At 38.4% G+C, this 64,823-nt stretch overlaps 1 protein-coding gene across 1 annotated transcript; it reads right to left on the bottom strand.

Annotated features, from left to right (window-relative positions):
• Positions 1–4,459: 4,459 nt before the first annotated feature.
• Positions 4,460–48,919, bottom strand: LOC138326098 (pyrokinin-1 receptor-like). Its single transcript, XM_069272237.1, has 3 exons — positions 48,430–48,919; positions 15,833–16,859; positions 4,460–6,077 (listed from the first exon to the last, which is right to left on the bottom strand). Exons 2-3 carry the CDS (start codon positions 16,776–16,778, stop codon positions 5,488–5,490), a joined length of 1,536 nt encoding a protein of 511 aa, XP_069128338.1. The 5' UTR covers positions 16,779–16,859; positions 48,430–48,919; the 3' UTR covers positions 4,460–5,487.
• Positions 48,920–64,823: the final 15,904 nt, after the last annotated feature.

The following is a 64,823-nucleotide window of genomic DNA, read 5'->3' as shown; positions in this document are numbered from 1 at the left end:
CCCACGTCTGTCGTCGATCTCGCCCCACTTGTCACCGATGATAATCCATCTCTCTATCACACGATGATATGTCGATGATAGGAGGATACGTCAATGAATGTGCGTCTCAGATATCAACAAATAACGCCGACAATTTAAGTTCATCGTTGAATAGAACAGATTGACTGTAATTAACAAGTAATACACAAAGTTACACATATGAATCTAACAAGCGCGGCATCACATTGTAAACAAACTAACGCGCACACATATGACTCAATATATCACAATAAAAATAGCAAATTACATCCAAATGTACATCAGAATCAATAATTAGCACTTATATGATATAATTAAAGTCTTGACAAATTATGATTGTATGTTCAGTGATCTCCTAGCCTACCGTATCGTTTCCGCTGTTGATCTCAATCGCACCATGCACAGGGCCTCGTTACTATTGATGATATATATAAGATAGGTCACGTCTATTTACATACATTACACAAGGGAAGAAGCTCCGCCATTGGGCTGGCTAGGGGCGCCAATTTCAAACGAATATTAACAACACTTACTTTTGATATTTCTTCGTCGAAACTGTTGCTATTGTTTCATTATATGTTCTAGTTTTTGTATCCACAGTAGTTTCGTGTTCGTTCTAAGATCTTAACCGCATTTTAAAGCAATTTTGACGAGAGGTTACAAATATCCCGCCCTGTCCAGCTTCCATTGGACCGGAAGTTGCGCAATATCGTTCGGACGTTTCTAGACTGTACCATTCTGAAGTAATATGAATGCCGATGCACATGGAAAGACTAGTTCCGCAGCGAATATATATTTGGCGCAATATCTTGAAAAGCAATGTATGATATTGTATCTTGGTAAGTTTTCGATGTTTTAAGCGTTGAATTAATTGATACAAATTGTCAGAATTCTTTATGACATGAAAGGGACCTTATAGTCTCGTGTACGTTTAGTACCAATGATATTGCGCAACTTCCGGTCCAATGGAAGCTGGACAGGGCGGGATATTTGTAACCTCTCGTCAAAATTGCTTTAAAATGCGGTTAAGATCTTAGAACGAACACGAAACTACTGTGGATACAAAAACTAGAACATATAATGAAACAATAGCAACAGTTTCGACGAAGAAATATCAAAAGTAAGTGTTGTTAATATTCGTTTGAAATTGGCGCCCCTAGCCAGCCCAATGGCGGAGCTTCTTCCCTTGTGTAATGTATGTAAATAGACGTGACCTATCTTATATATATCATCAATAGTAACGAGGCCCTGTGCACCATGCTTAGCTAGCGTTCCCGATATCCCATAATAGGTGGCGTGACTAGTATTAAAAACAAATCCGGAATTACTAAAGTTGGTACCGGAACCTACCTGGATCCGGAATTACTTAAATAGGCCCTTACAACCACGATACACTTATTAATGACGGACTAGGGTTCTGTTTCCGGTAACCACGATACACTAATTAATGACGTACCAGGGTTCTGTTTCCGGTTACCACGATACACTATTTAATGACGTACCAGGGTTCTGTTTCCGAAAAACACGATACACTAATTAATGACGTACCAGGGTTCTGTTTCCGGTAACCACGATACACTAATTAATGACGTACTAGGGTTCTGTTTCCGGTAACCACGATACACTAATTAATGACGTACTAGGGTTCTGTTTCCGGTAACCACGATACACTAATTAATGACGTACCAGGGTTCTGTTTCCGGTAACCACGATACACTAATTAATGACGTACTAGGGTTCTGTTTCCGGTAACCACGATACACTAATTAATGACGTACTAGGGTTCTGTTTCCGGTAACCACGATACACTAATTAATGACGTACTAGGGTTCTGTTTCCGGTAACCACGATACACTAATTAATGACGTACTAGGGTTCTGTTTCCGGTAACCACGATACACTAATTAATGACGTACTAGGGTTCTGTTTCCGGTAACCACGATACACTAATTAATGACGTACCAGGGTTCTGTTTCCGAAAACCACGATACACTAATTAATGACGTACCACGGTTCTGTTTCCGGTAACCACGATACACTAATTAATGACGTACCACGGTTCTGATTCCGGGAACCCAGAGACACTAAGTTAAAACGTCAAAACCTAACGACTTCCATCGTGAGTGACACTTTCGGGACCCAGGTGTGGGAGGTTCGTAGTACAATGCCTGACAATTTCACAAAACAGGTGTGAAAAATTCGTAGTACAATGTTTGACAATTTAACAAAACAGGTGTGGGAGGCTCGTAGTACAATGCTTGACAATTTAACAAAACAGGTGTGGGAGGCTCGTAGTACAATGCTTGACAATTTAACAAAACAAGTGTGGGAGGTTCGTAGTACAATGTTTGGTATATCACACAATCCAAATAACCCACGAATAAGCGAATTAACGAATCCTGAATAAATGAGTTATTTCAACCTTCTGTTGCCTAACTATTTTCCAGCTATAAGCGATGTTATATATATTCTCAACAAAGAAGTAATAACCTTGGATTGTAACAGGTGTCAAGAAGGCCAATTGATCGAATACCACAGGTTGTTTATCAAAACCCTCAGGTAAATGATAATGATCTCAATTTTCTGACCAACACCAAATACATGCGTGCATTGGGTCAGGGTGTAGTTTATGTCATTGCTTTCTCTGCGTTAAAGTCTACCTTTAGTCCAGTAAAAATACGAAAAATAGAGGCCTAACCTCCAAATAATTGCAACATAATTTGTTTTCTGCTTTTTGGATTGGAGGATCTTAGTATCTTACCATGAAAAAAGTCGCCAAAAATCATATGTTCGGAAAGTCGTTTTTTCAACATCCGAAAAATAAGAAAATAGAAAGAAATTACACTTTTGACCACTTTTAAAGTGCAATATCTGCTATTTTTGCAATACCTGAAATATGAAATCGGGTATATAGTTAGACAAACATTAGGTTAGTACAAATAAGTTGAAATGATACAATAATTTCTGTCAATTCAAGAAATAAAGAAATATGAAAACGGCTCAAAACCTTTTGAATTTAGCTAGCATTACTGTTTTTGTTCTTTTTAAATGCCAACATTTATAAAATCTTATCCTGGACAATATTAGTTCATGTTTTATGTCTTAAAGGATTACTTTTTCTTTTCTTTCTAATTTGAAGTGTTTTTATACTTAAATTTTTGGCAAAACACCCATTTTGGTAGTTAATATTTCCGAAAATAAAAAAGCAAATGCTTCCAAATATGTTATATCCTTTTTTATATTTTGTACTTGTTATTTTGATCATTTGTTGTAAAAACGGTATAAATATGCATTTATTTTATTAAGTATTAAAAACTTCCTATCACGTTGATTTGTCGGAATACCAAAATATGTCTTAGTCCATAACTCTGCAATACAAAAATCTTAATTTTTCGAATATGCTTTATTCGTTTGTCATAATATTTTGCCAGTAGATAAATCAGAACTGTGATGATTTTCAGCTATAAAATTGAAATTTCGTAATTATTTTATTCTTTTATCTCATTGAAAATTATGTACCTATAGTGACCTATTCAAATAATTGATCAGAAAGAAACTTCAATCTGACTTTATATAGAACGCTCCATTATGGTGGTAATATCTGCCAAATGATTTTGCAATCTGATAAGTCACAAAATAGATATTCACACTTTTGATATTTCAACTTAAGGATTTACCCAATTAGAGAAGTTTAGTCAAATTGGCAATAAATGAAGATTTGATCGACCTCACGTCTTTTATATTTGGGGATATCTTGATATAGTTGTCTCTTTTAGGTGAGTATAGCCTACATAGAATCTTAATCAATAACTATCTAAACACTTGAGACGGTACTTACTGAATAATTCTTGAATAAATGACATATTATTCAATTTGGACTTCAAAGTATCCTTGGAAAAGGCAAAAAGACCAACTTTGAGCAACTGTGTTATCTCAGCAAGTGAAAGTAAAATGTTTTACTTTTTAAAACTTTAATTAACAAGCTTTAATGTAATTGATTCCAACAAAATAAGTATCAATAATATTGTTGATAATAATATTTTTTTATCTTAAAAATCAAAAAAGCATATTTGGCTGTTACAGGGACATAATTATGCAATTTTCATGCTGTCATACGATCTCAATTTATGTTTTTGGCAATCTGTGTTTTACTTATAACGTTCTTACCATACAGTAATTTTCTAGTATCTCATGATAACCATGTAAGTTTATATTTGGCTTCAAACTTGGCAAATTATTCAAATATCCCCATTTTTCTGATTTTTTGGGGTCAAGAAAAACACTTTCCTATTTTTTCTTGTATAAAACAAAGTTAGATCTGTATGAAAAACAAAGAAAAAATTCTGTTGCAATTATTTTGGGGTAACACCCTATCTTTACTGGACTACTTTCCAATACGTGTTTAAAAGCGATAATGAAATACAAATCACAACAGGAAACATACGTTACAACACTTTTTATACTGAAAGTTTGTATGGTGCGATCGGCTTGATGTTATCACACCATCTTCGATTTGTGCAAATATGTACATGTCACCCAGGGTTATGATTACATAATAGGTGTAATTTATAAATCATTTCTGTAACAATCATAAAGGAGTCTTTACTTTACTCAATGATATTAATAAGTCTATAGCTCTTCAGATTTATTGATTATGTACTTGCTTATCTAACTGCATATAATGTATTTCGGTCTGAGGATCTGTGTCTGTAATAAATAATTGTACATATTACTTTATAAATAATTGATCTCAGATTGCACATGAAACTGCCGGAAATGCTTCAATATTATTATAAATGAAGAGATGAGATGCAGACAATCATGACTACAATATAATGGTTACATAGTGGTGAATATATTAAAGTGTAGAACTAATTTCTGGCTGCAAGGACCACATTCCATAGCACCATTCCAAACATCCTAACAAAGGGTTACGAATGAATCAAAGTTTCCGGAACCCGTGCACAGTAATAGACATACGGCGATACTTCCTGTTCTTGGCGGAAGTGCCACAACATGTTGTTATGTCGGTGTTAAAGCCAACACTGCCAATCTGACTGTTCTTATTGTCATTGCATCACGTGATTAAGTGATATTCTGCACCCGTCCATTCATGTGGCTCGTTTACCCCGAGTATGTTAACGTTACCCATTGCGGCTTTCCCCGATTTCATGCAGCCGAGACGGTATGGATTGCGGTTACACACAAGAAGTTCATTGACGAATATCAAACAGCATGGACGTTTTCGCGACAAAGAAATTCTTCGGTCAGGCTTTTGACAGCCATCGGAAAAAAATTCTATGAGAGGTTATAGTTCTTGCTGTTGTATTTCATAAACCACGTGACCATTTCCTAATTACCAAAGTGTTAAGACTTAAACTATAGATGGACACAGAGTTCGTCCTAAAATAGTGACCTGTCCGCTGACATGTGTGAGACGTTCTCAAAAGCCCATCCTTAGTTAGCATATTAACAAACTCCAATAACTAGCTCGGCAGTGTTACGATTGTTATCATAACACTTGATCTGAAAGAGGACTTCCTGCATATCTTCCTCCCCACACATCTCATCAGTTGATTTCAGACTGCTTCCACTAATAGAGCGAGTAAGACTCTCTCTCTTTTGACTTGATGTGGAGCCCGAACTGTGAGCGAGAGGTTTGTTGTCTCCGAGCAGTTGACTTGCCCTCGAATTGAGCGGCCGACTGAGTGGCCTGCGGGCCGGCCCATGTCCGATTGGACCGACCGAAGTGTAGCTCGTCTCCGTGTGGCCATTTCTGTGCACGAATTTGTAGGAAAAATGGTTCGGTCGATGTCGTGTAGATTTACGACAACAAAGTCGTAGTAAGGTCTGTTTGAATGCTTGTCGGAACTTGAGTGACATGATGCTGTAGAGCACTGGATTAATAGTCCCGCTAATAAAGTAACAAACACCAGACAAATAAAAGAGTTTCTTGTGAATCTTCAGTAGAAAACCAGTCCATTTCGAAACGTAAATCACCATCAGACGTTCGGCATGGAAAGGCGCCCAGCACAAGAAAAACGCCACCACAACCGCAACTGAAACGATATAATAGGATAGAGCTATACATAAATCAATCTTCGCATAACACCTACAATTCATAGGTCCATTATAGATGGCCAGAATGGGTAAATAATAATATTACACTTCCGTAAGTAATCTGTGAAGTATACTTTTTACGTAAATCATGTTATAATTAATAAGCATGATTTTATTTTGATATCACAAATTTCGGCCATCGCGGGTACGTAGTAATTATAACGTCATATGTGGTTGAACAACAATTCTTAAAAGTGACGTTTCACTCACAACAATGTGATGTTACAATCAATGGCTACCTGAAGGCTATTATAAATTTAGTGCAAATTGAGGTATTCTAGTTTGAGAGTTAGGACTGCAAAACAAATGGTCCGGAATTAATATTTAAGAGGTAGAAGTTATAATGTACGAATGTGCGTGTATGCCGAAAAATAAATTGTAGAAGCACAAATGAATACGTCTGTTACCAGTTATAAAAAAACCCATTGACTGATAAGGCGATAACAAGGCTACGTAATGGTCTACAGAATACTGACTTTATTTGTAGGTTAAATATTGGTTTCCTTACTGAGTAATCAGGACTCTGTAAGTGTGAAACCGGTCAGAAAATTACCTTAAACAAACCGGAACTTAGAAACATGCGTTCCATTTGGTTTTATTCTAACAATAAAGAACGTACATCCACAGGAGCATATCTCCGCTACATGATCAGTGATAAACTAGGGTCAATTATGTAGAAGTTGATCTGGTGTTTCTCTAACGTTACACGAGCTAGTTGTATCTGAACATGGACATCGGATGATTTAGATAGGCAGGGAAACTAGTAAGAATGATTCTGAAAAATGCATGTAAATGAATATTTATTGCGATAATGATAAATAATACCGATTAGCACACATTATTATTGGGCATCAAAGGAGAGAGTGCGTCATTATGCTTAGGAAGAGTTAGAACGTAGATAAATTAGCAAACTTTGTGTCTACATTTCACAGGGTCTTATACAAACCAGATTAAAAGTACCATCAAGCTGTTAGCACTCTGTAGTAAATGGTTAAATAATAGACTAAACACTGTCCACTTTACCACGGATCGAAAGAAAGCATTAAGTATGCGGTGAGAGGGATAACAAATTTAAGGTATCACGGCGGCGAAAATACAAGCACTATTAGCTTATTACATCAGACGAGATATACAATGTAATTGCTACACAACATTATCACTATATTGTGTGTTTTGTGTATTTTGTAGGCAATATAAGATATAGACTAATCATTACATTACGGATATTGGCAGGGAACCTTTGACATCTTTGAGGACGGCCACAATACCGATAGTCAGGAAATCGTCCAGACTCCTTAATGGAATAGTAAACTTGTCAACAGACATCATTATAACGAAAATATTGGGACGAAAGCTACGATAAAAATCTGCATTTTATTTATTACTTAAACATATATTGACTGTATGCTAATATGGATTTGTCATTAACATATAGTATAATTTCATATGTAACACTCATTTCTATTGGTCAGAAATTTGAGGTTATTTTCCATACACCGAAAGAATTGTACGTCAAGTAATTATGCCGTCATACAAAAATTTAAAAGCATCGCAGTCATTGGTCAAACTAAACTATTGGATAAGATATCAATGCGCCTCAAATCAATTTGTTTTATTGTAAAACTGCATATAAATACGTATATTGATGTCTACATACTACCTAACTGGGTTACTCAAATCAAATTATAAGGATTATTATCAATACATTTTGGTTTATGAAACCATAAACAAACAAGACCGGACATTTCTCATACACCCATCGCGTCTATGAAGAATCTCCCTCCGTTTTTTGTCAATGACTTCATAAACCCAAAAGATTTTGAGAGTAATCCTTAAATAGATTTATATATTTGATGGTACATGTATACAGCATTTATTAAATGTAACATGAACAGTCAGTTTTGTTTGTACTGTATGGCCGTAATCAATGGAATCATATTGTCTGTGAATATTGGTTGGTATTTAAAATGTTAACAAGTCTTAGAGTATCAGACACAGCTGCAGGTGTATTGCATGAGTATATGTTACACTATCCTAAGGCCAAAAAGCGATATAATCAAGAAAATACTAGAAACACATATAATCTCAACAATCTTATAGCATTACTCTCTGGGGATTAAGATTAAAAAAAACTGAATCGATATTCTTGAATAAAGAAAATATTAGACATAAGACGTCTTCTTCATCAAAAACTATCGCTAAACACAAATAGGGAAACGTTAGTGAGGTCACGTTTTCAAACGTTCTCCGAATGGTATAAACAAAAATACAACTTTATTGCGACAAGTGTCAAACAGATTACAACAAGATTAAGGGGGATTTAGAATCTGTTTGTAACAAACCACAAAACAAATCGACATGCCTCATGTCAACGGAATCATTAGATAAATCGAATGGTGTTAAACTAGCGTTAATTATATTGACGTCAATGGAACCACTAGAACCCCGAGTGCCGTCAAAGATATCTAATTCAATGAAACCACTAGGAACTCGACTGACGTCATAGTTATCAGCTTCAATAAAACCACTAGAACCTCGACTGGGGTCAAACATACTTGGCATATCGAGAGGCGTCGAACTAATTCGATTTTGCATATATATGTAAGTACATAAACAACGACGCAACTAGACAAGTCAAAACTGTGACAATTAGCTCCGACTTACTTTCATTTCTATGTATAAATCTTATTAGTATTCTCATGATGGATAAATCCATTGTATTTTTGTTTATACCATGTGTGTCATGGAAGATGATATAAAACTTCTGTCACCTCCATGTGTGTCATGGAAGATGATATAATACTTCTGTCACCTCCATGTGTGTCATGGAAGATGATATAAAACTTCTGTCACCTCCATGTGTGTCATGGAAGATGATATAATACTTCTGTCACCTCCATGTGTGTCATGGAAGATGATATAATACTTCTGTCACCTCCATGTGTGTCATGGAAGATGATATAATACTTCTGTCACCTCCATGTGTGTCATGGAAGATGATATAAAACTTCTGTCACCTCCATGTGTGTCATGGAAGATGATATAATACTTCAGTAAATAGCGTCCTAAAAGTGTGTCTCACATTCTATCCCCTCTACACAGTATCACACTGTATCCCCTCTATACAGTATCACATTGTATATATCTTCATATTTTCACATTGTATCCCGTCTTCACAGTCTCACATTGTATCCCCTCTACACAGTATCACATTGTATCCCCTCTACACAGTATCACATTGTATCCCTTGTTCACAGTCTCACATTGTATCCCCTCTACACAGTCAATAGCGTCCTAACAGTGTATCTCACATTGTATCCCCTCTACACAGTATCACATTGTATCCCCTCTTCACAGTCTCACATTGTATCCCCTCCTCACAATCACACATTGCATCCCTCTTCAGTCTCACATTGTATCCCCTATTCACAGTCTCACATTGTATCCCCTCTTCACAGTCACACATTTTAATCCCTCTTCACAGTCTCACATTGTATACCCTCTTCACAGTCGCACGTTTTAACCCCTTTTCACAGTAAATAGCGTCCTAAGAGTATTTCTCACATTGTATCCCCTCTTCACAGTCTCACATTGTATCCCCTCTTCACAGTCTCACATTGTACCCCCTCTTCACAGTATTACAGTGCACCCTCTTTTCACAGTAAATAGCGTCCTAAAAGTGTATCTCACATTGTATCCCCTCTACACAGTATCACACTGTATCCCCTCTATACAGTATCACATTGTATATCTCTTCACATTTTCACATTGTATCCCCTCTTCACAGTCTCACATTGTATCCCCTTTTCACAGTCTCACATTGTATCCCCTCTACACAGTATCACATTGTATCCCTTGTTCACAGTCTCACATTGTATCCCCTCTACACAGTCAATAGCGTCCTAACAGTGTATCTCACATTGTATCCCCTCCTCACAGTCACACATTGCATCCCTCTTCAGTCTCACATTGTATCCCCTCTTAACAGTCTCACATTGTATCCCCTCCTCACAGTCTCACATTGTATCCCCTCTTCACTGTCTCACATTGCATCCCTCTTCACAGTCTCACATTGTACCCCCTATTGACAGTCTCATATTGTAACCCCTCTTCATAGTCTTACATTGTAACCCCTCTTCACAGTCTCACATTGTAACCCCTCTTCACTGTCTCACATTGTATCCCCTCTTCACAGTCTCACATTGCATCCCTCTTCACAGTCTCACACTGTATCCCCTCTTCACAGTATCACATTGTAACCCCTCTTCACAGTCTCACATTGTATCCCCTCTTCACATTTTCGCATTGTATCCCCTCTTCACAGTCTCACATTGTATCCCCTCTTCACAGTCTCACATTGTAACCCAATTTCACAGTCAATAGCGTTCTAACAGTGTGTCTCACATTGTATCCCTTCTTCAACAAGGTAAAAGAATGATATAACGCAGTACATTCATGGAATTATCTTGAACAGCTCGTAGACTTGTATCTGCCGTGTCGGATAGACATGTGTCCCTTTAAACTCTTTAGTGGCAGATAGTAAGCCGACAGAATTGACAATAATGATAGAGAGAGAGAGGAAAACTTTATTATCTAGCAAACTAGTAGCTGTTTAAATTCTGTACAATTCTCAAATAGTTTTACTTTTATTATATTAAATAGAAACCTTATGCAAATGTTTCAATGTCACAAAATAGTATTATTTCCTTCATATTGTTTTCGTATTATCATTTTTTCGATGTATTCATTTTAAGACGAATTATCCTTAATATATATCGAAACAATTTATACTGATATTAGTTAAATAAATCCGATTGCCTTCCAAATTTATCAAAATTACTGACCCTCACATTTCATTTATTGTAAACCAATCAAGTTTTGTGATGCATGTAAAATCGAGAAAGTTTATCTCCGCGAATTATTATCTACATCTCTTCAATTTAGATTAATTATTAAACAGTTAAAATCGCGAACTTGTTGTGAAATAGAAATCGCGCAATTTATTTGAAAGCTTACAGAACTCGGTAAGATTAAAAAAAAGTATATTGGGAAGAAAACAATTACGTCAAGATGCTTCATATGTATGAAATGAATAATTGTATAATGACATATTTTCCGTTTACTATTTGCCAGGTGCAAAAGGATGGTAGCTCTGCGATTCATTGACCCTCAATTAAAAATTGGGAAAACAATTTCACGCAATATATTAGGACCTGGAACAATTTATAATGTTTTCATTAGAACAATTATTACTTTATTGAATATTCACCATTGTAACATTATACTGGTTAGCAGCTTGGAACCTCATCCTTTTAGAAGTCAGTAGGTTAGTCTAATTTTTGTAGACACGCCGATTATACTCGATGAAGTGTAATTAAAATTAATATGCAGTATCATTGCATTGCTGTTGTGTACTTTTAGAATGACCATGCGCACGATCGTTAGTTTGAGAAATAAGGAAACTCAAATGGCGGTGTAAGTGACAAGAAGGGGAAATATCCAACGCTGTTTGATTACGACTACTTTATTTAAATGCAACTGGTATTATTTGGGAATGTTCCGTTATTTTATGAGCTTAAATTGCATTCAGTGTTTCATTTAATCAAATCAAATTGGATGGCGCCAAATCCGGGGATAATTATGGGGATATATTTTATTGAAATTGATCTCAGTCATTTGACTAATATTGTTAGAATATCTAAAAGCCGTAAATGCCCACATTAATCATGGTAGATATTTGACGGTGCTTAAATCGTGAATGACGGGTGTGTATCTAACCATAGTCAGTAAACGATAGACACTGGATGTGATATTGTCAGTAAACGATAGACACTGGATGTGATATTGTAATGTAGCTTTGTATACACGTTTATTAAGACACTGGATGTGATATTGTCAGTAAACGATAGACACTGGATGTGATATTGTCAGTAAACGATAGACACTGGATGTGATATTGTCAGTAAACGATAGACACTGGATGTGATATTGTCAGTAAACGATAGACACTGGATGTGATATTGTAATGTAGCTTTGTATACACGTTTATTAAGACAATTGATAACTGCATCATATCAAAATAACATACCAAATTCAAAACAAAATATATTAAAAAGGATATGATATAAGTAAAATATTGAAAAATATAAAGATATTTAGAACCAGACGTTCTTGAATAGTTCTGAAGTTGTCAGCGTTTTGATTCATCAAAGCTTCAGTACAACCACAGTTTTAAATGTTAATCGGCAAGCAAAAATAAGACAAATCTAAAAACACTGACAAAATCTGACATAACATTCCAAAGAAAGTATTTCGGTAAGCTTAAAAAACAAAAAACCATCCCGTAAAAGTGAGAAGCCAGTGTGACCTAGAGTATATTGATGTGAACACTATAGGATCAGTAGGGGACTAGTACTGTACTGTGAGAAAAAGGAGATGAACAATTGTAAACTTCAGACATCATTATCATATAGTTTTCTTTAAAACCAAAATACATACAACATAAGATAATTCCATTATTCCGATTTAAATCTCTTGTTTTGTGTCCATCATTGAAAAATAATTGTTTTTGTCAAAGAATGTTTATTAAGAAATATTTGTTCATTGTAATTTATTTTCTCTGTATGGCGTCCTATTGATAATATCAGAACTACATAACCAGGACGTTAGGCTTGTCATCAATGTATAAATATTCGGAGTCACGCATCTGATAACTTTCTGTAAAAACATGTTTAAGATTAAAAGAGTATTCCACCAAAACAACAAGTATGTGACATCCGTTACACGGGTCTTAATAGTTATTTGAGTATCTTACCACAACTTCAGATTAATCTTCTTTCTGTAAGTGAAACATCTGCGCTATACCTTGTAACATTTCGTGTTACATCAAACGTATACCGTTATCTATCAGGTGTGGCGAGGAAGGATCGCTCGGCGAGTAGGCCAAACTAATTCTTATATGTTAATACATCATATCAAGACAATGAAAATATGTTACATTTTCTCTAATGTTATTTTGCTTCTTGTATTGTTTCATAGAGGTTTTTTTAATTTACAAAAAGGTTTATTTTATAGCAGTTTCAATATCTAAATATAATTACTAGCTCTAAATCTTTAACGTCTTGATAAATATCTCTCTGAAAATGTCTTTGCATGAATCTAGACTTTCCCAAAAACAGGTTCATAAATGTCGATCAGAATGTATCATTGTCAAACTGTTACTTCATATATTACTACATATGAAATTTGAGAAAGATTTTTTCAACACGATAGTAACAAACTTGAATTATCAAAATCCAAGATGGCTACCTGTCGGCCATCTTGTTTACCGATCGGTCTGAAAATAAATATGCACAACTAGACCCCTACAGGAACCTGCACATGAAATTTGAGACAGATCCCTTGAGTACTTTCTGAGAATTAGCGGTAACCAACTTCAATTGTTGACCGATCGGTCCCAAAATGCAACGTACACAACTAGGGCCCTATGGGAACCTACATGTGGAATTTGAGAAGGATCCCTTCATTGCTTTCTGAGAAATAACGGTAACAAACTTCAATTGTGAAAATCAAAGATGGCGTATTGACGGCGATCTTGTTACCGATCGGTAAGAAAATGCAATATTCACAACTAGGAACCTAGGGAAACTTGAACATAAAATTTGAGACAGATCCCTTCAGTACTTTCTGAGAAACAGCGGTTACAAAATTTAAATAGCAAAATTCAAGATGACGTCCTGTTGGCAATCTTGTTCACCGATCGGTACCGAAATGCAATATGCACAACAAGGGACCTAGGGGAACCTGCACATGAAATTTGAGAAAGATCCGTTCAGCCCTTTCAGAGAAATAGCGGTAACAAGAAATGTTAAAGGACGGACCGAAGGACAAAGAGACGACGGGCCATAGACGAAAGGCGATTTGAATAGCCAACCATCCGACTTTTACCTACTATACAGTATCTGACTTTTACCCACTATACAGTGTCCGACTTTTACCCTCTATACATTACCCGACTTTTACCCACTATACATTATTTAACTTTTACCCACTATACATTATCTGACTTTTACCCACTAACCAGTATCCGACTTTTACCCACTATACAGTATCCGACTTTTACCCACTATACATTATCTGACTTTTACCCACTATACATTATCTGACTTTTACCCACTATACCGTATCTGACTTTTACCCACTATACATTATCCGACTTTTACCCACTATACAGTATCTGACTTTTACCCACTATACATTATCCGACTTTTACCCACTATACAGTATCCGACTTTTACCCACTATACATTATCCGACTTTTACCCACTATACCGTATCTGACTTTTACCCACTATACAGTATTTAACTTTTACCCACTATACAGTATCCGACTTTTACCCACTATACATTATCCGACTTTTACCCACTATACATTATCTGACTTTTACCCACTATACAGTATTTGACTTTTACCCACTATACAGTATCCGACTTTTACCCACTATACATTATCTGACTTTTACCCACTATACAGTATCTGACTTTTACCCACTATACAGTGTACGACTTTTACCCACTATACAGTATCTGACTTTTACCCACTATACAGTGTACGACTTTTACCCACTATACAGTATCTGACTTTTACCCACTATACAGTATCTGACTTTTACCCACTAAACAGTATTTAACTTTTACCCTCTATACATTACCCAACTTTTACCCACTTTACATTATTTAACTTTTACCCGCTATACATCATCCGACTTTTACCCACTATACATTACCCGACTTTTACCCACTATACAGTATCTGACTTTTACCCACTATACAGTGTCCGACTTTTACCCACTATACAGTGTACGACTTTTACCCACTATACATTATCCGACTTTTACCCACTATACATTATCTGACTTTTACCCACTATACCGTATCTGACTTTTACCCTCTATACAGTATTCAACTTTTACCCACTATACAGTATCCGACTTTTACCCTCTATACATTACCCGACTTTTACCCACTATACATTATTTAACTTTTACCCGCTATACATTAACACACTTTTACCCGCTATACATTAACACACTTTTACCCGCTCTACATTATCCGACTTTTACCCTCTATACAGTGTACGACTTTGACCCACTATACAGAGTACGACTTTGACCCACTATACATCATCCGACTTTTACCCACTATACAGTATCTGACTTTTACATACTATACAGTATACGACTTTTACCCACTATACAGTATCTGACTTTTACCCACTATACATTATCTGACTTTTACCCACTATACAGTGTACGACTTTGACCCACTATACAGTATACGACTTTTACCCACTATACATTATCCGACTTTTACCCACTATACAGTATCTGACTTTTACATACTATACAGTGTACGACTTGTACCCACTATACAGTATTTGACTTTTACCCACTATACAGTATCTGACTTTTACCCACTATACAGTGTACGACTTTTACCTACTACACATTATATTATCCGACTTTAACCCACTATACAGTATTTAACTTTTACCCACTATACAGTGTACGACTTTTACCCACTATACAATATCTGACTTTTACCCACTATACAGTATTTAACTTTCACACACTATGTAGTATCCGACTTTTACACACTATGTAGTATCCGACATTTACTTGGTTTAAACACTTACCAAGCATCTTTAAAACAGAGCGGCGTGCCCTCGCCTGTTGTTGTGCGTGGAGCTCCACGCCACGGAGATGTTCCTTACTGGAAGAATCCATGGACCCACGACTCAGAGTGGATCTCCGAATTGTAATCGCAATGAGCGTGTAAAGCACGGTGATGAAAGTCATTGGTACAGCAAAGAAAATAATAGCCGATACCTGGAACGTCCATTTGATGCCCTCTTGGGCTTTAAATGTACACATAGCTGACTGTATCAGTGTGGAGTTCCAGGGATCGGGGATATAAACCACCCCATACTGTATGGCTTGAGGGATGGCACATATCGTTGAAAGACACCACGTGCAAAAAATCACGCGCACAGCACGATACAGACTGGACATCCTCTGTGCCTTCATCGGGAAACATATTGCCACATATCTTTCTACAGTAAATGCAGTTATTGTTAGGATAGAAGTAAATGTCGAGATTTCCGCGAAAAGCACGCGCGCCACACAAAATGCCTCGCCAAATATCCATGGATACAATGACCATATTGTATATAGATCCGGAGGAAGGCCTATAAGTAACAACAATAGATCAGCTACCGCCAAGTTGAAGAGATAATAATTCGTGGCTGTGTGCATGAACTTGTTCTTTGCAATTACAATGCACGTACACACATTTCCAAACACTCCCGTGCAGAATAGAATACAGTATATTAAAGTGACGCTGATGACAGTTGGTAGGTCGTCTCTTCGAGGTTCCAATTCTTGCGCCAAGTAGCGCCACACATCAAAACCATCATCTTCAGGAAGTGCCGTATTCGTGGATGCATTTCCATACCTGGACTCGTTGAAGATGTTCGACAGGTGTTTCAGAAATAAGTCCTTACAGTTCGGTCCTTCAGTGCGATCAATATGCAGTGTTCTGTTTTTGACAAGGCCCAAACACAACCTAATCGCGGGGTGCATCGTTTTGTGATGTGAGATTATGTCGATAGGCCCGGGACAGCGGATGACTACCAGCTCCTTGACCCGGACACTGGTATTTATCTACAACAAAAATAGAGACGGAAGTCATAATTCGGCATTAATCAATATAACAATTTAAATCACCGAACCTGATATACTCCGCGGTTCTTCTGACTGAGCAGAGCAGGGTCTGATACCTGACTTATGATTCGGTTGCCTAATGTAACAAACATTGAAATCACAAGGCTGGGCAGATGACCATTGATATGGGAGAAAATAACATGGAATAGGTGGATTTAACGGTATATGTAGTTACATATTATAAGATCAGAGGAAATCATCATGTTTATTCTGTTGATCGGAAGACGATCTGGAATCCCAAACACATTACCATGGGAGCTATGAACATGTCATAAGAATTAGTCGGTCGCGTGCATGAAATGAGAGCGATATAGGCCTACCCAACATGTTAATAACAGCAGACCAACATCATCAAGATTTATCTCGTCGTAATTACGTGGGCAGTGATGTTGCTTAGCTATTAGCGGTCATGTATGGAAATGTAAATTTAAAATAGGTCATTGTCTGTGGTTGATGAACAGGAAACTTCAACTTGACTGGAGTCGGGCAGAATCCTTAGAATGAACTACCGTCAATAAAGACCGTCAATAACGACGCTTAATCACAGACAAAAACGTCATTCTGATCCTGTTTTAGTTTGCATGAACTGACGAAACCCAGAAACGGAATGAGTCGACACCAACGCTCGCGTGCGTTAATCAAAATGCTGACGTCACTTCGTTGTGCCGGAAGTATCAAGCATCTTTCACGGATATCGTTCTAGACAAGACATTTTATCTTTTAATTCTCTATTTTGTTTTCAATTTTCCTATCCCCTCTGATTATATCTAATATATCTACTTGTATGATAATAGAAACCGTTACCTATTACAATGTTCTATTCATCCAGCACTAAAGCATCATAATAGTTTGCCGACGTCCATTGCGAAATTCCGCTTTATTACATAACAGGCTTTATGTTTTTAATGGCCTAATACCATAGGTAAAATATTTAACAATTTATCAATTCATTTACAGTTGTTGTCTTGTCAGCCTACAGTAGACAATTGTTTCATGCCTTATCAGTCAACATTCAAAACTCTTTTCTCGAGGTGTTGAGACCAACCCCAGGAACTGTTTCCGGAGGCCGGACGACATATACAGTTGTAACGATGTTCAAGCAATTTCCAGATATCAAAGAGATTAAGTTATTACAAAGCGCTCAATATCACGAAAGAGTAATAGTGGTATGGTTTTAAAAGTAGGTGATATCAATAGATTTGATTGCAAAAATGTCGCCATTTTCAGACACCAAACGTAATGACTGGCGTCGAAGTTTTATGCCCAAAAGACCAACTTGTAATTATTTCCCCCAAAAAATAAACTAGCAAATTTAAAGAGAACCAAGTTCCAAACCTTTAATCATATTAACAACATCTAATGAAATCAACACAATTTAAGTTCCTGTTTGAATACAAAAATACACAAACATAATCGTTTGCCTTGAGATACACAGGAAATGAGGGAGACATCGTGTAGCAGGAAAATTGATGACAAATATCACGTCGGAATCAAAGCTGACCGACGTCGTTAGAGAAAGATGTGGTAAATCTCAGACCTGTAGACATCTACTAATTACATCTGTGTTTCTAAACCATTCAGACACATGTCAGGGCGACCTGTAGACAGCTACTAATTACATCTGTCTTTCTAAACCATTCAGACACATGTCATGGCGACCTGTAGACAGCTACTAATTACATCTGTCTTTCTAAACCATTCAGACACATGTCATGGCGACCTGTAGACAGCTACTAATTACATCTGTCTTTCTAAACCATTCAGACACATGTCATGGCGACCTGAAGACAGCTACTAATTACATCTGTCTTTCTAAACCATTCAGACACATGTCAGGACGACCTGTAGACAGCTACTAATTACATCTGTCTTTCTAAACCATTCAGACACATGTCATGGCGACCTGTAGACAGCTACTAATTACATCTGTCTTTCTAAACCATTCAGACACATGTCATGGCGACCTGTAGACAGCTACTAATTACATCTGTCTTTCTAAACCATTCAGACACATATCATGGCGACCTGAAGACAGCTACTAATTACATCTGTCTTTCTAAACCATTCAGACACATGTCAGGACGACCTGTAGACAGCTACTAATTACATCTGTCTTTCTAAACCATTCAGACACATGTCATGGCGACCTGTAGACAGCTGCTATTTACATCTGTCTTTCTAAACCATTCAGACACATGTCATGGCGACCTGTAGACTGCTACCAATTACATCTGCCTTTCTAAACCATTCAGACACATGTCATGGCGACCTGTAGACAACTACTAATTACATCTGTCTTTCTAAACCATTCAGACACATGTCATGGCGACCTGTAGACAGCTACTAATTACATCTGTCTTTCTAAACCATTCAGACACATGTCATGGCGACCTGTAGACAGCTACTAATTCCATCTGTCTCTCTAAACCATTCAGACACATGTCATGGCGACCTGTAGACAGCTACTAATTACATCTGTCTTTCTAAACCATTCTGACACATGTCAGGGCGACCTGTAGACAGCTACTAATAACATCTATCTTTCTAAACCATTTAGACACATGTCATGGCGACCTGTAGACAGCTACTAATTACATCTGTCTTTCTAAACCATTCAGACACATGTCAGGGCGACCTGTAGACAGCTACTAATTACATCTGTCTTTCTAAACCATTCAGACACATGTCAGGGCGACCTGAAGACTGCTACTAATTACATCTGTCTTTCTAAACCATTCAGACACATGTCATGGCAACCTGTAGACAGCTACTAATTACATCTGTCTTTCTAAACCATTTAGACACATGTCATGGCGACCTGTAGATAGCTACTAATTCCATCTGTCTTTCTAAACCATTCAGACACATGTCAGGGCGACCTGTAGACAGCTACTAATTCCATCTGTCTTTCTAAACAATTCAGACACATGTCATGGCGACCTGTAGACAGCTACTAATTACATCTGTCTTTCTAAACAATTCAGACACATGTCATGGCGACCTGTAGACTGCTACCAATTACATCTGCCTTTCTAAACCATTCAGACACATGTCATGGCGACCTGTAGACAACTACTAATTACATCTGTCTTTCTAAACCATTCAGACACATGTCATGGCGACCTGTAGACAGCTACTAATTCCATCTGTCTCTCTAAACCATTCAGACACATGTCATGGCGACCTGTAGACAGCTACTAATTACATCTGTCTTTCTAAACCATTCAGACACATGTCAGGGCGACCTGTAGACAGCTACTAATTACATCTGTCTTTCTAAACCATTCAGACACATGTCATGGTGACCTGTAGACAGCTACTAATTACATCTGTCTTTCTAAACCATTCAGACACATGTCATGGCGACCTGTAGACAGCTACTATTTACATCTGTCTTTCTAAACCATTCAGACACATGTCATGGCGACTTGTAGACTGCTACTAATTACATCTGTCTTTCTAAACCATTCAGACACATGTCAGGGCGACCTGTAGACAGCTACTAATTACATCTGTCTTTCTAAACCATTCAGACACATGTCATGGTGACCTGTAGACAGCTACTAATTACATCTGTCTTTCTAAACAATTCAGACACATGTCATGGCGACCTGTAGACTGCTACCAATTACATCTGCCTTTCTAAACCATTCAGACACATGTCATGGCGACCTGTAGACAACTACTAATTACATCTGTCTTTCTAAACCATTCAGACACATGTCATGGCGACCTGTAGACAGCAACTAATTCCATCTGTCTCTCTAAACCATTCAGACACATGTCATGGCGACCTGTAGACAGCTACTAATTACATCTGTCTTTCTAAACCATTCAGACACATGTCAGGGCGACCTGTAGACTGCTACTAATTACATCTGTCTTTCTAAACCATTCAGACACATGTCATGGCAACCTGTAGACAGCTACTAATTACATCTGTCTTTCTAAACCATTTAGACACATGTCATGGCGACCTGTAGATAGCTACTAATTCCATCTGTCTTTCTAAACCATTCAGACACATGTCAGGGCTACCTGAAGACTGCTATTAATTACATCTGTCTTTCTAAACCATTCAGACACATGTCATGGCGACCTGTAGACAGCTACTAATTACATCTGTCTTTCTCAACCATTCAGACACATGTCATGGTGACCTGTAGACAACTACTAATTACATCTGTCTTTCTAAACCATTCAAACACATGTCATGGCGACCTGTAGACAGCTACTATTTACATCTGTCTTTCTAAACCATTCAGACACATGTCATGGCGACTTGTAGACTGCTACTAATTACATCTGTCTTTCTAAACCATTCAGACACATGTCAGGGCGACCTGTAGACAGCTACTAATTACATCTGTCTTTCTCAACCATTCAGACACATGTCATGGTGACCTGTAGACAGCTACTAATTACATCTGTCTTTCTAAACCATTCAGACACATGTCATGGCGACCTGTAGACAGCTACTATTTACATCTGTCTTTCTAAACCATTCAGACACATGTCATGGCGACTTGTAGACTGCTACTAATTACATCTGTCTTTCTAAACCATTCAGACACATGTCAGGGCGACCTGTAGATAGCTACTAATTACATCTGTCTTTCTAAACCATTCAGACACATGTCAGGGCGACCTGTAGACAGCTGCTAATTCCATCTGTCTTTCTAAACCATTTAGACACATGTCATGGCGACCTGTAGATAGCTACTAATTCCATCTGTCTTTCTAAACCATTCAGACACATGTCAGGGCGACCTGTAGACTGCTACTAATTACATCTGTCTTTCTAAACCATTCAGACACATGTCATGGCTACCTGTAGACAGCTACTAATTACATCTGTCTTTCTAAACCATTCAGACACATGTCATGGCGACCTGTAGACAGCTACTAATTACATCTGTCTTTCTAAACCATTCAGACACATGTCATGGTGACCTGTAGACAACTACTAATTACATCTGTCTTCTAAACCATTCAAACACATGTCATGGCGACTGTAGACAGCTACTATTACATCTGTCTTTCTAAACCATTCAGACACATGTCATGGCGACCTTGTAGACTGCTACTAATTACATCTGTCTTTCTAAACCATTCAACACACATGTCAGGGCGACCTGTAGACAGCTACTAATTACATCTGTCTTTCTAAACCATTCAGACACATGTCATGGCGACCTGTAGACAGCTACTAATTACATCTGTCTTTCTAAACCATTCAGACACATGTCATGGCGACCTGTAGACAGCTACTAATTACATCTGTCTTTCTAAACCATTCAGACACATGTCATGGCGACCTGTAGACAGCTACTAATTACATCTGTCTTTCTAAACCATTCAGACACATGTCAGGGCGACCTGTAGACTGCTACTAATTACATCTGTCTTTCTAAACCATTCAGACACATGTCAGGGCGACCTGTAGAAGCTACTAATTCATCTGTCTTTCTAAACCATTCAGACACATGTCAGGGCGACCTGTAGACAGCTGCTAATTCATCTGTCTTTCTAAACCATTCAGACACATGTCAGGGCGACCTGTAGACAGCTGCTAATTCCATCAGTCTTTCTAAACCATTCAGACACATGTCAGGGCGACACTGTTTACCTCTGTAATTACTATGATCCTTGAGACAGTTCAGCGATACCTAGTCAATAGTCTACAACAAAGCACACTGATATATGACGGTCTTCCATTTTTCTTTAGAATGGAGATAACAAGATGAGAATCTGTTTTTTCATCAAATAAATTCCCTAATCAAATACCGCAAGTTAATTAGTTAAATACAATAATACATAATTCGGAAATAGATAAAATAAACTAAAGCTTATTTGGCTAAAGCGAAGAACCAGAACAAACTGTTAACATGAATGACATTAACGGATTTATGAAGTGCTAATAAGATTTATTGAGGAGACCAAATGAGGACCAAAACCTGTAAAATCTTGTATCATAGTAGAAATGACGGCAACTTATCAAACTACCCTCCTTTAATAGAAACATAGAGTGCTCCGTACATAGCAATATATGCTGGTTACATTTGTAGTTCCAGAGGCACGTAACAAAATTTTAAAGTTTGAATTTAATTGATGTTGTTATTAAATTCCTCTAAACCTTTAGGTCATGTGTCGCCAATTAATTCATTTTAAGTATCATTATTTCCAAAGCCTGGCATAGGATGGCTGCAATTATCATCAATTCTAAGTTTATTTTTCTTTGAAGCTTTCATTAACGTATTGGATAACACCTGTCTCTATTGATAGGGTGGCTGTTTATGGCTGTGGGATGTTTTTAATATTTGTAGATTTTACGAACATAGCTGAAAGTAATGATACTTGACAGAACAGCATTTGCAGCATACCCCCGTGGAACACACAGACAAAAACATACCAATAGCATATTATAGTTTGTATAGTGATACATTCTCTGCTGTGGTATATATATCTCACCTCGACGATAAAACATTACACTCTATAGTAATCACCATCCCACACAATAAAACGTTACCCTCTGTAGTAATCACCATCCAACACAATAAAACGCCACCCTCTGTAGTGATCACCATCCCATACAATAAAACGTTACCCTCTGTAGTGATCACCATCCCACACAATAAAACATTACCCTCTGTAGTGATCACCATCCTACACAATAAAACATACCCTCTGTAGTGATCACCATCCCACACAATAAAACGTTACCCTCTGTAGTGATCACCATCCCACACAATAAAACGTTACCCTCTGTAGTGATCACCATCCCACACAATAAAACGTTACCCTCTGTAGTGATCACCATCCCACACAATAAAACGTTACCCTCTGTAGTGATCACCATCCCACACAATAAAACGTTACCCTCTGTAGTAATCACCATCCCACACAATAAAACGTTACCCTCTGTAGTGATCACCATCCCACACAATAAAACGTTACCCTCTGTAGTGATCACCATCCCACACAATAAAACGTTACCCTCTGTAGTGATCACCATCCCACACAATAAAACGTTACCCTCTGTAGTGAATCACCATCCCACACAATAAAACGTTACCCTCTGTTGTGATCACCATCCCACACAATAAAACGTTACCCTCTGTAGTGATCACCATCCCACACAATAAAAACGTTACCCTCTGTAGTAATCACCATCCCACACAATAAAACGTTACCTCTGTGTGATCACACCCACACAATAAAACGTTACCCTCTGTAGTGATCACCATCCCACACAATAAAACGTTACCCTCTGTAGTGATCACCATCCCACACAATAAAACGTTACCCTCTGTAGTGATCACCATCCCACACAATAAAACGTTACCCTCTGTAGTGATCACCATCCCACACAATAAAACGTTACCCTCTGTAGTGATCACCATCCCACACAATAAAACGTTACCCTCTGTAGTAAATCACCATCCCACACAATAAAACGTTACCCTCTGTTGTGATCACCATCCCACACAATAAAACGTTACCCTCTGTAGTGATCACCATCCCACACAATAAAACGTTACCCTCTGTAGTGATCACCATCCCACACAATAAAACGTTACCCTCTGTAGTGATCACCATCCACACACAATAAAACGTTACCCTCTGTAGTGATCACCATCCCACACAATAAAACGTTACCCTCTGTAGTGATCACCATCCCACACAATAAAACGTTACCCTCTGTAGTGATCACCATCCAACACAATAAAACGTTACCCTCTGTTGTGATCACCATCCCACACAATAAAACGTTACCCTCTGTAGTGATCACCATCCCACACAATAAAACGTTACCCTCTGTAGTGATCACCATCCCACACAATAAAACGTTACCCTCTGTAGTGATCACCATCTAAACCACACAATAAAACGTTACCCTCTGTAGTGATCACCATCCCACACAATAAAACGTTACCCTCTGTAGTGATCACCATCCCACACAATAAAACGTTACCCTCTGTAGTGATCACCATCCCACGCAATAAAACGTTACCCTCTGTAGTGATCACCATCCCACACAATAAAACGTTACCCTCTGTAGTAATCACCATCCCACACAATAAAACGTTTACCCTCTGTTGTGATCACCATCCCACACAATAAAACGTTACCCTCTGTAGTGATCACCATCCCACACAATAAAACGTTACCCTCTGTAGTGATCACCATCCCAACACAATAAAACGTTACCCTCTGTAGTGATCACCATCCCACACAATAAAACGTTACCCTCTGTAGTGATCACCATCCCACACAATAAAACGTTACCCTCTGTAGTGATCACCATCCCATACACAATAAAACGTTACCCTCTGTAGTAATCACCATCCCATACAATAAAACGTTACCTCTGTAGTAATCACCATCCCACGCAATAAAACGTTACCCTCTGTAGTGATCACCATCCCACACAATAAAACGTTACCCTCTGTAGTGATCACCATCCATCAATAAAACGTTACCCTCGTACCAAACACACGTTACCTCTGTAGTGATCACCATCCCACACAATAAAACGTTACCCTCTGTAGTGATCACCATCCCACACAATAAAACGTTACCCTCTGTTGTGATCACCATCCCACACAATAAAACGTTACCCTCTGTTAGTGATCACCATCCCACACAATAAAACGTTACACTCTGTAGTAATCACCATCCAACACAATAAAACGTTACCCTCTGTTAGTGATCACCATCCCACGCAATAAAACGTTACCCTCTGTTGTGATCACCATCCCACACAATAAAACGTTACCCCTCTGTAGTGATCACCATCCCACACAATAAAACGTTACCCTCTGTAGTGATCACCATCCCACACAATAAAACGTTACCCTCTGTAGTGATCACCATCCAACACAATAAAACGTTACCCTCTGTTGTGATCACCATCCCACACAATAAAACGTTACCCTCTGTAGTAATCACCATCCAACACAATAAAACGTTACCCTCTGTTGTGATCACCATCCCACACAATAAAACATTATCCTCTGTAGTAATCACCATCCCATACAATAAAACTTACACTCTATATCACCATCCCCCAATAAAACGTTACCCTCTGTAGTGATCACCATCCAACACAATAAAACGTTTACCCTCTGTTGTGATCACCATCCCAACACAATAAAACGTTACCCTCTGTAGTAATCACCATCCCACACAATAAAACGTTATACTCTGTTGTGATCACCATCCCACACAATAAAACGTTACCCTCTGTAGTGATCACCATCCCACACAATAAAAAGTTACCCTCTGTTGTGATCACCATCCCATACAATAAAAACGTTACCCTCTGTAGTGATCACCATCCAACACAATAAAAAGTTACCCTCTGTTGTGATCACCATCCCATACAATAAAACGTTACCCTCTGTAGTGATCACCATCCCACACAATAAAACGTTACCCTCTGTTGTGATCACCATCCCACACAATAAAACGTTACCCTCTGTAGTGATCCACACATAAAAGTTACCCTCTGTTGTGATCACCATCACAATAAAACGTTACCCTCTGTAGTGATCACCATCCCACACAATAAAACGTTACCCTCTGTAGTGATCACCATCCCACACAATAAAACGTTACCCTCTGTAGTGATCACCATCCCACACAATAAAACGTTACCCTCTGTAGTAATCACCATCCCACGCAATAAAACGTTAACCTCTGTTGTGATCACCATCCCAACACAATAAAACGTTACCCTCTGTAGTAATCACCATCCATACACAATAAAACGTTACCCTCTGTAGTGATCACCATCCCATACAATAAAACGTTACCCTCTGTAGTGATCACCATCCCACACAATAAAACGTTACCCTCTGTAGTGATCACCATCCCACACAATAAAACGTTACCCTCTGTAGTGATCACCATCCCACACAATAAAACGTTACCCTCTGTAGTGATCACCATCCCATACAATAAAACGTTACCCTCTGTAGTGATCACCATCCCATACAATAAAACGTTACCCTCTGTAGTGATCACCATCCCACACAATAAAACGTTACCTCTGTAGTGATCACCATCCCACAATAAAACGTTACCCTCTGTAGTAATCACCATCCCATACAATAAAACGTTACCCTCTGTAGTAATCACCATCCCACACAATAAAACGTTACCCTCTGTAGTAATCACCATCCCACACAATAAAACGTTACCCTCTGTAGTAATCACCATCCCACACAATAAAACACTCTGTAGTAATCACCATCCCTCTGTAGTGATCACCATCCCACACAATAAAACGTTACCCTCTGTAGTGAATCACCATCCCATACAATAAAACGTTACCCTCTGTAGTGATCACCATCCCACACAATAAAACGTTACCCTCTGTAGTGATCACCATCCACACAATAAAACGTTACCCTCTGTTGTGATCACCATCCCACACAATAAAACGTTACCCTCTGTAGTGATCACCATCCCACACAATAAAAAACGTTACCCTCTGTAGTGATCACCATCCCATACAATAAAACGTTACCCTCTGTAGTGATCACCATCCCACACAATAAAACGTTACCCTCTGTAGTGATCACCATCCAACACAATAAAACGTTACCCTCTGTAGTGATCACCATCCCACACAATAAAACGTTACCTCTGTAGTGAATCACCATCCCATACAATAAAACGTTACCCTCTGTAGTGATCACCATCCCACACAATAAAACGTTACCCTCTGTAGTGATCACCATCCCACACAATAAAACGTTACCCTCTGTAGTGATCACCATCCCACACAATAAAACGTTACCCTCTGTAGTGATCACCATCCAACACAATAAAACGTTACCCTCTGTAGTGATCACCATCCCAACACAATAAAACGTTACCCTCTGTAGTGATCACCATCCCACACAATAAAACGTTACCCTCTGTAGTGATCACCATCCCACACAATAAAACGTTACCCTCTGTAGTAATCACCATCCAACACAAATAAAACGTTACCCTCTGTAGTGATCACCATCCCACACAATAAAACGTTACCCTCTGTAGTAATCACCATCCCACACAATAAAACGTTACCCTCTGTAGTGATCACCATCCCACACAATAAAACGTTACCCTCTGTAGTGATCACCATCCCACACAATAAAACGTTACCCTCTGTTGTGATCACCATCCCACACAATAAAACGTTACCCTCTGTAGTGATCACCATCCCACACAATAAAACGTTACCCTCTGTAGTGATCACCATCCCACACAATAAAACGTTACCCTCTGTAGTAATCACCATCCCACACAATAAAACGTTACCCTCTGTTGTGATCACCATCCCACACAATAAAACGTTACCCTCTGTAGTGATCACCATCCCACACAATAAAACGTTACCCTCTGTAGTGATCACCATCCCACACAATAAAACGTTACCCTCTGTAAATCACCATCCAACACAATAAAACGTTATCCTCTGTAGTAATCACCATCCCATACAATAAAACGTTACACTCTGTAGTAATCACCATCCCACACAATAAAACGTTACCCTCTGTAGTGATCACCATCCCACACAATAAAACGTTACCCTCTGTAGTAATCACCATCCCATACAATAAAACGTTTCCCTCTGTTGTGATCACCATCCCACACAATAAAACGTTACCCTCTGTAGTGATCACCATCCCACACAATAAAACGTTACCCTCTGTAGTAATCACCATCCCACGCAATAAAACGTTACCCTCTGTTGTGATCACCATCCCACACAATAAAACGTTACCCTCTGTAGTGATCACCATCCCACACAATAAAACGTTACCCTCTGTAGTAATCACCATCCCATACAATAAAACGTTACCCTCTGTAGTGATCACCATCCCACACAATAAAACGTTACCCTCTGTAGTGATCACCATCCCACACAATAAAACGTTACCCTCTGTAGTAATCACCATCCAACACAATAAAACGTTACCCTCTGTAGTGATCACCATCCCACACAATAAAACGTTACCCTCTGTAGTGATCACCATCCCACACAATAAAACGTTACCCTCTGTAGTGATCACCATCCCACACAATAAAACGTTACCCTCTGTAGTAATCACCATTTCACGCAATAAAACGTTAACCTCTGTTGTGATCACCATCCCACACAATAAAACGTTACCCTCTGTAGTGATCACCATCCCACACAATAAAACGTTACCCTCTGTAGTGATCACCATCCCACACAATAAAACGTTACCCTCTGTAGTGATCACCATCCCACACAATAAAACGTTACCCTCTGTAGTGATCACCATCCAACACAATAAAACGTTACCCTCTGTAGTAATCACCATCCCACACAATAAAACGTTACCCTCTGTAGTGATCACCATCCCATACAATAAAACGTTACCCTCTGTAGTGATCACCATCCCACACAATAAAACGTTACCCTCTGTAGTAATCACCATCCAACACAATAAAACGTTACCCTCTGTTGTGATCACCATCCCACACAATAAAACGTTATCCTCTGTAGTAATCACCATCCCATACAATAAAACGTTACCCTCTGTAGTGATCACCATCCCACACAATAAAACGTTACCCTCTGTAGTAATCACCATCCCACACAATAAAACGTTACCCTCTGTAGTGATCACCATCCCACAGAATAAAACGTTACCCTCTGTAGTGATCACCATCCCACACAAAAAAACGTTACCCTCTGTAGTAATCACCATCCACACAATAAAACGTTACCCTCTGTAGTAATCACCATCCAACACAATAAAACGTTACCCTCTGTAGTAATCACCATCCCACACAATAAAACGTTACCCTCTGTAGTGATCACCATCCAACACAATAAAACGTTACCCTCTGTAGTGATCACCATCCCACACAATAAAACGTTACCCTCTGTAGTAATCACCATCCCACACAATAAAACGTTATCCTCTGTAGTAATCAACCATCCCATACAATAAAACGTTACACTCTGTAGTAATCACCATCCCACACAATAAAACGTTACCCTCTGTAGTGATCACCATCCCACACAATAAAACGTTACCCTCTGTAGTAATCACCATCCCATACAATAAAACGTTACCCTCTGTTGTGATCACCATCCCACACAATAAAACGTTACCCTCTGTAGTGATCACCATCCCACACAATAAAACGTTTCCCTCTGTTGTGATCACCATCCCACACAATAAAACGTTACCCTCTGTAGTGATCACCATCCCACGCAATAAAACGTTACCCTCTGTAGTGATCACCATCCCACACAATAAAACGTTACCCTCTGTAGTAATCACCATCCAACACAATAAAACGTTACCCTCTGTTGTGATCACCATCCCACACAATAAAACGTTATCCTCTGTAGTAATCACCATCCCATACAATAAAACGTTACACTCTGTAGTAATCACCATCCCACGCAATAAAACGTTAACCTCTGTTGTGATCACCATCCCACACAATAAAAACGTTACACTCTGTAGTAATCACCATCCCACGCAATAAAACGTTAACCTCTGTTGTGATCACCATCCCACACAATAAAACGTTACCCTCTGTTGTGATCACCATCCCACACAATAAAACGTTACCCTCTGTAGTGATCACCATCCCATACAATAAAACGTTACCCTCTGTAGTGATCACCATCCCACACAATAAAACGTTACCCTCTGTAGTAATCACCATCTCACACAATAAAACGTTACCCTCTGTTGTGATCACCATCCCACACAATAAAACGTTACCCTCTGTTGTGATCACCATCCCACACAATAAAACGTTACCCTCTGTAGTGATCACCATCCCATACAATAAAACGTTAACCTCTGTTGTGATCACCATCCCATACAATAAAACGTTACCCTCTGTAGTGATCACCATCCCACAAAATAAAACGTTATCCTCTTTAGTGATCAAAGAGACTTACCTTTGATGCACCTCACCGTATCAAACTAAAAACTCGCTGTGTTAATATATATAAACATCTAAATAATAAGTGTCACATATAAACATTGACCTATTGCTGACGTAACAGTGGATGGAAATGTTTGTTGTTTGGGATGAGCCATGAGCTGTTTGAAAGTCTCATGTAATGACTACATGCTCATCGTTACCAAGGCAGTGACAAACATTCTAGTTTAAAGCCTGTTGGGAAATAAAGGGACATACATTTTATAACATATTTAGTGTCAAAATAAATCCCCGTGTTATAGCACATACTATTAGTTTAAACCAATCAGCATAGCCAAATCAAATAGATATATCGTCTGGGGCTCTATTTTCACGCAGAACTATAATTGCGCACTTTGATTTCTCAGTGACGTCATATGCACCGAAAGCAATGACGTAACGTAACCGGCTATTTTCGGATAGTATGGTTGTTGTTAATTCATTGCAATATGACGATCTACTAGTCAGTATTTAACCTGCAAAAACAGTTTTTATATTTGGAGATCAATTTTGTAATGCTATTTTAGTTGAGTAGTTTTCAGCCCTCAAATATTAACTAAACGTTGATGGCAACTTTATCACTGCGGAAATATCATCGTCAGGAACACTTTTGGTTACCTTACTGTTAAATGGACGATTGTATGAATTTTTATAGACACTAGAAAGTTGATGACGTCGGCAACCGGAAGGTATTTTGATTTATCGATTTCATCGTTAGCTAGGTATGAATATAAGACAAGGAGAGAGCTTAAAACCCCTTAACTTAATCATCAGCATACGATAAATGTATGTGCATTTTGATTAGTTTGACTTTCTTTTATTTCTGTATTTTTTAAATCCCGACTAATTTAGGTGCGCGAAAAATGAAACCTCTAGGATATATGAAGTTAAGCAAATTGTACAGAATAGTTTATTATTTTTCTTACGTAAACATTAATCAGGAGAACAAGGCCATGGCAGACAATCTATTAATAACCAGGGGCATGCAGTGATATCACCTGACGCCACTCCACAAGCCAGCGGCATGCAGTAATATCACCTGACGCCACTCCACGAGCCAGCGGCATGCAGTATTATCACCTAACGCCACTCAACAATCCAGCGGCTTGCAGTGATATGACCTGAAGTAATTGTACAATCCAGTGGCATACAGTAATATCACCTGAAGTAATTCAACAATCCAGTGGCATGCAGTAATATCACCTGACGCCACTACACAAGCCAGCGGCATGCAGTAATATCACCTAACGCCACTCAACAATCCAGCGGCTTGCAGTGATATGACCTGAAGTAATTGTACAATCCAGTGGCATGCAGTAATATCACATGAAGTAATTCACCTCAACAATCCAGTGGCATGCAGTAATATCACCTGAAGCCATTCAACAATCCAGTGGCATGCAGTAATATCACCTGAAGCCACCTGAAGTAATTCAACAATCCAGTGGCATGCAGTAATATCACCTGAAGCCATTCAACAATCCAGTGGCATGCAGTAATATCACCTGAAGCCATTCAACAATCCAGTGGCATGCAGTAATATCACCTGAAGTAATTGTACAATCCAGTGGCATGCAGTAATATCACCTGAAGCCATTGAACAATCCAGTGGCATGCAGTAATATCACCTGAAGCCATTCAACAATCCAGTGGCATGCAGTAATATCACCTGAAGCCATTCAACAACCCAGCGGCATGCAGTAATATCACCTGAAGCCACTCCACAAGTCAGCGGCATGCAGTAATATCACCTGAAGTAATTGTACAATCCAGTGGCATGCAGTAATATCACCTGAAGCCATTCAACAATCCAGTGGCATGCAGTAATATCACCTGAAGCCATTCAACAATCCAGTGGCATGCAGTAATATCACCTGAAGCCATTCAACAATCCAGCGGCATGCAGTAATATCACCTGAAGCCATTCAACAATCCAGTGGCATGCAGTAATATCACCTGATGCCATTCAACAATCCAGTGGCATGCAGTAATATCACCTGAAGCCATTCAACAATCCAGTGGCATGCAGTAATATCACCTGAAGCCATTCATCAATCCAGTGGCATGCAGTAATATCACCTGAAGCCATTCAACAATCCAGTGGCATGCAGTAATATCACCTGAAGCCATTCAACAATCCAGTGGCATGCAGTAATATCACCTGAAGCCATTCAACAATCCAGTGGCATGCAGTAATATCACCTGAAGCCATTCAACAATCCAGTGGCATGCAGTAATATCACCTGAAGCCATTCAACAATCCAGTGGCATGCAGTAATATCACCTGAAGCCATTCAACAATCCAGTGGCATGCAGTAATATCACCTGAAGCCATTCAACAATCCAGTGGCATGCAGTAATATCACCTGAAGCCATTCAACAATCCAGTGGCATGCAGTAATATCACCTGAAGCCATTCAACAATCCAGTGGCATGCAGTAATATCACCTGAAGCCATTCAACAATCCAGTGGCATGCAGTAATATCACCTGAAGCCATTCAACAATCCAGTGGCATGCAGTAATATCACCTGAAGCCATTCAACAATCCAGTGGCATGCAGAGTAATATCACCTGAAGCCATTCAACAATCCAGTGGCATGCAGTAATATCACCTGAAGCCATTCAACAATCCAGTGGCATGCAGTAATATCACCTGAAGCCATTCAACAATCCAGTGGCATGCAGTAATATCACCTGAAGCCATTCAACAATCCAGTGGCATGCAGTAATATCACCTGAAGCCATTCAACAATCCAGTGGCATGCAGTAATATCACCTGAAGCCATTCAACAATCCAGTGGCATGCAGTAATATCACCTGAAGCCATTCAACAATCCAGTGGCATGCAGTAATATCACCTGAAGCCATTCAACAATCCAGTGGCATGCAGTAATATCACCTGAAGCCATTCAACAATCCAGTGGCATGCAGTAATATCACCTGAAGCCATTCAACAATCCAGTGGCATGCAGTAATATCACCTGAAGCCATTCAACAATCCAGTGGCATGCAGTAATATCACCTGAAGCCATTCAACAATCCAGCGGCATGCAGTAATATCACTGAAGCCATTCAACAATCCAGCGGCATGCAGTAATATCACCTGAAGCCATTCAACAATCCAGTGGCATGCAGTAATATCACCTGAAGCCATTCAACAATAACAGTGGCATGCAGTAATATCACCTGAAGCCATTCAACAATCCAGTGGCATGCAGTAATATCACCTGAAGCCATTCAACAATCCAGTGGCATGCAGTAATATCACCTGAAGCCATTCAACAATCCAGTGGCATGCAGTAATATCACCTGAAGCCATTCAACAATCCAGCGGCATGCAGTAATATCACCTGAAGCCATTCAACAATCCAGTGGCATGCAGTAATATCACCTGAAGCCATTCAACAATCCAGTGGCATGCAGTAATATCACCTGAAGCCATTCAACAATCCAGTGGCATGCAGTAATATCACCTGAAGCCATTCAACAATCCAGTGGCATGCAGTAATATCACCTGAAGCCATTCAAAAATACAGTGGCATGCAGTAATATCACCTGAAGCCATTCAACAATACAGTGGCATGCAGTAATATCACCTGATGCCATTCAACAATCCAGTGGCATGCAGTAATATCACCTGAAGCCATTCAACAATCCAGTGGCATGCAGTAATATCACCTGAAGCCATTCAACAATCCAGTGGCATGCAGTAATATCACCTGAAGCCATTCAACAATCCAGCGGCATGCAGTAATATCACCTGAAGCCATTCAACAATCCAGTGGCATGCAGTAATATCACCTGAAGCCATTCAACAATCCAGTGGCATGCAGTAATATCACCTGAAGCCATTCAACAATCCAGTGGCATGCAGTAATATCACCTGAAGCCATTCAACAATCCAGTGGCATGCAGTAATATCACCTGAAGCCATTCAACAATCCAGTGGCATGCAGTAATATCACCTGAAGCCATTCAACAATCCAGTGGCATGCAGTAATATCACCTGAAGTAATTGCACAATCCAGTGGCATGCAGTAATATCACCTGAAGTAATTCAACAATCCAGTGGCATGCAGTAATATCACCTGAAGCCACTCAACAATCCAGTGGCATGCAGTAATATCACCTGAAGCCATTCAACAATCCAGTGGCATGCAGTAATATCACCTGAAGCCATTCAACAATCCAGTGCATGCAGTAATATCACCTGAAGCCATTCAACAATCCAGTGGCATGCAGTAATATCACCTGAAGCCATTCAACAATCCAGTGGCATGCAGTAATATCACCTGAAGCCATTCAACAATCCAGTGGCATGCAGTAATATCACCTGAAGCCATTCAACAATCCAGTGGCATGCAGTAATATCACCTGAAGTAATTGAACAATCCAGTGGCATGCAGTGATATCACCTGAAGCCATTCAACAATCCAGTGGCATGCAGTAATATCACCTGAAGCCATTCAACAATCCAGTGGCATGCAGTAATATCACCTGAAGCCATTCAACAATCCAGTGGCATGCAGTAATATCACCTGAAGCCACTCAACAATCCAGTGGCATGCAGTAATATCACCTGAAGCCATTCAACAATCCAGTGGCATGCAGTAATATCACCTGAAGCCACTCAACAATCCAGTGGCATGCAGTAATATCACCTGAAGCCATTCAACAATCCAGTGGCATGCAGTAATATCACCTGAAGCCACTCAACAATCCAGTGGCATGCAGTAATATCACCTGAAGCCACTCAACAATCCAGTGGCATGCAGTAATATCACCTGAAGCCACTCAACAATCCAGTGGCATGCAGTAATATCACCTGAAGCCATTCAACAATCCAGTGGCATGCAGTAATATCACCTGAAGCCATTCAACAATCCAGTGGCATGCAGTAATATCACCTGAAGCCATTCAACAATCCAGTGGCATGCAGTAATATCACCTGAAGCCATTCAACAATCCAGTGGCATGCAGTAATATCACCTGAAGCCATTCAACAATCCAGTGGCATGCAGTAATATCACCTGAAGCCATTCAACAATCCAGTGGCATGCAGTAATATCACCTGAAGCCATTCAACAATCCAGTGGCATGCAGTAATATCACCTGAAGCCATTCAACAATCCAGTGGCATGCAGTAATATCACCTGAAGCCATTCAACAATCCAGTGGCATGCAGTAATATCACCTGAAGCCATTCAACAATCCAGTGGCATGCAGTAATATCACCTGAAGCCATTCAACAATCCAGTGGCATGCAGTAATATCACCTGAAGCCATTCAACAATCCAGTGGCATGCAGTAATATCACCTGAAGCCATTCAACAATCCAGTGGCATGCAGTAATATCACCTGAAGCCATTCAACAATCCAGTGGCATGCAGTAATATCACCTGAAGCCATTCAACAATCCAGTGGCATGCAGTAATATCACCTGAAGCCATTCAACAATCCAGTGGCATGCAGTAATATCACCTGAAGCCATTCAACAATCCAGTGCATGCAATATCACCTGAAGATCACAATCCAGTGGCATGCAGTAATATCACCTGAAGCCATTCAACAATCCAGTGGCATGCAGTAATATCACCTGAAGCCATTCAACAATCCAGTGGCATGCAGTAATATCACCTGAAGCCATTCAACAATCCAGTGGCATGCAGTAATATCACCTGAAGTAATTGTACAATCCAGTGGCATGCAGTAATATCACCTGAAGCCACTCAACAATCCAGTGGCATGCAGTAATATCACCTGAAGCCATTCAACAATCCAGTGGCATGCAGTGATATCACCTGAAGCCACTCAACAATCCAGTGGCATGCAGTAATATCACCTGAAGCCACTCAACAATCCAGTGGCATGCAGTAATATCACCTGAAGCCACTCAACAATCCAGTGGCATGCAGTAATATCACCTGAAGCCACTCAACAATCCAGTGGCATGCAGTAATATCACCTGAAGCCACTCAACAATCCAGTGTGCACAATCAACAATCCAGCATGCAGTAATATCACCTGAAGCCACTCAACAATCCAGTGGCATGCAGTAATATCACCTGAAGCCATTCTCAACAATCCAGTGGCATGCAGTAATATCACCTGAAGCCATTCAACAATCCAGTGGCATGCAGTAATATCACCTGAAGCCACTCAACAATCCAGTGGCATGCAGTAATATCACCTGAAAAGCCATTCAACAATCCAGTGGCATGCAGTAATATCACCTGAAGCCACTCAACAATCCAGTGCATGCAGTAATATCACCTGAAGCCACTTCAACAATCCAGTGGCATGCAGTAATATCACCTGAAGCCACTCAACAATCCAGTGGCATGCAGTAATATCACCTGAAGCCACTCAACAATCCAGTGGCATGCAGTAATATCACCTGAAGCCAATTCAACAATCCAGTGGCATGCAGTAATATCACCTGAAGCCACTCAACAATCCAGTGGCATGCAGTAATATCACCTGAAGCCATTCAACAATCCAGCGGCATGCAGTAATATCACCTGAAGCCATTCAACAATCCAGTGGCATGCAGTAATATCACCTGAAGCCACTCAACAATCCAGCGGCATGCAGTAATATCACCTGAAGCCACTCAACAATCCAGTGGCATGCAGTAATATCACCTGAAGCCATTCAACAATCCAGTGGCATGCAGTAATATCACCTGAAGCCACTCAACAATCCAGTGGCATGCAGTAATATCACCTGAAGCCACTCAACAATCCAGCGGCATGCAGTAATATCACCTGAAGTAATTGCACAATCCAGTGGCATGCAGTAATATCACCTGAAGCCATTCAACAATCCAGTGGCATGCAGTAATATCACCTGAAGCCATTCAACAATCCCAGCGGCATGCAGTAATATCACCTGTGAGTAATTGCAAACAATCCAGTGGCATGCAGTAATATCACCTGCCACCATTCAACAATCCAGTGGCATCTACTATCACCTCAAATTGTTACGAATTATTAGAGAAATTTCACAACACATTTTTTGTAAGATCTACTCGTATCACCACACCAGAATTAAAGGAATTTATGTTTACAACAGACACCAACAAAGGTTTGTAAGATCTACTGCGCGTGTGGATCAGCGACGAGCCAGTTGTAAGGACTTATGTGTTATATTTTTCCAAAACAAGGTTTGTTAAGGTCTTACTCTGTAATCACCAAAACCAACAATAAAGGTATATTAACTGTGTTACATGTTCACCAACACAGGTTTGTAAGATCTACTCAGCTATCACCCACACCATACATAAGAATTATTTGTTACAGATTCACAAACACATGTTGTAAATCCTACACTATCTCACACACTACGCGTGACGAGTGAGCGCGGAATTGTTTTACATGTCACCAACCACGTAATCACTATCACCACACCAATAGTATCACACAACCAAAAGTAAGGAATTGTGTGTTACATGTCACCAACACAAGGTTTGTAAGATCTAACACGTTTGTTACCACACCAGATGTAAGGAATTAATGTGTTACATGTCACAAACACAAGGTTTGTAATATTAACACGTATTACCACACCAGATGTAAGGAATAATGTGTTACCTGTCACAAACACAAGGTTTGTAAGATCAACACGTATTACCACACCAGATGTAAGGAATTGTGTGTTACATGGTCACCAACACAATGTTGTAATATTACACGTAACCACACCAGGTTTAAGTAATTATCTGTTTACACTACACATAAGGTGTTACCACACCAGATGTAAGGAATTGTGTGTTACATGTCACCAACACAAGGTTTGTAAGATCTACACGTATTACCACACCAGATGTAAGGAATTATGTGTTACATGTCACCAACACAAGGTTTTGTAAGATCTACACGTATTACCAACACCAGATGTAAGGAATTGTGTGTTACATGTCACCAACACAAGGTTTGTAAGATCTACACGTGTTACCACACCAGATGTAAGGAATTATGTGTTATATGTCACCAACACAAGGTTTTGTAAGATCTACACGTGTCACCACACCAATGTAAGGAATTATGTGTTACATGTCACCAACACAAGGTTTGTAAGATCTACACGTATCACCACACCAGATGTAAGGAATTATGTGTTACATGTCACCAACACAAGGTTTGTAAGATCTACACGTATCACCACACCAGATGTAAGGAATTATGTGTTTACATGTCACCAAACACAAGGTTTGTAAGATCTACACGTGTCACCTCACAAGATGTAAGGGATTATGTGTTACATGTCACCAACACATGGTTTGTAAGATCTAAACTTATTATTAGACCAGATGTATGGAATTATCTGTTACATGTCACCAACACATGATTTGTAATATGTACACGTATTACCACACCAGATGTTAAGAATTATGTGTTACATGTCACCAACACATGGTTTGTAGGATCTTCACGTGTCACCACACCAGATGTAAGGAATTATGTGTTACATGTCACCAACACATGGTTTGTAAGATCTACACGTATCACCACACCAGATGTAAGGAATTATGTGTTACATGTCACCAACACAAGGTTTGTAAGATCTACACGTATCACCACACCAGATGTAAGGAATTATGTGTTACATGTCACCAACACAAGGTTTGTAAGATCTACACGTATCACCACACCAGATGTAAGGAATTATGTGTTACATGTCACCAACACGACAAGGTTTGTAGATCTACACGTATCACCACACCAGATGTAAGGAATTATGTGTTACATGTCACCAACACAAGGTTTGTAAGATCTACACGTATCACCACACCAGATGTAAGGAATTATGTGTTACATGTCACCAACACAAGGTTTGTAAGATCTACACGTATCACCACACCAGATGTAAGGAATTATGTGTTACATGTCACCAACACATGGTTTGTAAGATCTACACGTATCACCACACCAGATGTAAGGAATTATGTGTTACATGTCACCAACACAAGGTTTGTAAGATCTACACGTATCACCACACCAGATGTAAGGAATTATGTGTTACATGTCACCAACACATGGTTTGTAAGATCTACACGTATCACCACACCAGATGTAAGGAATTATGTGTTACATGTCACCAACACAAGGTTTGTAAGATCTACACGTATCACCACACCAGATGTAAGGAATTATGTGTTACATGTCACCAACACGAGGGTTTGTAAGATCTACACGTATCACCACACCAGATGTAAGGAATTATGTGTTACATGTCACCAACACAAGGTTTGTAAGATCTACACGTATCACCACACCAGATGTAAGGAATTATGTGTTACATGTCACCAACACAAGGTTTGTAAGATCTACACGTATCACCACACCAGAGTAAGGAAATATGTGTTACATGTCACCAACACATGGTTTGTAAGATCTACCGTATCACCACACCAGATGTAAGGAATTATGTGTTACATGTCACCAACACATGGTTTGTAAGATCTACACGTATCACCACACCAGATGTAAGGAATTATGTGTTACATGTCACCAACACAAGGTTTGTAAGATCTACACGTATCACCACACCAGATGTAAGGAATTATGTGTTACATGTCACCAACACAAGGTTTGTAAGATTTTCACGTATTACCACACCAGATGTAAGGAATTATGTGTTACATGTCACCAACACAAGGTTTGTAAGATCTACACGTATCACCACACCAGATGTAAGGAATAATGTGTTACATGTCACCAACACAAGGTTTGTAAGATCTACACGTATCACCACACCAGATGTAAGGAATTATGTGTTACATGTCACCAACACGAGGTTTGTAAGATCTACACGTATCACCACACCAGATGTAAGGAATTATGTGTTACATGTCACCAACACAAGGTTTGTAAGATCTACACGTATCACCACACCAGATGTAGAGAATTATGTGTTACATGTCACCAACACATGGTTTGTAAGATCTACACGTATCACCACACCAGATGTAAGGAATTATGTGTTACATGTCACCAACACATGGTTTGTAAGATCTACACGTATCACCACACCAGATGTAAGGAATTATGTGTTACATGTCACCAACACAAGGTTTGTAAGATCTACACGTATCACCACACCAGATGTAAGGAATTATGTGTTACATGTCACCAACACAGGTTTGTAAGATCTACACGTATCACCACACCAGATGTAAGGAATTATGTGTTACATGTCACCAACACAAGGTTTGTAAGATCTACACGTATTACCACACCAGATGTAAGGAATTATGTGTTACATGTCACCAACACAAGGTTTGTAAGATCTACACGTATTACCACACCAGATGTAAGGAATTATGTGTTACATGTCACCAACACATGGTTTGTAAGATCTACACGTATCACCACACCAGATGTAAGGAATTATGTGTTACATGTCACCAACACAAGGTTTGTAAGATCTACACGTATCACCACACCAGATGTAAGGAATTATGTGTTACATGTCACCAAACACATGGTTTGTAAGATCTACACGTATCACCACACCAGATGTAAGGAATTATGTGTTACATGTCACCAACACAAAGGTTTGTAAGATCTACACGTATCACCACACCAGATGTAAGGAATTATGTGTTACATGTCACCAACACATGGTTTGTAAGATCTACACGTATCACCACACCAGATGTAAGGAAATTATGTGTTACATGTCACCAACACAAGGTTTGTAAGATCTTACACGTATCACCACACCAGATGTAAGAATTATGTGTTACATGTCACCAACACAAGGTTTGTAAGATCTACACGTATTACCACACCAGATGTAAGGAATTATGTGTTACATGTCACCAACACATGGTTTGTAAGATCTACTCGTATCACCACACCAGATGTAACGAATTAATGTGTTACATGTCACCAACACAAGGTTTGTAAGATCTACACGTATTTACCACACCAGATGTAAGGAATTAATGTGTTACATGTCACCAACACAGGTTTGTAAGATCTACACGTATCACCACACCAGATGTAAGGAATTATGTGTTACATGTCACCAACACATGGTTTGTAAGATCTACACGTATCACCACACACAGATACAAGGAATTATGTGTTACATGTCACCAACACAAAGGTTTGTAAGATCTACACGTATCACCACACCAGATGTAAGGAATTATGTGTTACATGTCACCACACACAAGGTTTGTAAGATCTACACGTATCCCACACAGATGTAAGGAATTATGTGTTACATGTCACCAACACATGGTTTGTAAGATCTACTCGTATCACCACACCAGATGTAAGGAATTATGTGTTACATGTCACCAACACAAGGTTTGTAAGATGTACACGTATTACCACACCAGATGTTAGGAATTATGTGTTACATGTCACCAACACATGGTTTGTAGGATCTTCACGTATCACCACACCAGATGTATGGAATTATCTGTTACATGTCACCAACACATGATTTGTAATATGTACACGTATTACCACACCAGATGTTAGGAATTATGTGTTACATGTCACCAACACATGGTTTGTAAGATCTACACGTGTCACCACACCAGATGTAAGGAATTATGTGTTACATGTCACCAACACATGGTTTGTAAGATCTACACGTATCACCACACCAGATGTAAGGAATTATGTGTTACATGTCACCAACACATGGTTTGTAAGATCTACACGTATCACCACACCAGATGTAAGGAATTATGTGTTACATGTCACCAACACAAGGTTTGTAAGATCTACACGTATCACCACACCAGATGTAAGGAATTATGTGTTACATGTCACCAACACAAGGTTTGTAAGATCTACACGTGTCACCACACCAGATGTAAGGAATTATGTGTTACATGTCACCAACACAAGGTTTGTAAGATCTACACGTATCACCACACCAGATGTAAGGAATTATGTGTTACATGTCACCAACACAAGGTTTGTAAGATCTACTCGTATCACCACACCAGATGTAAGGAATTATGTGTTACATGTCACCAACACAAGGTTTGTAAGATCTACACGTATCACCACACAGATGTAAGAATTATGTGTTACATGTCACCTATTACCGACACCAACAGTAAGGAATTATGTGTTACATGTCACCAACACAAGGTTTGTAAGATCTACTCGTATCACCACACCAGATGTAACGAATAATGTGTTACATGTCACCAACACAAGGTTTGTAAGATCTACTCGTATCACCACACCAGATGTAAGGAATTATGTGTTACATGTCACCAACACAAGGTTTGTAAGATCTACTCGTATCACCACACCAGATGTAAGGAATTATGTGTTACATGTCACCAACACATGGTTTGTAAGATCTACTCGTATCACCACACCAGATGTAAGGAATTATGTGTTACATGTCACCAACACATGGTTTGTAAGATCTACACGTATTACCACACCAGATGTAAGGAATTATGTGTTACATGTCACCAACACATGGTTTGTAAGATCTACACGTATCACCACACCAGATGTAAGGAATTATGTGTTACATGTCACCAACACATGATTTGTAAGATCTACACGTATTACCACACCAGATGTAAGGAATTATGTGTTACATGTCACCAACACATGGTTTGTAAGATCTACACGTATCACCACACCAGATGTAAGGAATTATGTGTTACATGTCACCAACACATGGTTTGTAAGATCTACACGTATCACCACACCAGATGTAAGGAATTATGTGTTACATGTCACCAACACAAGGTTTGTAAGATCTACACGTATCACCACACCAGATGTAAGGAATTATGTGTTACATGTCACCAACACATGGTTTGTAAGATCTACACGTATCACCACACCAGATGTAAGGAATTATGTGTTACATGTCACCAACACAAGGTTTGTAAGATCTACACGTATCACCACACCAGATGTAAGGAATTATGTGTTACATGTCACCAACACAAGGTTTGTAAGATCTACACGTATCACCACACCAGATGTAGACCAGATGTAAGGAATTATGTGTTACATGTCACCAACACAAGGTTTGTAAGATCTACACGTATCACCACACCAGATGTAAGGAATTATGTGTTACATGTCACCAACACATGGTTTGTAAGATCTACACGTATCACCACACCAGATGTAAGGAATTATGTGTTACATGTCACCAACACATGGTTTGTAAGATCTACACGTATCACCACACCAGATGTAAGGAATTATGTGTTACATGTCACCAACACAAGGTTTGTAAGATCTACACGTATCACCACACCAGATGTAAGGAATTATGTGTTACATGTCACCAACACATGGTTTGTAAGATCTACACGTATCACCACACCAGATGTAAGGAATTATGTGTTACATGTCACCAACACGAGGTTTGTAAGATCTACACGTATCACCACACCAGATGTAAGGAATTATGTGTTACATGTCACCAACACAAGGTTTGTAAGATCTACACGTATCACCACACCAGATGTAAGGAATTATGTGTTACATGTCACCAACACAAGGTTTGTAAGATCTACACGTATTACCACACCAGATGTAAGGAATTATGTGTTACATGTCACCAACACAAGGTTTGTAAGATCTACACGTATCACCACACCAGATGTAAGGAATTATGTGTTACATGTCACCAACACATGGTTTGTAAGATCACACGTATCACCACACCAGATGTAAGGAATTATGTGTTACATGTCACCAACACATGGTTTGTAAGATTACACGTATTACCACACCAGATGTAAGGAATTATGTGTTACATGTCACCAACACAAGGTTTGTAAGATCTACACGTATCACCAGGCAAGATGTAAGAAATTGTGTGTTACATGTCACCAACACATGGTTTGTAAGATATACACGTATCACCACACCAGATGTAACGAATAATGTGTTACATGTCACAAACACAAGGTTTGTAAGATCTACACGTATCACCACACCAGATGTAAGGAATTATGTGTTACATGTCACCAACACATGGTTTGTAAGATATACACGTATTACCACACCAGATGTAAGGAATTATGTGTTACATGTCACCAACACATGGTTTGTAAGATCTACACGTATCACCACACCAGATGTAAGGAATTATGTGTTACATGTCACCAACACAAGGTTTGTAAGATCTACACGTATTACACCACACCAGATGTAAGAATTGTGTGTTACATGTCACGAACACAAGGTTTGTAAGATCTACACGTATTACCAGGCCAGATGTAAGGAATTATGTGTTACATGTCACAAACACAAGGTTTGTAAGATCTACACGTGTCACCACACCAGATGTAAGGAATTATGTGTTACATGTCACCAACACAAGGTTTGTAAGATCTACACGTATCACCACACCAGATGTAAGGAATTATGTGTTACATGTCACCAACACAAGGTTTGTAAGATCTACACGTATCACCACACCAGATGTAAGGAATTATGTGTTACATGTCACCAACACAAGGTTTGTAAGATCTACACGTATTACCACACCAGATGTAAGGAATTATGTGTTACATGTCACCAACACAAGGTTTGTAAGATCTACACGTATCACCACACCAGATGTAAGGAATTATGTGTTACATGTCACCAACACAAGGTTTGTAAGATCTACACGTATTATTAGACCAGATGTAAGGAATTATGTGTTACATGTAACCGACACAAGGTTTGTAAGATCTACACGTATCACCACACCAGATGTAAGGAATTAAGTGTTACCTGTCACAAACACAAGGTTTGTAAGATCAACACGTATTACCAGGCCAGATGTAAGGAATTGTGTGTTACATGTCACCAACACAAGGTTTGTAAGATCTACACGTATCACCAGCCAGATGTAAGGAATTGTGTGTTACATGTCACCAACACATGGTTTGTAAGATATACACGTATCACCACACCAGATGTAAGGAATTATGTGTTACATGTCACCAACACATGGTTTGTAAGATCTACACGTATCACCACACCAGATGTAAGGAATTATGTGTTACATGTCACCAACACAAGGTTTGTAGTATCTCACGTATACCACACCAGATGTAAGGAATTATGTGTTAGTGGTGGAATACATGTCACCAACACAGGAGTAAGTAATTATGTGTTACATGTCACTCAACACATGGTTCGATTACACGATCCCAACCAGATGTAGGATGTGTAATGTAACACTCTTAACTAACGTACACCACATCAACATGGTCCCGCACACCAGATGTAAGGACCCAGAGGTTGAGGGATGTGGTAATATGTCGGGACATCTTAACAAGGATTGTGGTAATATTTCGGGACATCTTAACCATTCGGTCGCCGCGACCCAGAGGTGGAGGGCTGTGGTAATATGTCGGGACATCTTAACCAAGGGCATGTGGTAAAATGTCGGGACATCTTAACCATTCGGTCACCGCGACCCAGAGGTGGAGGGCTTGTGGTTATATGTCGGGACATCTTAACCAAGGGCATGTGGTAAAATGTCGGGACATCTTAACCATTCGGTTATCGCGACCCAGATGTGAAGGGCTTATTACTTTGACATATAGATTTTTCAGTACTAGAGGTTATTTGATGTAATGTTAAATAATCAGTGTGCACAGGGATTTTGTTATGTAAAGGATTCCAGGGGAATGTATTGCAAAGAAGTATTTAGAATCTGTACATAACGAAAATTTATATCATCTTGAAGCTGCGATATTGGAAACATGATTAAATGTGTGTTCAACGACTAGAAGAAAATACAAAAAAGGTGAAGAAATCGTAAATTATTTAAATAAAGTTTGCATTCTGTTTATTGATAATACATATGTTATGTATCTACACAAACTATACATTGAACATCTACGAACACTAATTGTATATTGATATGACAGAGCGCATGATATGATATATACATTATCACTGCATCTGCCACTGCCGGGATTTAACTCAGGACCTCCGAATTACTAGCCTGGCGCTCAACCGATCGAGCTAAGTATATAAGGGAAGTTCCCACTAGCCGTGCACATAAACACTACCTCTGCCAGGATCGAACTCAGTACCTCTGGATTACAAGTCTGATGCTCAACTGATCGAGCTAAAGAGAAGTTCTCTCTAGTCGAGCGGTATATTGCGGCTAGTATTGACCAGGGTAAAATTGATAATACGAGTGCTAGATGTATCTACGAAACAAACTATACATTTCCAATACATTTGTATTAGATACATATAAATTACTTACTATGCATTTAATAGACAATGATAGATTATTTTCAATGCATGCTATACTGATATCTGATATCACGATATACATGCTGGCAGGTAAAATAGTGTTCCAGTAATTTTTCAGCCCTTTTCACAACATTAAACATTATCTTTACGTCCTTTTTCTTCTTCTTTTAACGCACGCATTGAATAACATTATTTACAATTAGCACAGCAAGGAGTTGCAACTTATATGTGCCGTAGTTGCATACTGACGAATCAAGATAAGTTTTTGATATGCTATGCTGCTTTGAGATTTTTAATTTTACAATTACAAATAAGAGTTGACAATGATTTTTAGCAGTAGTGTCAAAAATCATTATGTTTACATCATCTATGGTGAAGTGAGATGAGTACATACAGACAGCTGATGAAGCCAAATTGTGGTCTACAATTTTATTTCACATTTATCCAGTGTCATTAGTCAGTTTAAAGTGATTACTACTGGAATGTTTCCGTCTAAATACACACTAGGCATACAAAACAACAATTTTACAGCACATAATTTCTCTGTTGTAACTAAGGTTTATAAGGCATCTGAGGCCATTTCAATGATGTCATTCAACCTGATGGTTTTTAATAGATTAATGCAGAAAAAATAAGATGTCTTTTTTTTTTCTACAGTTACGGCACATATAACTTTAATGCTACGTGTATAAAATTACATGAAAGAATATCGGTGAAATGTACCTGTGCTTGATGAGTGTATCTTCATGATCCGAAGACAGGTTTTTACTTGTCCATGCCTTGTAATGTTCCGGAAATTGTCAGGTGAGAAACTTATCAAAGACCATTAAATGAGGACCACGGTACAGAACGCATGACTTTTAAACCAATAGGTTCTTACGTCCTAGAAAAGGCTACCTATTAAACACGTGTAATCCCTGTTCCTCTCCACGTAAGTCCCTTACCAACGTCACCACATCACATACACGATAGCACACACTGATACTTCTCTTGTTATTACATTCCAATGGAATTTATTTGGTTCAAATTAACGTAATATCATTATATTCTTTTATCATGTCCAGAAATTCATGATGTTTTAAACTATAAAGTTCCATATCAAATATGCACAATTTATACACATAAAGTAAAAGGAAGTGACAGACGGTTAAAATATGTAGATTAAATTCAAACAGAAAGATGTTCGTTTTTATTTATCAAAATGTTCACGTAAAATCGATTTTTATTTGAAAGTAATTTCCTATAAAATTTGATACCTTAAACAGATGTAAGCAGACTACCGCATGTGTTAGTTTTAGATGTACTTACCTCCGCCGGCCCGCTAGTACAAGGAGGATAGCAATATCTCTTACATCTTAAATTGTACCGTGCATCCCATACATGTTAAAACAATCCTTTTTTGACAGTCTGTGTGGCTCCCTCACATCTTCATTAAATTTTACATTTCCTTTGGATAAATAATTGCTCTCTTAAACATGGCGTCCGTAGGATTCCTGAGAGGTATTTATATGACATGTCCAAATCAGAGCGATATCTTTCAGAACAACTTACAGTTTACAGAGGGTTGTGATCCCGATCCCTGCTATACTACAGGTTATACAAGGGAATTATATAACCATTGTACCGTCTAGTGCTATAGTCTTAAGTAATAGTGTACTGGTTATATTTTAACTCACAGCAGCCTCGGAACAACCCAGTATAACCCAGTCTAGGGCATGACTAGTGAGGTCCGCGCGCGAGAGAAAAAGACGCCACTAGATACACGCTCAGATTGCTGTCGATGGTGAGTGAATCAATCTGGAACTCGCTCTACAAAGTGATGTGCCCCGATCGTCATTCATCGACGTCATGGACTAAATCATTTTGTTTACTAGCAATTACAAGGTATCCCTGGGCCATTTTTAATGACAGGGTATGTCAATAACATAAACACTATTTATTATAAGTTTGTCTGTCTCAGTATAAATAGCATCATGCACAGTTTGAGGTTTTGTGTGCCTGTCACAGGGCCAAATATTATTGCCTTATTGTGCTTCTCGACACAGGATGAACTACGCATCATTGGCTGTTTTGGGAAAGCACCTGGCCCTATCCGTAATCTACACGCAGATCTTATTTGAAGATAACTTTGCAAGTAGGTTTTTATTGATCGTTGGAGTATCTTAGGACGAATTGACCTTGGACTCCCAAATGTTTTCACTAGCAATGAAGAAACATAGCATCTATCCCTTAAGGTTCGTATCTTGATTTACGAAATAACAGACAAATTTGTATGCCAAAAACACGTGCCCCTACTGATATAAATCAAGATTTAGATATTGTAGTATCTATACAACAACTTGCCTCAAACAAACTGAGATATACCACCTATATCGTTTACGTACAGAAGGAATGGTACAAGGCCCGATAGTCTGTTCATAGAGTTACAGAAGGAATCATTTATCATGCCAGTTAACTTACACATGTTCTTTGACACGACACGTGTTTTACACATCAGCTGTGAACTGATCGATAACAGATCGGAGTATCGTCTTAATTAACATCAATCTAATTGAAATACCATGAACTTACTCACACACCGTTCGGAGGCTCTGATAATGTGCTAGAATTCAGCCTCTTTAAATCTAGCTTGTCCTCGATGGTTTTCAATACGTATTTGTTTGTCAGAAAGACCGCAGATACCGATAGCTTCAACATTTTATTCTCCCAAAGAAAAACAAAGTTAATTCATAAAACAAGAGCATCCAGAGATTAGGATAACTTTTGTCTCAACATTAAAACATAGCATTAAAAAGAGTAAGATCATATTATCAAATATTTTCGTATTTGTTTTGTTTTTCGCTAATTTGTATTTGTGAATTTCGAATCTATGTTGTCTTCATGAATGACGTATGGTATTTTGTCATCCTTAACGCTTCCGATCAGAACTGGACAATGTCAGTAGATAATATAGAATATGATATGTCAGTAGAGATATAGAATATGGTATGTCAGTAGAGATATAGAATATGGTATGTCAGTAGAGATATAGAATATGATATGTCAGTAGAGATATAGCATATGATATGTCAGTAGAGATATAGAATATGATATGTCAGTAGAGATATAGCATATGATATGTCAGTAGAGATATAGCATATGATATGTCAGTAGAGATATAGAATATGGTATGTCAGTAGAGATGTAGAATGTGATATGTTTGTAGACATATAGAATATGAAATGTCAGTAGAGATATATAATGTGATATGTCAATAGAGATATAGAATATGATATGTCAGTAGCGATATAGAATATGGTATGTCAGGACAGATATACAATATGAAATGTCAGTAGAGATATGGAATATGATATGTCAGTAGCCATTGGTATAAAAACATTTACTGTGATAGTGTACGGTGACAGTAGTAATATCACAGTCAAACTTATCTATTGGTATAAAGACATTTACAGTGATAGTGTACGGTGACAGTAATGACTTATCTATTGGTATAAAGACATTTACAGTGATAGTGTACGGTGACAGTAGTGACATCAGAGTCAAACCTAGCCATTGGTATAAAGACATTTACAGTGATAGTGTACGGTGACAGTAGTAACATCACAGTCACACCTAGTCATTGGTATAAAGACATTTACAGTGATAGTGTACGGTGACAGTAGTAACATCACAGTCAAACCTAGCCATTGGTATACAGACATTTACAGTGATAGTGTACGGTGACAGTAGTAACATCACAGTCAAACCTAGCCATTGGTATACAGACATTTACAGTGATAGTGTACGGTGACAGTAGTAACATTACAGTCAAACCTAGCTATTGGTATACAGACATTTACAGTGATAGTGTACGGTGACAGTAGTAACATCACAGTCAAACCTAGCCATTGGTATACAGACATTTACAGTGATAGTGTACGGTGACAGAGTAGTAACATCACAGTCAAACCTAGCCATTGGTATACAAACATTTACAGTGATAGTGTACGGTGAGAGTAGTAACATTACAGTCAAACCTAGCTATTGGTATACAGACATTTACAGTGATAGTGTACGGTGACTGTAGTAACATCACAGTCAAACCTAGCCATTGGTATACAGACATTTACAGTGATAGTGTACGGTGACAGAGTAGTAACATCACAGTCAAACCTAGCCATTGGTATACAGACATTTACAGTGATAGTGTACGGTGACAGTAGTAACATCACAGTCAAACCTAGCCATTGGTATACAGACATTTACAGTGATAGTGTACGGTGACAGTAGTAACATCACAGTCACACCTAGCCATTGGTATACAGACATTTACAGTGATAGTGTACGGTGACAGTAGTAACATCACAGTCAAACCTAGCCATTGGTATACAGACATTTACAGTGATAGTGTACGGTGACAGTAGTAACATCACAGTCAAACCTAGCCATTGGTATACAGACATTTACAGTGATAGTGTACGGTGACAGTAGTAAAATCACAGTCAAACCTAGCCATTGGTATACAGACATTTACAGTGATAGTGTACGGTGACAGTAGTAACATCACAGTCAAACCTAGCCATTGGTATACAGACATTTACAGTGATAGTGTACGGTGACAGTAGTAACATCACAGTCAAACCTAGCCATTGGTATACAGACATTTACAGTGATAGTGTACGGTGACAGTAGTAACATCACAGTCAAACCTAGCCATTGGTATACAGACATTTACAGTGATAGTGTACGGTGACAGTAGTAACATCACAGTCAAACCTAGCCATTGGTATAAAGACATTTACAGTGATAGTGTACGGTGACAGTAGTAACATCACAGTCAAACCTAGCCATTGGTATACAGACATTTACAGTGATAGTGTACGGTGACAGTAGTAACATCACAGTCAAACCTAGCCATTGGTATAAAGACATTTACAGTGATAGTGTACGGTGACAGTAGTAACATCACAGTCAAACCTAGCCATTGGTATACAGACATTTACAGTGATAGTGTACGGTGACAGTAGTAACATCACAGTCAAACCTAGCCATTGGTATACAGACATTTACAGTGATAGTGTACGGTGACAGTAGTAACATCACAGTCAAACCTAGCCATTGGTATACAGACATTTACAGTGATAGTGTACGGTGACAGAGTAGTAACATCACAGTCAAACCTAGCCATTGGTATACAGACATTTACAGTGATAGTGTACGGTGACAGTAGTAACATCACAGTCAAACCTAGCCATTGGTATACAGACATTTACAGTGATAGTGTACGGTGACAGTAGTAACATCACAGTCAAACCTAGCCATTGGTATACAGACATTTACAGTGATAGTGTACGGTGACAGTAGTAACATCACAGTCAAACCTAGCCATTGGTATACAGACATTTACAGTGATAGTGTACGGTGACAGTAGTAACATCACAGTCAAACCTAGCCATTGGTATACAGACATTTACAGTGATAGTGTACGGTGACAGTAGTAACATCACAGTCACACCTAGCCATTGGTATACAGACATTTACAGTGATAGTGTACGGTGACAGTAGTAACATCACAGTCAAACCTAGCCATTGGTATAAAGACATTTACAGTGATAGTGTACGGTGACAGTAGTAACATCACAGTCAAACCTAGCCATTGGTATACAGACATTTACAGTGATAGTGTACGGTGACAGTAGTAACATCACAGTCACACGTAGCCATTGGTATACAGACATTTACAGTGATAGTGTACGGTGACAGTAGTAACATCACAGTCAAACCTAGCCATTGGTATACAGACATTTACAGTGATAGTGTACGGTGACAGTAGTAACATCACAGTCAAACCTAGCCATTGGTATACAGACATTTACAGTGATAGTGTACGGTGACAGTAGTAACATCACAGTCAAACCTAGCCATTGGTATACAGACATTTACAGTGATAGTGTACGGTGACAGTAGTAACATCACAGTCAAACCTAGCCATTGGTATACAGACATTTACAGTGATAGTGTACGGTGACAGTAGTAACATCACAGTCAAACCTAGCCATTGGTATACAGACATTTACAGTGATAGTGTACGGTGACAGTAGTAACATCACAGTCAAACCTAGCCATTGGTATACAGACATTTACAGTGATAGTGTACGGTGACAGTAGTAACATCACAGTCAAACCTAGCCATTGGTATACAGACATTTACAGTGATAGTGTACGGTGACAGTAGTAACATCACAGTCAACAGTCACACCTAGCCAACACTTGGTATACAGACATTTACAGTGATAGTGTACGGTGACAGTAGTAACATCACAGTCAAAGCATGTTACAGGGCGTGACATTGTAACATCACAGTCAAACCTAGCCATTGGTACATTTACAGTGATAGTGTACGGTGACAGTAGTAACATCACAGTCAAACCTAGCCATTGGTATAAAGACATTTACAGTGATAGTGTACGGTGACAGTAGTAATCACATCACAGTCAAACCTAGCCATTGGTATACAGACATTTACAGTGATAGTGTACGGTGACAGTAGTAACATCACAGTCAAACCTAGCCATTGGTATAAAGACATTTACAGTGATAGTGTACGGTGACAGTAGTAACATCACAGTCAAACCTAGCCATTGGTATACAGACATTTACAGTGATAGTGTACGGTGACAGTAGTAACATCACAGTCAAACCTAGCCATTGGTATACAGACATTTACAGTGATAGTGTACGGTGACAGTAGTAACATCACAGTCAAACCTAGCCATTGGTATACAGACATTTACAGTGATAGTGTACGGTGACAGTAGTAACATCACAGTCACACCTAGCCATTGGTATACAGACATTTACAGTGATAGTGTACGGTGACAGTAGTAACATCACAGTCACACCTAGCCATTGGTATAAAGACATTTACAGTGATAGTGTACGGTGACAGTAGTAACATCACAGTCAAACCTAGCCATTGGTATAAAGACATTTACAGTGATAGTGTACGGTGACAGTAGTAACATCACAGTCAAACCTAGCCATTGGTATACAGACATTTACAGTGATAGTGTACGGTGACAGAGTAGTAACATCACAGTCAAACCTAGCCATTGGTATAAAGACATTTACAGTGATAGTGTACGGTGACAGTAGTAACATCACAGTCAAACCTAGCCATTGGTATACAGACATTTACAGTGATAGTGTACGGTGACAGTAGTAACATCACAGTCAAACCTAGCCATTGGTATACAGACATTTACAGTGATAGTGTACGGTGACAGTAGTAACATCACAGTCAAACCTAGCCATTGGTATACAGACATTTACAGTGATAGTGTACGGTGACAGTAGTAACATCACAGTCAAACCTAGCCATTGGTATAAAGACATTTACAGTGATAGTGTACGGTGACAGTAGTAACATCACAGTCAAACCTAGCCATTGGTATACAGACATTTACAGTGATAGTGTACGGTGACAGTAGTAACATCACAGTCAAACCTAGCCATTGGTATACAGACATTTACAGTGATAGTGTACGGTGACAGTAGTAACATCACAGTCAAACCTAGCCATTGGTATACAGACATTTACAGTGATAGTGTACGGTGACAGTAGTAACATCACAGTCAAACCTAGCCATTGGTATACAGACATTTACAGTGATAGTGTACGGTGACAGTAGTAACATCACAGTCAAACCTAGCCATTGGTATACAGACATTTACAGTGATAGTGTACGGTGACAGTAGTAACATCACAGTCAAACCTAGCCATTGGTATACAGACATTTACAGTGATAGTGTACGGTGACAGTAGTAACATCACAGTCAAACCTAGCCATTGGTATACAGACATTTACAGTGATAGTGTACGGTGACAGTAGTAACATCACAGTCACACCTAGCCATTGGTATACAGACATTTACAGTGATAGTGTACGGTGACAGTAGTAACATCACAGTCAAACCTAGCCATTGGTATAAAGACATTTACAGTGATAGTGTACGGTGACAGTAGTAACATCACAGTCAAACCTAGCCATTGGTATACAGACATTTACAGTGATAGTGTACGGTGACAGTAGTAACATCACAGTCACACCTAGCCATTGGTATACAGACATTTACAGTGATAGTGTACGGTGACAGTAGTAACATCACAGTCACACCTAGCCATTGGTATAAAGACATTTACAGTGATAGTGTACGGTGACAGTAGTAACATCACAGTCAAACCTAGCCATTGGTATAAAGACATTTACAGTGATAGTGTACGGTGACAGTAGTAACATCACAGTCAAACCTAGCCATTGGTATAAAGACATTTACAGTGATAGTGTACGGTGACAGTAGTAACATCACAGTCAAACACTAGCCATTGGTATACAGACATTTACAGTGATAGTGTACGGTGACAGTAGTAGTATAACATACAACAGTCAACCTAGCCATTGGTATAAGACATTTACAGTGATAGTGTACGGTGACAGTAGTAACATCACAGTCAACCTAGCCATTGGTATACAGACATTTACAGTGATAGTGTACGGTGACAGTAGTAACATCACAGTCAAACCTAGCCATTGGTATACAGACATTTACAGTGATAGTGTACGGTGACAGTAGTAACATCACAGTCAAACCTAGCCATTGGTATAAAGACATTTACAGTGATAGTGTACGGTGACAGTAGTAACATCACAGTCAAACCTAGCCATTGGTATAAGACATTTACAGTGATAGTGTACGGTGACAGTAGTAACATCACAGTCAAACCTAGCCATTGGTATACAGACATTTACAGTGATAGTGTACGGTGACAGTAGTAACATCACAGTCAAACCTAGCCATTGGTATACAGACATTTACAGTGATAGTGTACGGTGACAGTAGTAACATCACAGTCAAACCTAGCCATTGGTATAAAGACATTTACAGTGATAGTGTACGGTGACAGTGTAGTAACATCACAGTCACAACCTAGTCCATTGGTATAAAGACATTTACAGTGATAGTGTACGGTGACAGTAGTAACATCACAGTCAAACTAGCTTGGTATAAAGACATTTACAGTGATAGTGTACGGTGACAGAGTAGTCACAGTCAAACCTAGCATTGGTATAAGACATTTACAGTGATAGTGTACGGTGACGTAGTAACATCACAGTCAAACCTAGCCATTGGTATAAAGACATTTACAGTGATAGTGTACGGTGACAGTAGTAACATCACAGTCAAACCTAGCCATTGGTATACAGACATTTACAGTGATAGTGTACGGTGACAGTAGTAACATCACAGTCAACTAGCATTGGTATAAGACATTACAGTGATAGACGTGACAGTAACTCACAGTCAACCTAGCATTGGTATAAAGACATTTACAGTGATAGTGTACGGTGACAGTAGTAACATCACAGTCAAACCTAGCCATTGGTATAAAGACATTTACAGTGATAGTGTACGGTGACAGTAGTAACATCACAGTCAAACCTAGCCATTGGTATAAAGACATTTACAGTGATAGTGTACGGTGACAGTAGTAACATCACAGTCAAACCTAGCCATTGGTATACAGACATTTACAGTGATAGTGTACGGTGACAGTAGTAACATCACAGTCAAACCTAGCCATTGGTATAAAGACATTTACAGTGATAGTGTACGGTGACAGTAGTAACATCACAGTCAAACCTAGCCATTGGTATACAGACATTTACAGTGATAGTGTACGGTGACAGTAGTAACATCACAGTCAAACCTAGCCATTGGTATACAGACATTTACAGTGATAGTGTACGGTGACAGTAGTAACATCACAGTCAAACCTAGCCATTGGTATAAAGACATTTACAGTGATAGTGTACGGTGACAGTAGTAACATCACAGTCAAACCTAGCCATTGGTATACAGACATTTACAGTGATAGTGTACGGTGACAGTAGTAACATCACAGTCAAACCTAGCCATTGGTATACAGACATTTACAGTGATAGTGTACGGTGACAGTAGTAACATCACAGTCAAACCTAGCCATTGGTATAAAGACATTTACAGTGATAGTGTACGGTGACAGTAGTAACATCACAGTCAAACCTAGCCATTGGTATAAAGACATTTACAGTGATAGTGTACGGTGACAGTAGTAACATCACAGTCAAACCTAGCCATTGGTATACAGACATTTACAGTGATAGTGTACGGTGACAGTAGTAACATCACAGTCAAACCTAGCCATTGGTATACAGACATTTACAGTGATAGTGTACGGTGACAGTAGTAACATCACAGTCAAACCTAGCCATTGGTATAAAGACATTTACAGTGATAGTGTACGGTGATAGTAGTAACATCACAGTCAAACCTAGCCATTGGTATAAAGACATTTACAGTGATAGTGTACGGTGACAGTAGTAACATCACAGTCAAACCTAGCCATTGGTATACAGACATTTACAGTGATAGTGTACGGTGACAGAGTAGTAACATCACAGTCAAACCTAGCCATTGGTATACAGACATTTACAGTGATAGTGTACGGTGACAGTAGTAACATCACAGTCAAACCTAGCCATTGGTATAAAGACATTTACAGTGATAGTGTACGGTGACAGTAGTAACATCACAGTCAAACCTAGCCATTGGTATAAAGACATTTACAGTGATAGTGTACGGTGACAGTAGTAACATCACAGTCAAACCTAGCCATTGGTATAAAGACATTTACAGTGATAGTGTACGGTGACAGTAGTAACATCACAGTCAAACCTAGCCATTGGTATACAGACATTTACAGTGATAGTGTACGGTGACAGTAGTAACATCACAGTCAAACCTAGCCATTGGTATAAAGACATTTACAGTGATAGTGTACGGTGACAGTAGTAACATCACAGTCAAACCTAGCCATTGGTATAAAGACATTTACAGTGATAGTGTACGGTGACAGTAGTAACATCAGAGTCAAACCTAGCCATTGGTATAAAGACATTTACAGTGATAGTGTACGGTGACAGAGTAGTAACATCACAGTCAAACCTAGCCATTGGTATAAAGACATTTACAGTGATAGTGTACGGTGACAGTAGTAACATCACAGTCAAACCTAGCCATTGGTATAAAGACATTTACAGTGATAGTGTACGGTGACAGTAGTAACATCACAGTCAAACCTAGCCATTGGTATAAAGACATTTACAGTGATAGTGTACGGTGACAGTAGTAACATCACAGTCAAACCTAGCCATTGGTATACAGACATTTACAGTGATAGTGTACGGTGACAGTAGTAACATCACAGTCAAACCTAGCCATTGGTATAAAGACATTTACAGTGATAGTGTACGGTGACAGTAGTAACATCACAGTCAAACCTAGCCATTGGTATAAAGACATTTACAGTGATAGTGTACGGTGACAGTAGTAACATCACAGTCAAACCTAGCCATTTTATAAAGACATTTACAGTGATAGTGTACGGTGACAGTAGTAACATCACAGTCAAACCTAGCCATTTTATAAAGACATTTACAGTGATAGTGTACGGTGACAGAGTAGTTACATCACAGTGAAACCTAGCCATTGGTATAAAGACATTTACAGTGATAGTGTACGGTGACAGTAGTAACATCACAGTCAAACCTAGCCATTTTATAAAGACATTTACAGTGATAGTGTACGGTGACAGTAGTAACATCACAGTCAAACCTAGCCATTGGTATACAGACATTTACAGTGATAGTGTACGGTGACAGTAGTAACATCACAGTCAAACCTAGCCATTTTATAAAGACATTTACAGTGATAGTGTACGGTGACAGTAGTAACATCACAGTCAAACCTAGCCATTGGTATAAAGACATTTACAGTGATAGTGTACGGTGACAGTAGTAAGATCACAGTCAAACCTAGCCATTGGTATAAAGAAATTTACAGTGATATCTAGACTGGCCACCAGTCTCTAGAATATTAAAAAAATGTTGGCTTGATCAATTTTGTCTCTTTTTCATGCCTGATTCTAAGTTTTAAACTAGTGGGAGATAATCTAGTAGATAACTCTCATCAACAACTTAGGGTCTGGTGGCCAGTCTAAGTGATAGCGTACGGGGACAGAGTAGTAAAATCACAGTTACATATCTGTCCTGTTGATAACATTTAAAGACATGTCTGTCCTGTGGACCCCTGGTTACAAGATAACATTTAAAGACATGTCTGTCCTGTGGACCCCTGGTTACAAGATAACATTTATGGACATGTCCGTCCTGTAGACCCCTGGTTACATGATAACATTTAAGGACATGTCCGTGTGTGGTCCCCTGGTTACAAGATAACATTTATGGACATGTCCGTCCTGTAGACCCCTGGTTACAAGATAACATTTAAGGACATGTCCGTGTGTGGTCCCCTGGTTACAAGATAACATTTAAGGACATGTCCGTGTGTGGTCCCCTGGTTACAAGATAACATTTAAGGACATGTCCGCCTGTGGTCCCTGGTAACAAGATAACATCTAAGGACATGTCCGTCCTATTGTCCATAAAACCACCAGACACTCTATACTTGTGTGATATAAAAAAAAACTATTACAGGATATTGACCACATCAGGTGACCAACATTAGCCTTACCAAGTAATAAATACTCCAGTAACATTACTCACACGTGTCTTTACCTCTTTTACTAATGATACCAAAAAGACATCAAAATGTGTACTTTACAATCACCACTCTTATTGATGGAGGGCATGATTATGATGGTACGTTTAGGCACTAATGAAGATATCACTTACCGGCGTCTAACCCAAGGCTAGTCCTGGACCGTTTACAAGTCATCAAAGCTCGGTAATGTCTGACCGATATTAATGAGAGTAAACACGGTGTTGTTGGTCAGGTACATATCGTTATAGTTGGTGTGCTGGATTAGTCAGATTATAGGGGGAAAACCTTTTGTTGGAATAAATATTTTCATCAGAGAAAGCTTGACACTCAATTCATTGCTTTAATTTCACTACGACATCTATACAGATATATGTATATGGACGTATGGTTATGATTTTGAAATAGAATCTCATTTGAAGCATTTTAACAGTTATAAGGGCGCTATCAGTTATTTAATTTTAGCATTATACTAATCTAAAGGTACGTATACCTTATCAAAATATACAGACTTACTTTGGATATCTCTAATAATTATTTTGATAAACTGTTTTAGACAAGTTAGGATTACCAGCCAGGTTTTAATTTACAATTCTGTAATAGTGTATTAATACGGAAAGTGGGAGATTATATAACACGTAAATCATGAATAACCCTAGAAATATAGGTCAGATATAATGAGGTAATTAAAATGTGTATTTTAAGAAAAAATTGCTATTAATATCGAATCATGCCATAGCGACTTTCAAATGTAATGAAACAACATCATGTAACCGTATCCTGAATAGAAAAAATACGACGTAAAATCATCGTAAATATTAATGGATTTTGGCCAGGGGGTTTGGCATTAGGCGCCTATTCCGATAACGTTAAACAAAATACAACGACCAGCGTCAGCGCTAACATATACATGACAGAGATTATATAATCAGTGCCGAATAGTTGACTAACCTCGTCGATCTTGGTCAATTAAGGCTAATTATGCTGTCTGTGTTGGTTTTCAATTAATCATAGAAATAGTTTGTTGAAGCTTTTATTCTTCTCATCTGGATTATAAATCATTTTAACAGGATTTGAAATTATTGCTTGCAGGAGGGAATGCACACACTAAATGGTTAGGAGGTATCAGTTACATTACGAATATCGTTTGATTGTAAGTAAACTTAGGTAGCCAAAAAGGATATACATTCTGGTATAGGAATTTGATATGAGTATAACAAGAGCCGTGCATATGTATATAAATACCACTACTTTCTATTTTATATTTATTGTGTTAATGCTCATAGAAGATAATGTACACGTAGCTATAACAATCCATCCGGAACAATACCAAACGGATGATTGAGTCCACATTATATATAGACGAATCGGAGCAACACATATGTTTCATCGCCTTTAATTTCACAGATATTACTTTAATGAATAATTCACATACTCCAGTCGACATATGTGTAGTAAAATAATACATCAACATGTATTGCTTTAAATTTGTTTTCTATATTGTGTTAATTTAACCTTTCTGCCATTAGCATTCTCGTACGGATATTGTAAAATGTAGTCCGCCATGTCTTCATTTTGTTTTCTTTATTGTGTTAATTTAATCTTTCTGCCATTAGCATTCTCGTATGGATATTGTAAAATGTAGTCCGTCATGTCTTCATTTTGTTTTCTTTATTGTGTTATTTAAACCTTTCTGCCATTAGCATTCTCGTATGGATATTGTAAAATGTAGTCCGCCATGCCTTCATTTTGTTTTCTTTATTGTGTTAATTTAATCTTTCTGCCATTAGCATTCTCGTATGGATAATGTAAAATGTAGTTCGTCATGCCTTCATTTTGTTTTCTTTATTGTGTTATTTAAACCTTTCTGTCATTAGCATTCTCGTACGGATATTGTAAAATGTAGTCCGTCATGCCTTCATTTTGTTTTCTTTATTGTGTTATTTAAACCTTTCTGCCATTAGCATTCTCGTACGGATATTGTAAAATGTAGTTCGTCATGTCTTCATTTTGTTTTCTTTATTGTGTTAATTTAGTCTTTCTGCCATTAGCATTCCCGTATGGATATTGTAAAATGTAGTCCGCCATGCCTTCATTTTGTTTTCTTTATTGTGTTAATTTAATCTTTCTGCCATTAGCATTCTCGTATGGATATTGTAAAATGTAGTTCGTCATGTCTTCATTTTGTTTTCTTTATTGTGTTAATTTAATCTTTCTGCCATTAGCATTCTCGTATGGATATTGTAAAATGTAGTCCGTCATGTCTTCATTTTGTTTTCTTTATTGTGTTAATTTAACCTTTCTGCCATTAGCATTCCCGTATGGATATTGTAAAATGTAGTCCGCCATGCCTTCATTTTGTTTTCTTTATTGTGTTAATTTAATCTTTCTGCCATTAGCATTCTCGTATGGATATTGTAAAATGTAGTTCGTCATGTCTTCATTTTGTTTTCTTTATTGTGTTATTTAAACCTTTCTGCCATTAGCATTCTCGTACGGATATTGTAAAATGTAGTCTGCCATGCCTTCATTTTGTTTTCTTTATTGTGTTAATTTAACATTTCTGCCATTAGCATTCTCGTATGGATAATGTAAAATGTAGTCTGCCATGCCTTCATTTTGTTTTCTTTATTGTGTTATTTAAACCTTTCTGCCATTAGCATTCTCGTACGGATATTGTAAAATGTAGTCCGCCATGCCTTCATTTTGTTTTCTTTATTGTGTTATTTAAACCTTTCTGCCATTAGCATTCTCGTATGGATAATGTAAAATGTAGTCTGCCATGCCTTCATTTTGTTTTCTTTATTGTGTTATTTAAACCTTTCTGCCATTAGCATTCTCGTACGGATAATGTAAAATGTAGTCCGTCATGTCTTCACTTTGTTTTCTTTATTGTGTTATTTAAACCTTTCTGCCATTAGCATTCTCGTACGGATATTGTAAAATGTAGTCCGTCATGTCTTCATTTTGTTTTCTTTATTGTGTTAATTTAACCTTTCTGCCATTAGCATTCTCGTATGGATAATGTAAAATGTAGTTCGTCATGCCTTCATTTTGTTTTCTTTATTGTGTTATTTAAACCTTTCTGCCATTAGCATTCTCGTATGGATATTGTAAAATGTAGTCCGCCATGTCCATGTCTTCATTTTGTTTTCTTTATTGTGTTAATTTAATCTTTCTGCCATTAGCATTCTCGTACGGATATTGTAAAATGTAGTCCGTCATGTCTTCATTTTGTTTTCTTTATTGTGTTATTTAAACCTTTCTGCCATTAGCATTCTCGTACGGATATTGTAAAATGTAGTCCGTCATGTCTTCATTTTGTTTTCTTTATTGTGTTAATTTAATCTTTCTGCCATTAGCATTCTCGTACGGATATTGTAAAATGTAGTCCGCCATGTCTTCATTTTGTTTTCTTTATTGTGTTATTTAAACCTTTCTGCCATTAGCATTCTCGTACGGATATTGTAAAATGTAGTCCGTCATGTCTTCATTTTGTTTTCTTTATTGTGTTATTTAAACCTTTCTGCCATTAGCATTCTCGTATGGATAATGTAAAATGTAGTTCGTCATGCCTTCATTTTGTTTTCTTTATTGTGTTATTTAAACCTTTCTGCCATTAGCATTCTCGTATGGATATTGTAAAATGTAGTTCGTCATGCCTTCATTTTGTTTTCTTTATTGTGTTATTTTAACATTTCTGTCATTAGCATTCCGGTATGGATATTGTAAAATGTAGTCCGTCATGCTTTCTAGCGTAGATAGGATTTCTATAACATTTGTTTATGCTTTTATTGTTGGAAATGTTGCAGACAACACTTTTACATCTTTCCAATGTTAATTAAAATACGTATACAGTAATAGAAATCATCCTTTATAAACATGTGTATTTTGTGCCCTCTATATGCGGTGTCTAACAGGTACCAGACTACGGGTTTCCTACCCATTGTACGGCCTAGGAATATGATATTTAATAGGGATACACTTACAGAATCCATAGACGTAATTTCGCTCTTTTTCGCGCGGTATCGCTACCATTGGCCGTTGAGACAGGTCGGTATACCAGACCGCCCATATCTCTGACAGAAAGACTGTGTAAATTTTGCAAGATGGAAAAAAACACAAAATAAGGAACATTTCCTAGTGGAATGCGAAATGTACACAGATTTAAGGCACAATATGTTTCGCATATGTGCTCAACATATTGACAGTTATCATGATATGAACAATAAAAATAAATCCATAAGTATTATGTCAAATGATGATCTTCAGCCAACTGTGGCAAGCAACATCTCATGTTTCTTCAATAGGCGTATACTTTTATTATTACTAGTAAATATTTGTAGGATGATAATGAGCGATTGTAGGTTTGGCCACCAGCATTTATGTGGTTATATCTTATGTAACTCTCATGCTAAAATCATAAATGTGATACTGAATTTTAGGTGATAAACTTTTAATAATTATAACATCAATGGAATTTTTACTGTTTTAATGTGTCTCATAAGTCAATTATACTGGCTGGGTGTTGATCATTGTATTGTGTATATTTTATATTGTATTTTATGTTGATCAATACGTGACACTTTAATAAGCTAATCTATTATTATCATTATTATTATCTTACAGTTGATTTGACATTTACCAAATCCCTTAACGGCCACTTAATTACTTTTTTTCACATAATTGCAGTTTTCACGAATGATAAGATAATGATGTTAATTATAATGACATTGATGCTGTTGATCAGACAAAAGTACATAGTGGCGATTGTTTAACGCTACTCCGAGCCTGATACCTAAGAACCTATGTCAGTCCGCAATATTTACCTTGTTTTGGAAGTGTGCTGTATTACTAATGATATCAACAGTGAGTTTCGTGTTTTTTGCAATGGATGTGTCAACTAAATTTTGCCATTCATGTCCTGGGAGGTCAAGGTATTATTATGTATCTACACCTGAGAAGTCCGAATATTACTTCTGGTATTTGATGTCAACCATCAGAATACACTATGATAATATCGATATACCAAATGATTGCTATTACGATATTATAATACACTG

This window comes from Argopecten irradians, chromosome 6, assembly GCF_041381155.1.
Source record: "Argopecten irradians isolate NY chromosome 6, Ai_NY, whole genome shotgun sequence".
NCBI lineage: Eukaryota > Metazoa > Mollusca > Bivalvia > Pectinida > Pectinidae > Argopecten > Argopecten irradians.
The sequence above is the reverse complement of the archived record's forward strand: the minus strand, read 5'-3'. Positions and strand labels throughout refer to the sequence as shown.

Coding starts and splice junctions, on each gene's coding strand:
- LOC138326098 (XM_069272237.1), bottom strand. CDS start 16,778: ATGCACCCCGCGATTAGGTTGTGTTTGGGCCTTGTCAAAAACAGAACA. Junction 6,078..15,832: donor CTCTGTTTTAAAGATGCTTG/GTAAGTGTTTAA, acceptor ATATCGTTTCAG/TTGCGGTTGTGGTGGCGTTT.